The sequence below is a fragment of the Sceloporus occidentalis genome, unplaced genomic scaffold, assembly GCF_023333645.1.
Source record: "Sceloporus occidentalis isolate IW3139 unplaced genomic scaffold, rSceOcc1.0.p SCAF_79, whole genome shotgun sequence".
Lineage (NCBI taxonomy): Eukaryota > Metazoa > Chordata > Lepidosauria > Squamata > Phrynosomatidae > Sceloporus > Sceloporus occidentalis.
This window is the reverse complement of record NW_028317059.1, coordinates 1,889,822-1,961,109: the sequence shown is the minus strand read 5'-3', so window position 1 is coordinate 1,961,109 and position 71,288 is coordinate 1,889,822. Positions and strand designations below refer to the sequence as shown.

At 41.5% G+C, this 71,288-nt stretch overlaps 1 protein-coding gene across 1 annotated transcript; it reads right to left on the bottom strand.

The window, feature by feature from the left end:
* Positions 1-28,611: 28,611 nt before the first annotated feature.
* Positions 28,612-38,245, bottom strand: LOC149285384 (sodium-coupled neutral amino acid transporter 3-like). The gene is made up of 15 exons (XM_089495333.1): positions 38,157-38,245; positions 37,654-37,732; positions 37,314-37,429; positions 35,759-35,832; positions 35,483-35,575; positions 35,153-35,234; positions 32,826-32,908; positions 32,255-32,313; positions 31,578-31,754; positions 30,865-30,944; positions 30,582-30,682; positions 29,595-29,719; positions 29,162-29,306; positions 28,854-28,957; positions 28,612-28,716 (listed from the first exon to the last, which is right to left on the bottom strand). The coding sequence occupies exons 1-15, from the start codon at positions 38,243-38,245 to the stop codon at positions 28,612-28,614; spliced, it is 1,512 nt and encodes a 503-aa protein (XP_089351459.1).
* Between the last annotated feature and the right edge of the window lie 33,043 nt (positions 38,246-71,288).

Here is a 71,288-nt window from a genome sequence, read left to right as displayed (position 1 = left end):
GTTAAAGAATTAGAAAATTATCTTTCTTGACTCAAATTTGGATTCAGACTCAATTTTTCCAGTCTCTCACCATATCCAAGTTCTTCCATCACCATTCATTTTGTGGCTGGTCTTTACTTTTTACCACTTCACAATAAAATATGACAAAAACTGCTCTGTAGAGAGATCCCCTAGAGCAGACTAGGGGGAAGGTGAAAAGGAGAATATGGGGTGGGTTTGCATGGCTTACACAGCCCACGGGGTTCAGGCATTTGGGATGAAGGTTTTTAAAGGGCCCTACAAGGCAGGGCTACTTGCTTTAAAATTATTTATCCAGCAAGTTATCCTTGCCCACCATCCAGGTTGTACGGAAGTTTTTATTTTTCCACAGATCAAAACACATAGCAGTGTTTCCTAAAACCCTGCAGCCTTTAAAATCCAACACTTTTCTCTGTGAGGTTATTTCGCTTCCCATTTCGGTGGTTATCAGTGCAGAAGTCATCACTTATAGGGAACTCGAACCACTCGGTCCAATATTGTTTTCAGAAAATATTATCCTCAGATTTTGTCGGATGACACAATTGGAATCCAGTGACCCGTGTGAAAAGCCACATATTGCTAAGAAGACTTATATTCAGTGATATGCGGCTTCACATCTGATGTCAGCACAAGGTAGCACCAAACCGTTTATTCCTGTGATGAAAATGAGTTACTCCAGGCTGTCAACATGGAGGGAACCAGAAACTGAGGACACAAATACCTACTAAACACACATTTCTAAATACCCTACCTACAACATAACTATACCACTGATTAACAGAATGAAGAGTTTGAGAAGAGGCACGTTTATATAGTCTTCTATCAATGAATAGCCCTTCTTATATATGATACAATTTTACTGGCATCTGGCAAATTGCACATTGCTGCACAGTTCATTGTCTTCTATATCCCCCAAATCCACTTATAACAGGATATGCTTACTACAGAATATATGTGTGTTGAATGTTGATTTTTGTTCCCAGCATTCCTAGCTTTGCATTAGTCTGCGTTAAATCTCATCTACTATTACCTTACCCAAATTACCAAAATCTGGAGATAAGATCGTCTTCAGAATGTATTGACCTTGCAAGCCTTTCTGTCACCTGTAAGCACAAAAACAAAGCTTTTATTGACCTTTAGAGAGAGCCCTGAGGGCACTATTTACTACTTTTGTTGACTTTGAACATTTTTACCACAAATCTGCTCGCTCTATGGTTTATACACCTATCAATCCAAGTACACATTGTTTCTTGTGCTCGACAGGCCATGATTTGTACAGTATCTTTTACGTAACACAATAGCAAAGAGTAGATATGAAAATACTTTGTATGTACTTTTAATATGTATTCGTTAAATCAATAAAAAAATGACTTACCTTCAGTAGAAGATGTAGCTCAAGAGCTGCAGCCAGAGGCGTATCTAGGGTATGGCAGCTATGGCTCGTGCCATAGGCGCCATTTGAAAGGGGGCGCCAGTGAGCGGCTTTTAAACGCCGTCTTTTTTTTTTTTTTTTGATGCGGAGGAGAGAGAGAGGGGCTCCTAGCAACAGCTCGGCGCCCCTCATTCTCCTCCACGAGCCCTCTACCCAGTGGCGTCGCTACAGGGGGGCAAGGGGGGGCCCCTAGATTAATCCTTGCCCCCCCTAGGTTAATCCTTGCCCCCCCTGTTGCCCCCCTGCCAAATTTGGAATAAAGTCGCAATGCGACTTTAAATCCCGTCTGTTTTTGTTTTTTTAATGCAGAGGAGAGAGAGGGTGCGGCCCACGTAAGATCGGCAGCCAGGGCAACCTTGAGCCCTGCTACTTACCTGTGGTCTTCTGTACTGCATAGAGGAAGTGGAACCTAGCAGAGTTCACGTGACATCACATGACTCTGCTCCAGTCCTGCTTCCTCTGTGCAGTACCAGAGAACGCAGAGGGAGGCCGCGCCCTCTGCTGAAGTCTGTGAGAGGCATCGAGGAGCTGCAGTGCAGGTAAGGGGGTGGGGAGGGTGTTTGAATGAGTACGCGTGATTGAGGGAATTAATCTGTGAATGAATGAGTGTGTGTGTGATAGCATGGATGTGTAAGTGCTGGAACCTAGGCATGATGGGACTGTGATTGCTGTTAGCAACCACACTCCTATCATGCCAAGTCAGCCAGTACATGCTGAAACCTAGCTAGCTGCCCCCCTTGTGTATTGATGCTGCCAGCAATATGGGGTCTGCACATCACTTACAGCCACCCTGTACCAGCATGTACTGGCTGACTTGGCATGATAGGAGTGTGATTGCTAACAGCAATCACAGTCCCATCATGCCTAGGTTCCAGCATTTACTGGTTGGAGATGTAAGTGCTGGAACCTAAGCATGATGGGACTTTGATTGCTGTTAGCAATCACACTCCTATCATGCCAAGTTAGCCAGTACATGCTGAAACCTAGCTAGCTGCCCCCCTTGTGTATTGATTCGGCCAGCAGTATGGGGTCTACACATCACTTACAGCCACCCTGTACCAGCATGTACTGGCTGACCTGGCATAATAGGAGTGTGATTGCTAACAGCAATCACAGCAAGCACAGTCCCATCATGCCTAGGTACCAGCATTTACTGGTTACCTGGGTATGATAGGAGTGTGATTGCTGTGTGGGCAGTGTGGACACCAGGGCTGGCTTTGGGGTGTGCAACCTGTGATCTATGCCTGTAATTTAGGGGGTTTTAAATATATGTGAATTCCAATTGATCTATACCTGCAAAGCTGGGTTTTTGCGTTATTCTGTAGACCCATATCTATATATTTCCATACATTATTTATGTATACCTGCAAATACAGTGTTTGTATGTCTTATTCAGTTGATTAATACCTGCAATGCTGTTTCCATGTATTTTTTTGATCTATACCTGCAGTGCTACGTTTCATATACTATTGTATACCTGCAAATACAGGATTTGTATGTCTGATTCTGTTTATTTGATATATACCTTCAGTGCTGATATCACAAGTGAATTTCAGTTGATCTATACATGCAAAGCTTGGTTTGTGTGTTAATGTGTTGATCTATACCTGCTATCTGCAACTGGGGCTAATATTAATATATATGGGCAGCAGGGGCATCAATACACAAGGGGCAAAAACACTAAGGGGGGTATAAACGACAATGCAGTGTGAAAAATCCATCCAGATGTAGACATCTGTGACGTAGATTGTGTCCTGCTGTTTGTGTGTTTTTGGTTATCAGTGTAGCAGAGCCTGTCCTCGGGTGTGTGTGTATAAGTGTTGGTGTGGCAGAGAGTGGAAGTTTGGACAGGGGCGCAATTTCAGTGCTTGCCATAGGCGCTATTTTTACTAGATACGCCTCTGGCTGCAGCGCAACACTTTCTCCCTAATTCAACATTTCATGAGACTCATTTGCTTCTTGAAGAGCCCTTGGTGAGCCAGCACTGGAGCAGATTGGTGGTGAGCATTAGACAAAGAATTGTGCATTTGTCTTAGGACGAACATGAAAACGAACACGAAGAGTAAGTTTTCGTGTTAGTTCCAAAGACATGAAGAAGAGAAGATAGCGGCAGTAAAACGTAGACGAAGACACACAACACGAAGAATCTTCGTGATCGTTTTCGTCTACTAAGACGGTCCCTTCCCCATCTAGCCTACCTTATCCTCGCGGCATCGTAGGAGTTGACGGAAGCGGAAATCCGTAGGTTCGCCATCAGGGGTTACAGGGCAGTGCAAGTGAGCCTATTGGTCGCCTGCAGGGACCTCCTCTGGCATCAACCAATTCGCAAGAGATGTGTTTGCATGAATTCATTCATGTAATAAACCCTATATCTTTGACAGAGGTGTGTTAGGGTTGGGCCCTGTCCTAGGCCTGAACTAGGACAGCATCCCCAGGACCTCCGCCCATAGCTAAGTTTCCTCTAACATCAGATCCATGTGCTCCTCGTCAGACGTTTCTAAAGCATCAGAAAAACATACCATGGAGGTTGTGCCAGCGAATGTTTAGATATTAACTTCTGTATCAGATATGATGGGAGCATATATCAAGAGAGAGCGCAAAACTCCGGCAGGGTTTTTCCGAATACTGCTTCTGTGATCAAGTCAAATGGAGTTGTAAGTAAAAATGTATGTAATCTCTACATTTATAAATACCGTATTGGCTCGGATATAGGCCGCCCCTGTATATAGGCCGCGCCCTAAAAGTTTGGTGCTTTTTTAAAGAAAAAGTTTTTTTCTTTAAAAAAGCACCAAAAAAACATGCTGCCACTCTGCCCCCCCCCGAGATATGCTGTCACTGTCCTCCCTCCCCGAGATATGCTGCCACTCTGTCTCCCCCCCGAGATATGCTACCACTGTCTGTCCGTCCCCCCCCCGAGATATGCTGCCACTGTCCCCCCCCCCGAGATATGCTGCCACTGTCCTCCTCCCTCCCCGAGAAATGCTGCCACTGTCCTCCTCTGCCCCCCGACTTACCGGAGCTGACTCCCGGGTGTCTTGCGAGGCCGGCGGGGGACATCTACGCAATACGCTTATACAACTTCCGGTGCCGGATGTGCTGGCACCGGAAGTTGTATACGCGTATTGAGTAGATGTCCCCCGCCGGCCCCGCAAGACACCCGGGAGTCTGCTCCGGTAAGTCAGGCGGGGGGCCAGAGGTAAAACGCATCGTGCGGTTAGACAACCGCACGATGCGCTTAGACAACCTCCCGTGCCGGCACCCCCCCCGTGGGAAGTACTGGCAGGGGAGGCTGTCTGAGCGTATCGGGGAGTAGGATGCAGGTCCCCTGCACCGCTGCGGGGGATCTGTATCCTAACCCCGCTGCCTGCCCGGCGCCCGGGACTGCATGTCCCGGGCGTCGGGCGCTAGACCCCGAATATAGGCCGCACCCCCACTTTAAAGACTTAAAGTGGAGGAAAAAAGTGCGGCCTATATCCGAGCCAATACGGTATGTAGTGTATGAGCTATACAATAACAGAGTATAGCATGTGTTTACAGCAATTAAATCATGTAAGATATATTTATTCAAAATAATGATCATTCTCGTGAACCCTGTTTTACCAACCCCAGCCTTCCATCTGCTTGATTTGTATCTCTCGATAAAGATAGTAGGACATCTAACATGTAACAGATTGACGTGTTTAAACAGTGGCTTTTATTTCACTGGTGTTTGATTTTCCCAACGCTAATTGGTGGATAATTTATGTATCTATAGAAACATCAAACACATTTCCTGGTTAGCGAATGTTTGATTGGTAGTTGGGTTTCTTCAAGATAAAGTGATGCGTAATATTTATAATTAGCATCTTCTAAGGAAAGCCCAGTGTTGTTTTGATGAAACAAAGTACATTTAGAAAGACTTTGTGTAGCTGGAGGTGCTGTTTCTTTCAAAGTCAACTTTGTAGTTCTGCTGGAGAGGGTTGGTAAGGGAGGCAGGAGGACAAATGCCACATAAGCCTTTAGGAAGAAGCCTTTATGCCTGTACCAGATTTTTTTTTATAGCGACCAGGATGTCTACAATAGGTGTTGGCAATATTTAAACCCCAGCTGGGCTGTTTCTATCCTCCTTGAATGGGGTTATACGAAGAGCCATTTAGGAAACTCATGTCCGACAGAGAAGGATAGTGCATGTTTGTGTGTGTTGCCTGCCAAATATACATGGGGTCTTTATATTCTAAGGCCGTTGGACGGGTTTACCAACCAAGCTGAAAGCTGTAATCCCTTCCCTGAAGATCTGGCATTTTTTTGTGTTTCAAAAACACACAGATAAGAGTTAGCCTGGTCACAAAAAGTAAAAGTGGGGCAAAATGTAATATGATTAAAGAACTACCGTACTTTTGGGCACTTCTCTGCAGATGGGCTTCAGTCAGTAATTATCATGAGGCGTAATTCCTAATGACTTAACAAAATGCTCAATGAAAAAAAGGGTAGCAGGGAAGACTGCAGGAATTATAGGCCTGCAGGTCTTACTTTAGTAGAAAAATTAAAAGAAACGCTATTGAAAGAACAAAAAAAAATATTGCTTACCTAGTATTATAACTTACCCAGTGCAGCATGAATTTACTACAGGGAGATCATGTCAGACCAGTGGTATTGACACTACAATGAAAATACTAGATAAAATAAGAGTTGTATATATTGATTGGAGTAAAGCATTTGACACAGTCTCACACAGTAAGTTAATTTTTAAACAATGCATGTTCTATTCTTGAGGCCTTTTCTTTTTGATGTACCGTATTCACCAGAGATACTACAGGTGGTCTTCGTGGGACGTTATGCTTATATTGCAGATTTGCAAAGATTTGTGAGAGAGTTGACACCCCAGGTTGGTTAAATCCAATGAGAAATGATTTAAGGACGTTAGAAGAATGGAATAATGTTTGGGTCCTAAAGCTTAATCCGGCCATGTGTGAAATAATGCTTTTAAGACAGAATACAGACTCAATGGTAATTTGCTGACATCTACATCAGAAGAATAGGGCTTGGGAGTTGTAATTTTGGATGATGTAAAGTTGAGCGGGCAGTGTAGTGAAGCAGCAGGAAATGTAAAGGGGGTACTAGGCTGTATAGGAAGAAGTATCAGTAGCAGGAAAAGTGACATTATACTATATAGAGCATTGGTGGGACCTCATTTAGAATATTGTGTCAAGTTCTGAAGATCATGGCTTCAGAGGAACTTAAATTACTAGAGAAAATGTTATAACAGAAGAGCTCAAGAACCAGAGGACAGGACTTGAAATTCAAAGGTCTGGAGGTAGTACAAGCTTTCTTTCTTTCTTTCTTTCTTTCTTTCTTTCTTTCTTTCCCATTTTAAAAATATAATTATTACTGTATTGGAAAATTGGAGAAGCATGTTGTACAAATACCAGCCAATGCTTTGCCCTGCATTTGAACGACAATCTAAGAAATCTCTCGGCCTGAGGGTTGGGAGAGGGATTATATAAACATGCCGCTTGACACGTTCTTTCTTCTATGTAAACAGAAATTAAACAAAAGACAATGCATTTCTGTTTGCGGTGAGAAGGGCTGTACCAGTATCTGCTTGATACAGTGCAAGGAAGCACTGAGGTGTGGAGACAGCGCAGATTATCTGATACCATATTATTATAATATAATACGGTATCTTTTTAAAATTTGGATGTCAAGCTTACTCCGTAACCCTGTAGTGGGAGATTATAACTACACCTGTGCAACTGTATACTCTAAGTCAATATACTGTATATAACACCGCATGGCTGTAATCATATAAACAAGAAAGTTGAGTCTCAATAATTCAGCTTCTTTGTAAGCAACATAGCCAAGTAAAATTAGATCAGACCCGCGTAAATTGGGGTACTTTGATGTAGTGGTGGGCTAAGCAAAATGTGGCCATATCGTGTCATATAATATATTTATCACACTATATAATAATGACTGTAGCAATTTGATATTCTACGTATAGATCTTGATCATCGTGTAATATTGTTCGCCTGAAATAGTATTGGTACTGGAATGAATATAGCTCCATTATATTGTATATGGTAATCTAGGGCTGCAACTAACGATTATTTTAATAATCGATTAGTTGGCCGATTATTTTTTCGATTAATCGATTAATCGGATAAAAAAAAACAATATGCAAATTTTTTGTTTATTTAAAATAATTTCATGAACTGGATGTTAAAAAACAACTTAAAATTTACATTAACATTCTTATTTTGTTATGATGTAATAAAAAACAATATTTTCAAAGTACAAAAACCCAAACACAATATTTATGAAACAAAATAACCCCAAACATTCTGAAAAGAGGTGGACTATTACTGTTCAAGAAACTTTGCCCCAGCCCTGGCACTTTGCACCCAGCACTTTGCACCCAGCACTTTGCACCCAGCACTTTGCACCCAGCACTTTGCACCCAGCCCTGGCACTTTGCACCCAGCACTTTGCACCCAGCCCTGGCACTTTGCACCCAGCACTTTGCCCCACCCCTGGCACTTTGCACCCAGCACTTTGCACCCGGCACTTTGCACCCGGCACTTTGCACCCAGCCCTGGCACTTTGCACCCAGCACTCAGCACTTTGCCCCAGCCCTGGCACTTTGCACCCAGCACTTTGCACCCAGCCCTGGCACTTTGCACCCAGCCCTGGCACTTTGCACCCAGCACTTTGCACCCGGCACTTTGCACCCAGCCCTGGCACTTTGCACCCAGCACTCAGCACTTTGCCCCAGCCCTGGCACTTTGCACCCAGCACTTTGCACCCAGCCCTGGCACTTTGCACCCAGAACTTTGCACCCAGAACTTTGCACCCAGCCCTGGCACTTTGCACCCAGCCCTGGCACTTTGCACCCAGCCCTGGCACTTTGCACCCAGCACTTTGCACTGTGCCCCTGCACCCAGTCTCCATTCTGCCCTGCACCCAGCCCTGCCCCCACACTCACACCCTGCACCCACTCTGTCCTGCACCCACACTCACACCCTGCACCCACTCTGCCCTGCACCCACACTCACACTCTGCCCTGCACCCAGTCTCCAACTCTGCCCTGCACCCCCACCCCCACTCTGCCCTGCACCAAGTCTCCTGCCCTGCACCCACACTCACACCCTGCCCTGCATCCCCACCCCCACTCTGCCCTGCACTCAGTCTCCTACCCTGGCCTGCCCCCCCACCCCCACTCTGCCCTGCATCCCCTGAAACCCCACCCCCACCCCCGCGAATCGCTCTGTGCGAATGGAGCCACTCGCACAGAGCGAACCGCTCTGTGCGAACGGAGCCACACGCAACTAAAAGAAGGCGGAGAGTGCAGAGCGTGTAGCGGAAGCGGGGAACGCTTGCGGAGGTAAGCAAAAGGAGCCGAGTGCTCCAACAACGAATCGATCACTCGATTAATCGATAACGGAAATCGTCGACAACGATTTCCGTTATCGATTATTATCGATTTTATCGATTCGTTGTTTCAGCCCTATGGTAATCTCCAATATTTTATGATTGTATCAATAACACTTTGTTAATACCTAAACACTGTTTTTAGATTTTATTACTGTGGTGATACTGACTATAGCATTGTGACATTGAACACCTTGAGCACCAAGGACATTGCACGGCTGTAATGATACTTGTCCAGTATTTCTGTAACCCGTTGTAAAATACTCAATCTTTAACGTGACCCTGTAACAGTACCTGTGACACCGAATATGTTAAATTGTGTCATTACCACTGTGACATTCTGTCACTGGGACACCAATACATTTAAACACACAGTAAAAGACGTGTGAGGTTTTATGGAGAACTGGCATGCAGGGCGGGACAGGTAAATTTATAAGGCCATGTAAAGTCTACACATAAAACACACACAGGGGTTGTATCATAAATATAAAACTGTGAGATTCTGTGCATTTTATTGTCATTTCTCAGTAGAGATTTGAAGCGGCTATAAACAATATAATAATATATTACGAGCAAAAGAGGACAGAGAACAACATTCCTGCCGTAAAGAGGCTGCAGACTACGCTAAGGGCTGGGAAACACCACCACTTGACGATAAAACCTTGACAGTATGGAGAAACCTATCAACGCAATCTTTTTTGGAATTAAAGTGATAGTACTTTCATTTGCTTTTTGTGTGCGTGGAGTGGAAAATAAATAAATCACATACCTTTAGGAAACTTTAACAGGAAATCAATGGAAGCATTTTCCATGCAAGCGCTCGGGGGGTCTCATAAATCTCCCTGAAACTCTTGCACGAGCCATAGCTGGAGCTGACTCACCATGAGTATAGCGCGCATAAGTTGATGGGCAGGAAAAAAGGAAATGCATTTGCAAGAGGGACCAGACACTAAATTAAAGAGGACCCTCATCTATTATATTTGTTAATTTTCATGTGATGTCTGGAAAGTCCCTTTAATTCCATTTCTCTCTTGTCTGTCCCTTCTTGTACCTTTCTCATTATGTCCTGTGGCTTGTGTCTGTATCTACCTGTATTTACCTATATCAGGACTGCTCCTACCATTCCAGTCAGGGGAGAGGGTGTTTCTGGAAGCAAGTGCCCCAGAGGCCTGGTTAAGGGAGAAACGGATGAAGAAAGAAGACACGGGAGAAAAGGAAGAAAAAAAAGAAGAAGAGGCTAGAGAAGAAGTGGAGCTGTGGGTAAGGAGACATTGAAAGAGAGAGTGAGATCATTAGAGAGTGAGTAAGAGTAAGAGCATCTGAGAGAGTGTGTGAGAGAGTGTGTGAATGAGAATGTGAGTAAGAGTGAGTTAGTGAGACTGAAAGAGTATGAGAGAGTGAATGAGAGTGTGAAACAGCATCAGTGAGAAAATGTTAATAAAAGCAAATGAGAGAGAGCACTTATTGTAGGGGAAGTGGGCAGGGAACAGGGCATGCCGCAACACCGATCCCATGACCTGGAGTTTGCCAGCGGAGACACGGAAACCTGGAGAAGTGTCTATTCATCCAGTGTCTCTGGTATCTCAGATATGATGATAGGAGTCATGCTGTATATTTCGTCTCAATGAAAAATGAGTGCGGCCCACGCATACGTTTATGATGAACTGGCCTACTGGCCGTTTGTACTCATGTTCTGCTGTCCTTGTATGTAGCTGACTATGGGACACTAAGTTAATATTGTTGGGAAATATTGTTCTGTGGAGATATTTAGTAATAATTTCAGGTTCTACAGAGTACGTAGAATGCAATGGGATTCACAATAACAGCTCTCTGCAATACACAAATCTGTATAGGAGACAAAGTAACACAGCATTCTTCTGGTACTGAGGAAAGCCTTGTTAATTGTTTAATATGGCAAAATTTTGTTTTCCAATGTATGACACAAAGCAAAGAAAACACAATTGCAAAGAATCTAGGTCGCATTATAGTGCATATTAGCCATCCCATAACGCACTAATGAACAATTCAACCCTATTCTGCAAAACACAAAAGGACGAATGAGTGGGCATGACCACCATATATGAAACATGGAGCCCCTATTTCCACAGAGCCTTCAACATCTTGAGAAGGTTTAAGGAAACATACACCGATCAGCCAAAACATTATGTCTACCTGCCTAATATTTTGTAGGTCCACCTTTTGCCACCAAAACAGCCCTGACCCTTTGAGGCATAGACTCCACTAGACTTCTGAAGGAGTGCTGTGGTATCTGACACCAAGACATTAGCAGCAGATCCTTTAAGTCCTGTAAGTGGCGAGGTGGGGCCTCCATGGATGCATACTGGTGCCATGTGTTCTTCAGGTAAGTAATGCACATACACCTGGCCCTCCATGTGATTTATCAGAGCAGGCCACCTTCTTCCATTGTCCAGTTCCTTTGCTCAAGTGCCCATTGTAGGTACTTTCGGCAGTGGACAGGGGTCAGCATGGGCACCCTGACTGGTCTGCGACCCCATATGCAACAAACTGCGATGCACTGTGTGTTCTGACACCCTTCTATCAGAACCAGCATTAACATTTACATCAATTTGAGCTATAGTAGCTCGTCTGATGGATTTGAGCACACAGGCCAGCCTTCACCCCCACATGCATCAGTGAGCCTTGGCCACCAATGACCCTGTTGCCGGTTCACTGCTTTATCCTTCCTTGGACCACCTTTTATAGGTACTGACCACTGCAGACTGGGAATACCCCACAAGAGCTGCAATTTTGGATATGCTGTAACCCAGTTGTCTAGCCATGACGAGTTGGCCCTTGTGAAAGTTCTTGTCAGATCCTTATGCTTGCCCATTTTTCCTGCTTCTAACACATAAACTTTGAGGACGAAATGTTCACTTGCTGTTTAATATATCCCACCCACTGACAGGCGTTATTCACTTCACCAAGTCATTGGTCATAATGTTATGGCCGATTGGTGTATGTGCTAGCCATGCGGGTGTCAAGTACCAAGTTTTTTTTTGCAGTTCCATATGCATAAAATGAGTTACTCTTGTATTCATTGACCTGTGGGTTGTCTTCCCAAGACAAAGTTCACCTGGTCTTGTGGTTTAACCATACCTGGTAACTCTCCGGGTTTGACCCGGAGATTGCCGGGTGAGCGCTGCTCCCAGTCAAGACCCGAATCCTCCGGGTCGCGGGAGTGGGGTTTTGACACGCCCCACTCTCCGTCCATTTTTTCCTTGAAATGGGGGTGTTTCCCCAACATCAATGGGAACACCGTCGACGTCAGCAGGACCGCCCACCAATGTCACTGTGCAGTCCTGGCCGCTTCCCTCAAGGGAAGGCTCTGGGCAGTGGCGTCTCCAGGTTTCATATTTAGGGGGGGCACATGGGGGGCCAGGGACCAAAGTAGGGGGGCCAATTATAAAACGGTACATATACACTATATATATATATATATATATATATATATATATATATATATATATATACACACACGTTAGACGTGCATTTTTAACTACATAATATGTATTTATCTCTTTGAAGTAAAGACTGTGATTAAAATATGATTTCAAAATAACAGCTAAAGTGACAGTTATTTTTCATTATTTAATATTAGCCCCTGCTGACAATATATATAAATATTAGACCCTGCTGCAGATATATAGAAATATTAGACCCTGCTACAGATATATATTAATATTAACCCCTGCTGCGGATATATATTAATATTAGCCCCTGCTGCGGATACATACTTATATTATACCCTGCTGCCGATATACATAGAAATTATACCCTGCTGCCAACATATATTAATATTAGCCCCTACTGCCGATATATATTATTAGTCCCTGCAGCCAATATATATAAATATTAGCCCCTGCAGCCAATATTTATTGATAATAGGCCCTGCAGCCGATATATATAAACATTAGTCCCAGCTTCCGATATATATTAATATTAGCCCCTGCAGCCAATATATATTAATATTAGACCCTGCTGCCAATATATTTGCCACACTGACTGCAGATCAGGGGAAGACAGTGAGAGTCAGTGCAGTGTTCCCTCCTTCTGACTGCACCGTGACATTGAGAGGTCCTCTCCCCTGTAATCATCCCCAGAGTCCCTTTGTCCCCTCATTCACTAAACCATACCGCTCTTTTACTTACACCCTGTATTTCAGGTATAGATCAAATAAACAACACATGGAAACAGCACATGCAACTGAATGAGATTAAAAAAAAACTTGTATTTGCAGGTATACATAAATAATGTATGGAAACATAGCATTGCAGGTATAAACCAACAGAACACACAAACCCAGCATTGCAGGTATATATCAAGTGGAAATCACATGTACACTCAGCACTGAAGGTTTAGATCAAATAATCAACACATGGAAACAGCACTCCAGGTATTGATCAACTGAATAAGACATGCAAATCCTATATTTGCAGGTAAACATTAATAATGTATGGAAATATAGCCGATACAGATGAACAGAATGACACAAAACCCAGCTTTGCAGATATAAATCAATTGGAAATTACATATAAACTCTGCATTAAAGGTATAGATAAAACCCCCTAAATTACAGGCATAGATCACTGGTCACACACCCCAAAGCCAACCCTGGTGTCCACACTGCCCACATAGAACCTGACCAGCACCTAAGTTACACATTATGTCAACTTTGTCCCCAAACAGCTGAACGTACGCCGTTTTTGTCCCATAAAGACCTCTCCCTCCCAATCTATCCTATCTACCCCCTCTCCCTCCCAATCTATCCTATCTACCACAACTGCCTCCCTATCTACCACATCTGCCTCCCAATCTATCCTATGTACCCCCCTCTCCCTCCCAATCTATCCTATGTACCCCCCTCTCCCTCCCAATCTATCCTATGTACCCCCCTCTCCCTCCCAATCTATCCTATCTACCCCCTCTCCCTCCCAATCAATCCTAACTATCCCCTCTCCCTCCCAATGTATCCCATCCACCCCCATCTCCCTCCCAATCTACCCCCTCTCCCTCCCAATCTATCCCCCTCTCCCTCCCAATCTATCCCCTCTCCCTCCCAGTCTATCCCATCTACCCCCCTCTCCCTCCCAATCTATCCTTATCTACCCCTTCTCACTTCCTATCTACCTCTTCTGACTCTCTAACCCCCTCCTAACTTTCTAACCCCCCCTTTGAAGTTCACTTACCTTGGGCTTGTCCAGCGGTGAGATCGCGAGGTCTCTGTATCCCTGGTTCTGCCGGCTTCACTGCTGGGCGCCGGATATGACGACATATACCGGCGCTCGGCTTGAAATGCCGGCACTGCGAACCAGGAAGAGGCCTCGCGGTCGCGGAGAAGAGTGAGAGGCGCCGAACGGTTGCTGAGAACTTATTCCTCAGCAACCGCTCGGCGCCTCTCACTCTCTCCTCCGGGTCTATTAAAAAAAAAAAAAAAGCCGGCGTTTCAATTGGGGGGGCACACCGGGGGGCACAGCATGATGTAGGGGGGGCCATGGCCCCCTCTGGCCCCCCCCTGCCGACGCCACTGGCTCTGGGTAGCCGGAGCCGAGAAGTTCTCAGATATGGGTATAACAATTTAGGTAATTTAGGTAGTACCTAGGCTCTTCACTAATACCTTAGCATACACTTTTAAGTCACTGTTTAAGAGTGAAATTGGCCTGAAATTAGAACATGCATCAGGGGTTTTAAATTGGCCTGAAATTAGAACATGCATCAGGGGTTTTACCTGGCTTGGGCAGGGTGACTATGAAGGCCTGTATTTTTTTTTTAATAGACCCTGAAGAATTTAAATGACTGTAGAGACTGCAATGAGGGAACAAGGCGAAAGGCAATTTAATTTAAAATATACATTTGAGAGGCCATCTGGACCAGGGGCGGAATTAATTTTTAACTGGCATATCATCTGCTTAATCCCTGCACTACCAATGGGAGACTCAAGCACTGTTTGGGCCTCGATTTCAAGTTCTTAGTTTTACACCCGGACCCTTAAAGGGAACATATCGTTAACACCTTTCATTATACCTTTAAGAGTATTTTTTGTAATAACAATTAGGCATTAAGGGATTTTTCATACTTTTATCCATGAAATACTTCAAACTTGCATATACTGTGTCGATTAAAACACCTTGCCCATTCACTCATTAAGCTCAAACTGTACTAAAGATAAGTTTCTTTAAGACAACAAGATAAAACAATATAGACTACCTGTAAATGCATGTAAAAAAGATAATTGTACAAAATATGTAAAAGCTATAGACAAGCTTTTGGCAGAGTTCTCAACTCATGTTGTCTGTATGTGTTAATGTATATTTGTTATGTAAGTGCTAACCACCTCATTGAATTTGTACAGCATTGTGTCATTTGTTTGCACTTAATAAATAAAAGGTAGTAATAATAATAATAATAATAATAATAATAATAATACAAACTGTGCATGGTTCTTTTACAGGAGAAACGCTGTACTCTGCTGCCCCTGTGTGTTAAACTGTAATAATGACACTAGGGAAAAGTAATTACCTGGGCGTAACCACTCACCACAAATGTATTTCTCATTAAGAGTAATTTTACTATTTGTTAGTGAGTTGTTATGATAATTACACTTTAGGGAAAAACCACACACAGATGATATACCCTGCAGATAAGGATGGATTCATAGAAACAAACCATCTGTGAATGCTGCATATACTTCCCATACACTGCTGGGCAGTGGCAGCATCTTACATGAGCTGGTCAGCAATAAGTAAGATATATACTGGACTTGCAATGGCAAGGTGGGTTAATTAAGAGAGCAAGTGAGTGAATGAATGACTGTATAAGTGTATAGGGGCAGAAATGAGACAGGCAGGCTGTTAAGGAGGCAGAAATGGGACAGGCAGGCATGCTGTTAAGGGGCAGAGGTGGCACAGGCAGGCTGCTTAAGAGGCAGATTTGGTACAGGCAGGCTGTTTCAGGGCAGAGGTGGCACAGGCAGGCGTCTTAAGGGGCAGAGGTAGCATAGGCACTGGCGTCGCTACAGGGGGGCAATTGCCCCCCCTAGGTTAATCCTCCCCCCCCCCTGTTGCCCCCCTGCCGAATTTGTAAAAAAAGTCGCAATGCGACTTTAAATCCCATCTTTTTTTTTTTTTTTTTTTAATGTGGAGGAGAGAGAGAGGCGCCTAGCAACCGCTCGGCGCCCCCCATTCTCCTCCACGAGGCCTCTACCTCCGTCGCGGTGCCGGCATTTCATCCTGAGCGCCTGAACATGACGTCATATTTCGGCGCTCAGCAGTGAAGCAGCGGCCACCACAGCAGAGAACGAAGACAGAAGCCTCGTGCTCCCGTCGCTGGACCTAAAGGTGAGAGAACTACAAAGGGGGAGGGTAGATAGTGAGTAGGGAGAGGGGTTAGAAAGTGATAAAGGAGGGAGAGGGGGTTAGAAAGTGATAAGGGAGGGAGAGGGGGTTAGAAAGTAATAAGGCAGGGGCGTCCAACATGCCCCCCTTGTGTATTGATGCTGCCAGCAGTATGGGGTCTGCACATCACTTACAGCCACCCTGTACCAGCATGTACTGGCTGACTTGGCATGATAGGAGTGTGATTGCTAACAGCAATTTACTGGTTCCAGCATTTACTGGTTGGATGTGTAAGTGCTGGAACCTAGGCATGATGGGACTTTGATTGCTGTTAGCAATCACACTCCTATCATGCCAAGTCAGCCAGTACATGATGAAACCTAGCTAGCTGCCCCTCTTGTGTATTGATGCTGCCAGCAGTATGGGGTCTACACATCACTTACAGCCACCCTGTACCAGCATGTACTGGCTGACTTGGCATGATAGGAGTGTGATTGCTAACAGCAAGCACAGTCCCATCATGCCTAGGTACCAGCATTTACTGGTTGCCTGGGTATGATAGGAGTGTGATTGCAGTGTGGACGCCAGGGCTGGCTATGGGGTATGCAACCTGTGATCTATGCGTGTAATTTAGGGGGGTTTAAATATACCTTTTAATTACGTGTTTTTTGTGAATTTCAATTGATCTATACCTTCAAAGCTGGGGTTGTGTGTTATTCTGTAGATCCATATCTGCTATGCTATGTTTCCATACATTATTTATGTATACCTGCAAATACAGGGTTAATATGTCTTATTCAGTTGATTAATACCTGCAATGCTGTTTCCATGTATTTATTTGATCTATACCTGCAATGCTACGTTTCATATACTATTGTATACCTGCAAATACAGGATTTGTATTTCTGATTCTGTTTATTTGCGATCACAAGTGAATTTCAGTTGATCTATACATGCAAAGCTTGGTTTGTGTGTTAATGTGTTGATCTATACCTGCTATCGGCAACTGGGGCTAATGTTAATATATATGGGCAGCAGGGGCATCAATACACAAGGGGCAAAAACACTAAGGGGGGTATAAACGACAATGCAGTGTGAAAAATCCATCCTGATGTAGACGTCTGTGACGTAGATTGTGTCCTGCTGTTTGTGTGTTTTTGGTTATCAGTGTAGCAGAGCCTGTCCTCGGTGTGTGTATATAGGTGTTGGTGTGGCAGAGCCTGTCCTGGTGTGTGTTTGGGTGTTGGTGTGGCAGAGCCTGTCCTGGTGTGTGTGTTCGGTTGTCAGTGTGTCAGAGCCTGTCCTGGTGTGTGTGTGTTTGGATGTGGGTGTGGCAGAGCCTGTCCTGATGTGTGTGGGTGTCTGTGTGGCAGAGCCTGTCCTGGTGTGTGTGTGTGTTTGGTTGTTGGTGTGGCAGAGCCTGTCCTGGTGTGTGTGTGTCTGGGTGTCGGTGTGACAGAGCCTGTCCTGGTGTGTGTGTCTGGGTGTCGGTGTGACAGAGCCTGTCCTGGTGTGTGTGTGTCTGGGTGTCGGTGTGACAAAGCCTGTCCTGGTGTGTGTGTCTGGGTGTTGGTGTGACAGAGCCTGTCCTGGTGTGTGTGTTGGTGTGACAGAGCCTGTCCTGGTGTGTGTGTTGGTGTGACAGAGCCTGTCCTGGTGTGTGTGTGTCTGGGTGTCGGTGTGACAAAGCCTGTCCTGGTGTGTGTGTCTGGGTGTCGGTGTGACAGAGCCTGTCCTGGTGTGTGTTCAGTTGTCAGTGTGGAAGAGCCTGTCCTGGTGTGTGTGTCTGGGTGCCGGTGTGACAGAGCCTGTCCTGTAGTGTGTGTGTCTGTGTGGCAGAGCCTGTCCTGGTGTGTGTGTGTGTGTGTTTGGTTGTCGGTGTGGCAGAGCCTGTCCTGGTGTGTGTGTCTGTGTCACAGAGCCTGTCCTGGTGTGTGTGTCTGGGTGTCGGTGTGACAGAGCCTGTCCTGGTGTGTGTGTTTAGTTGTCAGTGTGGCAGAGCCTGTCCTGGTGTGTGTGTCTGGGTGTTGGTGTGACAGAGCCTGTCCTGGTGTGTGTGTGTCTGTGTGGCAGAGCCTGTCCTGGTGTGTGTGTTCAGTTGTCAGTGTGGCAGAGCCTGTCCTGGTGTGTGTGTTTGGGTGTCAGTGTGTCAGAGCCTGTCCTGGTGTGTGTGTTTGGTTGTCGGTGTGGCAGAGCCTGTCCTGGTGTGTGTGTCTGGGTGTCGGTGTGACAGAGCCTGTGTTGGTGTGTGTGTTTGGTCATCTGTTTCCTGGCACTTAACTTACAGTAGGAATTATTTAATTTATATTTATCCAGAGATAAAATGCCCTCCTGAAATTGTAGTGACTTCAGAGGACAAAACGTTACAAGGCCCTGAAATCATTTAGTGGAAAAGTTATTTATTGTGTTATAATATTTATTTCAAGGATTAGTCGCACTCAGTTGTGGCTTCAGGCTTCCCATGTTGAATGATCAAGTATTATTTTAGCCCAATAACAAAAGTATAATTCCATAGCACATTACTTATTAATTATTAATGCCCCCCAGTTTGACTGTGGTATCTTGTGTGCCCCCCCCTATATATTGTTTCTAGAGTCGCCACTGAGCATAGGTAAGCTACTTAAGGGGCCAAAGTGACACAGGCGGGCTGCTTCAGAGGCAGAGGTGGTACGGGCAGGCTGTTTCAGGGTCAGTGGTGGCACAGGCAGGCTTTTTCAGGGTCAGAGGTGGCACAGACAGGCTGCTTCAGAGGCAGAGGTGGTACGGGCAGGCTGTTTCAGGGTCAGTGGTGGCACAGGCAGGCTTTTTCAGGGTCGGAGGTGGCACAGACAGGCTGCTTCAGAGGCAGAGGTGGTACAGGCAGGCTGTTTCAGGGGCAGAGGTTGCACAGGCAGGCTTTTTCAGGGGCAGAGGTGGCAAAGGCAGGCTGTTTTAGGAGCAGAGGTGGCACAGGCAGGTTGTTTCAGGGGTAGAGGCCTACCACATCAATGTCTGGCTTAGAATATAGTGATGGGGGTTATGCTGCACTACCGTCAATGTCTGGCGACAGCTGGACTGAGACAGTTTATCATCTATTAACCTTCTCATAATTAATGTTTTCTTTAGCCTGAAGACCAGAGCTTTTTTGCTATGTTTGTGGAACCAAGATTCTGCATTTCCATGTTTAGGGTACCTAGACATATTATACTTTGTTTTGCAAGAAAAGTCAAATTTTGTAAACCACATGAATACATATAATGCTTTATTTATTAACACTAAAACATGTTTTAAAATGGAAAAAATATGCAAAAATGTTAAAAAACAAAAAAGACTTTATGACAGCTGCTGGGAAAAAAAATATTTTCAGCAACACTCCCTTAGTATAGTAGTACCCCACATACATTTTTTAATATTTCATATACTTAACTAACTTTTAGGTTAGGATCAAAGATATTTTTTTTTATTTACATTTCTAGTGGTAGGATGGCAGTAGTGGTATTTATTTAATAAAGTATGATATCCAAAATAAGAATATTGTATTTTGTTTACATCATTTAATTTGTAAAATCATTTAATGCTTTTTATACACATATTTATGAGACTTAATGTCTGAAGAACACAGTGATACACTCATACCCAGCAAACATTCTGAGCTGATAGAAAAGAGGGACATCAGGGCATGAAATCAGGTCAAAAGGAATTGGGTCCCTGACAGTGACACTTAGGATGAATGCCAAAGTATGTTATGTTATGAGTTATTAAACACTAAACAGAAAAGAGAAGATCAAGAAGATGAAGAAGAAGCTAGAGAAGTGGCGGTACTGTGAGACACAGAAGTGGTTGGTATGGAGAAATTCAAAGAGTGTGAGGGAGAAAATGAATGAAAGTGTGAGAGAGTGAGAAGGAGTGTGAGAGAGTGAGTAGGAGTGTGAGAGAGTGAGAGTGAATGTGGATGTCAGTTTTTGCTGAATTTTAAAAAAAACTGTTTTTTGTCAGAAACAAATTTATTGACCAAAGACGAACCAATAAAATTTCTCCTAATCATTTTTTGCCACATTTGGTACATTTTTCTCTACAAATTAAAAAAGAAATCCCTTTATGTAAGGATAATGAGAGAAGAGCAGCAGTAGGGAACTGGGCCTTAACAGGCAGGAACTGGCACATTATAGACACATGTAGCCCCTTGGGTAACAGAGGGTGGGAAACGTACTCTGAGTGCAGATGATGGCTGTGTCAGTGGATATCCCAAACACACATCGGCTCTGCAAACACACATCGGCTCTGCCACACCGATACCCAAACACACACACCAGGACAGGCTCTGCCACACGACACCCAAAACACACACCAGGACAGGTTCTACCACAGTGACACCCAAACACACACATGCTCTGCGACAACGACATCCAAACACACACACCAGGACAGGCTCTGCCACAACGATACCCAAACACACACACCAGGACAGGCTCGGCCACAACGATACCCAAACACACACCAGGACAGGCTCCACCACACAGATGCCCAAACATACACACACCAGGACAGGCTCTGCCACACAGACACCCAGACACACACACCAGGACAGGCTCTGCCACACCGACAACCAAACACACACAATAGGACAGTCTCTGACACACCGGCATCCAAACACGTACACCAGGACAGGCTCTGCCACACCGCCACCCAAACACGCACACCAGGACAGGCTCTGTCACACCGACACACAAACACACACATCAGGATTTTAGCCCCATTACTACAAACCAGCTCAATATGGTGTTTGAGCAAGGAATGTTACCTGACAACTCACATGACTGAACAAAATTAAGTGAAACAGTTTTCTTCAATGGTAAACTACATTACCGTATACAGCACTGTATTTAAGGCTCAAATAAAAATATCTATTTTCCATGGAACTTCTCCTTTGACCTCTAAAAATCCTAACTTAAAAGCATAGAACAAAATAATATGCATTAGACATGTGCAAATGTGCCAAAAAGATTCGGACAAATATTTCTGTTCGTTTTTGGCGCGTCATTTTCCACGCAACAAATTTTGTCACCTGCCCATTTGCTCCACAACTTCCACCATAATGGTGGAGAGGACGTCACCGCAAGCACCATCATTTTGTCCTCACGTGAACTGAGAGAGTAAATGAGAATGGGAGAGTGTGGGAGTGAATGTGAGCCCGCAAATTGCGGATGGAAATTCTGAGCTTTTTGCTTTGTTTTCGTTGTGGGGGGGTCTTACTTTGGACGAATCGCCGATTTTACCAACATGTGTTTAATTTGCAATTTGTATGAATTCAAATGCACAAGTCTAATTGGCATTACCTATCAATATTTTGTTTTTTATTCCGACTTCACACATGATGCTGTTATTATAATAACCACTGGGTGGTACCATACTCCCCCATGTTATCTTGAATGAACACCTACTTTTTATATAGCCAGGAAATGCATCCTGAACGTAAAGCTCCATTTCATGACATCACTGATGTGGGAAACCACTTTTGGAATTCTGACACACACACAGCTGTTATTCCACTAGAAACACTGACTGTTCTCTTTTCCTTTCTTTTCATAGTGAGACACACACAAAGAGAGAGAGTGGATGTGTATGACTATGAAGAAGATCTCGGGAAAGTAGTTTGTCGATCTGGATTAAACTTTCATTAATCTAGTTTTTAATGTCATGGAAAGTCAATGAAAGTCAAAAAGACCCATCTATCACTTTGTAACTGAAGGGCGTCTGTATCCATCCATCCACTTTTCAACCCTACAGATAATTGGAGTAATATACTAAAGCATGTGTGAAAGTAGCCATCAGTTATTGCTCCATCCCATGAGTGAGCAGTGATAATCTCCTCTCGTTACCCTATAACACATTTTATATGTATTTTATATGCTCATAGTATTTAAAGCCCAATATCAGTGCTTTCTGATAGCCTTGTTGAAATCTCAAATCTCAGTTGTAAAGTAATTTTAAAAATAAAAGCTAGCTTTAGATGGCCACAGACAACATCTTAGTTGGCCTAGTGTGATTCTCTCTCACATAATATCCCTCATTTCTTGGAGCCCAGAAGTTTTTAGTTATGGTATGAGTATGAGACTTTTCAAAAGCTCAAAATCCAAATAATGTGCGTGTAAGGTGAATGAAAAACACTGTAGATTAAACTGCAAAAAAATAAAATGTTTTTTCTAAATACATAATTAAAATTTTATAAATGTTAGTGAGTCCCAGAGTCCTCCAGGCCACACCCTGTTTGGCCATCTGAAATGTTGTGGGGGCCACTCTTATCTTTAATTAATTTAAATTCTTCCATGTTAGGTTCTTCCTGACACCAGGGGAGGGGCAGCACCTACTTGCGCGGGGGGGGGCAAGTTTAGCTGAGTGCCCCCTTCTCAATGAAATAGCACGCCCACCCACACTAACTATAACACATGCACTCACTCTAACACACTCACATAAACCATACCTGGGAACCGCCAGGGTCTGGCTCCTCGGAGCCCTCCCGCTTCGGGTTACCCTATAACACACTCACTCTGAAACACAAACGCTAAAACATAGTCACTCCATCACTCACCCTTACCCCTGCCCGACACCCACCGCATGCATTGTTGGGCTATTTCATGCAAATTCTACTTCATTATCATCTATCAATGCAGATTGCTTTATACTTGCATCCTAAGAAGTAACTTGTAATATGCTTTGTGTAACTTCAGTTCATTGTTAAAGCTATTATCACAAATACATTAGGATGAAGCAGCAATTTAAATTATGTTGTGATCACAAAATGGCAGCAGAAAAGGATAATAACAGCTGTGGGGTTGGGCTGTGCCTCTCTGCTGCCATCCCTCCTTGAAGGGCTTCAAGTTCCCTCTATTGGGGGCTAAAAGATTCAGCCCTCCCTTGGTCTTGAAGGGGTTGCATATCCCACTGTGTGGAATATGGATTTAGGAGAAGGAGATTGGGGGCCTGGTTTCCACTGTCCCTAACCACTGTTCACCTTCTTTATCGACAAAGGATGCATGAGGTACCTCGGGCATTGGAGAAAGAAAAAAAGTAGGATAATCTGGAGTGGGACGTTTCTCCTTTAAATGCTGCCTGGAGAATAAACAGTAAAAGGAGTATTGTAGCACTTCTATGTGTGCGTGTGTACTTTGTCATACAATGTTGGATCTATGCGCAAGAGCCAATTTTTCGTTTGGTAGGCGCCCCTTGCAAATTAATTATTAATTGGGTAGTTGAGCTCTGCTAACACGGGGTGGATGTTTCCCTTGTCTTCTGTTTGGGGACAGCCAGGCATTGCAGCATGGCTCCGACAGAGCGTCAGGTCAATGGAATTAAGTCTTTTGGCTGGAGAATAGAACAGAGGCCAGTGATAGGGATTATGGGAAAAAAGAGCCACAAGGTCCTCTGCCAAATTCTTCCAAATCTGTCCTCTCAGCGGGGACAAGGCACATTTTGTGCCTGGCCTGTAACCATTTTTCTTTAAATCTAATAGTGAAAAAAAGGTAAATATCTTATTAATACGGCCAGAGCTCACATAAAGGTTGTCTACGTCACATTCTTGAGGGTCACTTGAATGGGCAGTTTTGAAACTACCACACATTGAAACACTTTGCAAGAATAGCATTACCACTTAAAGCGACCCATCACGTTCTATACAGGAGATACACATATGTGTTTTAACGGTGCATAAGAAGAAAGGAAATTAATCAGATAATACTGGCTCTGTCAACTGCTGCTGCCTCTCTCTTGGCTCCCATGAGGTCAGCTTTTACACTACATAGTAACATAGTTCATAAGGTTGAAAAAAGACCAAAGTCCATCAAGTTCAACCTATATACATATTGTGTCCCTACTAAATACTGATTGACAAATTTGAAGCAAAGAATTTGGTTGTGGTAAACACTTTCCTTTTAAACCGGCTGTTTTTCTGAGCAGTTGCTTTCCTTGGCATTTTTGTAGCGGGCAAATGACTGGCTCCTGGACTATCTTCCCAACCCCATTTTTACAGGACAACCCAATAAACCAGGCATCAAAGATAGCGATTTGAATGCAGATGGTTAACTTGTATGCCAATTCTGTATACGGTGACTGCTGTAGTGTGATCATCCTTTCCCTTCACAACAGCATCAATTTTTCTAGGTACAGTTGCGGTCAGGGATTTTGCAGGCATATAGTTAGGTGTATGATTAAACAAATATACCAAACAGGTGCTAATGATCATCCATTTACACACTAATGAGGTGAGGTTGCTGAAGACAGTTTAATGTCTAAAGTCATACACCATGGCAAGACTGAGCACAGCAACAAGATACAAGGTAGTTATACTCCATCAGCAAGATCTCTCCTAGACAGAAACTTCAAGACAGACAGGGGTTTCCAGATGCTCTGTCCAAGGTCTTTTGAAGAAGCACAAAGAAATGGGCGAAGCCGAGGACTGTTGTTGGCAAAGGAAACATCATGCTTATTTTCCTTTGCAATCGGAAGATGTTCATCATCACCATCAGCTCACCATTGGCAGAAAACAGTGGGACCTCAGTACACCAATCTACTGTCTGTAGAAGTCTTGTCAGAAGTTTACTTCTTACCTGTTGAGTTTGTTAAAAAAACTGAGCAAATGTGTCTAGAAGAATTGATGCTGTTTTGATGGCAAAGGGTGGTCATACCAAATATTGATTTTAATTAGATTTGTGTTCTCTTCCCTCACTTTGCATTTTGTTAAATTCATTGAAATGGCATTCACTGTGTTTGGGTTGTTTGGGTATTTATTTTTAAAATTACTTTACAACTGAGATTTGAGATTTCAACAAGGCTATCAGAAAGCACTGATATTGGGCTTTAAATACTATGAGCATATAAAATACATATAAAATGTGTTATAGGGTAACGAGAGGAGATTACTGTATTTGCTCAATTTTAAGATGACCCTGATTATAAGACGACCCCCCAAAATCTAAATATTAATTTAGGAAAAAAACAAAAAGCCTGAATATAAGACTACCCTATAGGAAAAAAAGTTTTACTAGTAAATATTAATTCATGTAAACAATTTTTTCAAATTTAATAAAATATATGATTGAGAAAAATATATATTTTTTATTTCTTTTTATTTTCCAACCTGTCCCCCCCAGTTATGCACATCTGCCCCCAGGGTTGCCACTCTGCCCCCAGAAATGCCTTATACCCTCTATATGCCACTCTGCCCCATGATATGCCTTTTAACCCCCTATATTGCCTAACAGCAATCACACTCCTATCAAGCCAAGGCAGCCAGTACATGCTGGAACCTGGGGATGATAGGAGTGTGAGTACAGCCTCCCTATGCCATGCTACCACCACCCCCCTTACACATCCATGCTATCACACACACACTCATTCGCAAACATTTAAATACTCATTAATTCCATTAATCACACATACTTGCTCCTGTTGTGTATGTTTGGGTATCGGTGTGGCAGAGCCTGTCCTGGTGTGTGTGTTTGGGTGTCGGTGTGGCAGAGCTTGTGCTGGTGTGTGTGTTTTTGGGTGTTGGTGTGGCAGAGCCTGTCCTAGTGTGTATGTTTTGGTGTCAGTGTGGCAGAGCCTGTCCTGGTGTGTATGTTTTGGTGTTGATGTGGCAGAGCCGGTCCTGGTGTGTATGTTTGGGTGTCGGTGTGGCAGAGCCTGCCCTGGTGTGTGTGTTTGGGTGTCGGTGTGGCAGAGCCTGTCCTGTGTGTGTATTTGGGGGTCGGTGTGGTAGAGCCTGTCCTGGTGTGTCCGGTTGGTCATCTGTTTCCTGGCACTTTACTTATAGTAGGAATAAATTGAATCATTTAATTTTTACTAATCCAGAGATAAAACGCCTCCAGAATTTGTAGTCACTTCAGAGGATAAAACTTTCTAGGCCCAGAAATCAGTGAGTGTGTTATTTACTCTATTTCAATCTGCATATTTTATTAAAAAGGATTAGTGACGCTAAACTGTGGCATCAGGTGTATGATGACTTTTTTAGTGTAGTGATGTACTCCCAATCCCATCACATAAGATTCTATTTTATACTATCTGCCGAGCTCTGATGTTCTCTTTATCCAGTACACATGGATGCCAAGGATTTAAGATTCTGTAAAGGCCCACCAAAATCCTCAGCACCAGGCCCATGATGCTATTAATCTGGCCCTACATTAGGTAGAGAGGGCCCTGTGTGGTTAACTTTATTTTTTCCACAGGTTTAGCATTAGCTCTCATAACCCAAATAACCTTAAAAAAGTTACAAATGCAATACCAAGGATGTTTTTTTTAATTACCACATGTAAATATTTATTTCATTTTCCCATATAAACAGTTCTCCAAAATAATAACTAATTAATCATAATTTAAAACAGTATTTATTCTACAAGTGAACTGCACAATCATATACCCTCCCTCTCACCCCTCTCCTTGTTTTGGAAAGAAAGGTGGGGAGAGGTTCTTACTGTCTAATATTTTTTATTACAAAGTAGTTAAAAATAGTGAAAAACAATAACACAAAAGATAAATTAGGGATTAAAACATTGTCATGGTGATGAGGTCATCGAGCGCCCAGCTTGGAAAATGGAAGCAGGGCTGTGGAGAAGAAAAACAAAAAATAATGTGCCCCCTCCCACACTAAAGCCCACCAGAACCATGTCATGTCAAGTACAAGGGATTTAACCCTTTTGTTTGTTTGTGATCTTATACACAATTTCCTTAAAGAATCTCTGACCTCAGAATGGTAAATTGACACATCTATTCTTCCTGGCAATGAAAAGGTTATGTGGGAAAACTCACTCATTTTCCCCACTTAGCTATATCAAGACAGAGACAGCCGCAAACATATTAAAGGTAAAAGATCATTGTGGGATTGTCAAAATAAAACAGCAGTGAAAGGGTCAATGACCAACTTGAAAGGAGGTTCAGAACATAAATTGTACCTGGTTGATTGGATTGGAATGCTGTGTGCGTGTCCCACTATTTATTTATGCTCCCACGTATACCTGTGGCCAGTCCCATCATACAGGTGACCCTAGTTCATAGTGGACACCGCCACCAGTTTTGTTGGTGGCAAGTGGAGACAGGAGGGGTCACTGGAGATCCTGTTCACTGTGAATCCTGGGAGCGATCCTGTGTACACCCATTGGTCTTTTGCTGGGGTGTGTGGAACTAAATTCATTTCTCAAAGGTGCTTCACCAATCCACTGCAACTACCAAAATGGAACTGTTTCCCCCCATTAAAAGTTAACAGATTTTAGCATAAAGTAGATGCCCCTGGCCCTCTTCTCTTGTCAGTCTCTAGTACGTTACCCCCCCCCCCTCAATGGCACTCATACTTCTCCGCAGTAATGTGCAGAATCTAAATTGCATGGGACAAAACGTTTTTTGTTTGTTCTGCTGAATTTCGTTAAGAAGGTGCGTGCTTGTGTCACGCTGTCCCAATGATTCACTGAAAACGAAAGGAGGTTAAATAACAAAGCCCGCTAGGACACTGTCACCAACAGTGGACGTGACTTGATTTAATATCTGCCAGGCATTGTTCTACATTAAATGCCCACCAGCAGCTTCTCTAACTTTTAACCCCAGCTTTTCCGCCCCTGTAGGAGTCCTTCTCCTTTTAGATTTCCTAATTTTTAAAAGTCTTTGTGCAAACAATGAGCCTCTGATATTTCCCCTAATTGAATCTGAGATCTGATCCCCTTCTCCCTTTCACACTTCTCTCCCACACTATGTGGCCAAAACATTTCATTCCCTCCTTCTGTCCTGATTTACAATGGTCTACTATTTATCCATATTTACCCCTCTGCAGAACACCCCACATGCCTGAAAGAGGAGGTGCTCAGTATTGACCCTTTCACTGTTGTTTTTTGTAAGATTAGTTTATGAAATCTCTTCTGTTTAGCAAATTGCGGAACAGATATGGCGAGGACAATGCAACATTCACCTCTGGAGAACGGGTCCTACATATTTACTGGCTCAAGCTGCATGTTTCCACGAAAACCAAGTTTACAAAAAAGTGCTAGATCACTGAAATAACCACCCCTCACACATACCTTAAGGTGTTACAATAAAGAAGAAGACACACAGATTACCCTCTTACTGATTCTTAGTCTCAGCTCCTGCAAAACGAGTAGGGAACGCGTCATCCATTCCCATTGCAGGATGGCAAATGTATAAGGGATGCTGATTCCTCTATTAGGTGAATAAATATGTTACCTCTGTATTACCACATCACCAGGTGCACAGGTGTTAAAGCCACACAACTGAATTCCAAATTGTAACACCTTTCCAGAGGAACATAAGAAAAACAATATCCCACATGCCAACTGTGACTGTGATGTGCCAGCAGCAAAGTCACTTAATAGTGTGAGGTCCCAGGGTAAGATAAGATGGGGGGAATGGTGGTGTTGGTAGTGAGGGTTAGTGGCTACCACTGCTTTTACTGCTTCCAGTTGTCCAGTCAATGATGATAAAACTTAGACTCATGATCATGAAAAGAACTCCCAAGCCAGCGAAACAGGCAGCCTGTAAGACAAAAGGTAAATAATTAGGGACGTTGTAGGGCTTTGCCAGAGGATAGGAAGTGCTATCAAGTGGGCAAAGGACAAAAGAGGGTATTTCTGTAGAAGGAAATTGATGAGCAAACATATTAACGGACATACCAATATCTTTGGTGTGGACTTCATAGGCTCTCGATCCTTGGGCATGATCCTAATGTAGAAGATGGCTGGGAATATGAAGATCAAGCACGGAGCAGATGTAGCACCTGGAATGGGGACACTTAGTAAGTTAAAGTTTTGGGGCTACATAAGAAAGGGAGAGAAGGACAGAAGCTAAGCAGGTACAAACATTGCAGTTAGCAAAGGTGAGACTGGCAGGGATAATACAATCAAGGTAGGGGGAAACCCGGTGAAGGATTAGACAGGCAATAGGAGGTGCCAAACTAACCATAGCGGAAGTACATTCTTACCTATAATCCCAAAGATTCCTAGGATGTTTGGAGCAAAGATAACGAGCAGATTAATTAATGTGAGCAGCAGAATGGCAATAAGCGTGTGTCTGACCCAGCTGAACTCCTTGTTTTGGAAGAGCATGTGATGGATGGCACGGCGCACCTAATGAAAAACAGTAATGAGATTACCATGAAGCCCATCGATAAAGGAACCATTCACATGACATGCAGCAACATTAGTTCAGAGGTATTAGTCTTACAGTAGGTGTCTCTTTGCCCTCTGCATGGCATGCACATGGCACAATTATCAAAAGAATAGCAAATAAACTTAAAGTGGCGTTACATAGATTTTACTGTAAAACATGGGTTCTGGGAATAGTGGCCAATCTACTTTGATCACATCCCATGGTATTTTATATACTAGAGCTGTAGCAGAGGTCAGCATTCATACCGGGAAAAGTACGATGGGCACTGTGAGTGTGACGGCTGTGAGTACAGCCACTCGCACACAGAGAATCAGGATGTCAAAGGGATCCACGTAGCTGTACGTGTGCAGGAGCTCTGACTCCACGTGGCCTGTGGAGAAAAACAAAATGGAAATAATAGTGAGTGATAGGAGTGGTAAAAAGGAATGATGTCAACCCATCACAGTTTTAAGCTTAAATTAAATTAATTTATTAAAACTACCTTGTGCTTTTTTGTTTTTACAATCGGGGCATCTGAGATATTTAGCTGAAAATCATTTTTTCCTCATGAAAGCCAAGGTATGTGGCTAAAGCTGGCAGAACTAGCACAGTGATGAAATATTTTTCTTGACGTGTCAATTTTTCCTTCCTACCCTAAAAAATGCAGCCAGAACAGATCAGTTGCTTAACTAGGAATAGTATTTCCATCATTCATGGGAAGGAATAATCTAAATCTAGAGAACATTGCCCCCATGGCATCGACACAAGGCGAGTGTATATATATATATATATATATATATATATATATATATACACACATACACACACTCACAAACAGACACACATGTACTAACATACCCAAAGACACAAATTCATACACTAAAATACCCAAACACACTAACATACAGGCACACACACTAACATACCCAAACACACTTTCACTAACATTCCCAAAGACACATGTTTACACACTAACATACCAAGATATACATACACCCATTCTAACACACACTAACATACACAGGCACACGCATGCATACACTAACATACACGCAGTTCCTCGTAAAGCCTCAGGCTGTGTTTGATGCAGCTCGCCCGGCCGCGCTTCTCCTCCTGGAAGCTAGGGAGGTAAGTCCATGCTTCCGTCTATCTTCTATCTATGCACCAATGGCCTTATATGACACAATTCAGAATAATGCTAACTACTCGTGAGCTCCCGTTTCTGGAACATTAATACACAACCCGAAACGTACCATGAAAAGTGAGGTATCCAAAGAGCGCAGCCAGGAAATACATGCAGTACATGACAGCGATGGAGATGTTTGACACACGTTGCATCTTCTTTTTGGTTGCACTGGAAGAAGCAGTGGATTAACCCCTTCCCGTGTCAAATATTTCATACAAAGGATTGCATAAAACCACAATAACAACTATATCCATTTTTCCTATTAGCTAATCCCACACTGCACAAACCAGTCCTATTAATCAAGATAACATCAGTCAATTTCCTCACTGCTGAATAAAGTTTGTACTTACTCTTTTAGCTCAGTGTATATGGGAAGGACCTCTGGATGGCAAACAAAGGCAAAAGCCATAATGGGAATTGTATATGCTGTCTGCATAAAGAATGAGAAAAAAAAAGCATTGAATATATGGACATGGGACAAAAGGGGGAGATGTAAGCATACCTGAGAACGCCCAGTGTTGCCCCATTCTCATGGTCTCAGGATAAAGAGGCAGATTCTCGGGGTTACATTGTCTGGAGCTGACTCCTTCCTATTTAACACTACTAGGACTTATTATCCCTGTCTGAATGCACGTAAATCAATTAAGTGTATCCTTTAAATAATGTCAAGGTTTCCATGAGGACGGGTACTACAGCCATTTGGGTAACACATTTGGAGAGTCACTACGTAGAATCTTTACGATGGGCTATTAAAGGCTTAATAATTCAAAAGTTTCAGGGTGAGCTCATTTTAGGTTCCCAGGTATGTATGTAGGTAATGGGCCAGCAAGATAAAGAAAATGTGGAGAGATTTAAGAAAAGCAAATAGATGGAGCAAAAGAGGGGAAAACCAAAGGAGGGGAAATATAATATGCAGACATAAAAGGACAACCTGTCAAAGTAACAGTTTAGCAATGTGTTATAATTATTTTATTTATGGAATATATCCTACTGTGTAAAATGTAACATATCAGAATTGTAAGGTATGGGCATGACTCTTTGTGTATTGGAACATCTTTCTTACCTGGGAGTTTATTGTGAACATCTTTGGTGAACATTCTGTAGATTCAATCTCTGCCTCGTGGCTCTGTCCATTCTGATAGGTCAAGCCAGCCGTCAACAAGGTCATGTTGTCAGCCATAGTGTAGTTCATGTTACTCCATGGCACAGGGCAAGGGATCTGGAATTTCTTGTATATTACCTGAAAAACAGATGTAAGATGGGCACAGAGAACAAGACAAGCTGGCCATAAAGACTTTTTAATGAGGCTTGTCCTCTCAAGAGTGTCTTCTTCATTTGCAAAATATTCAGCTGTCCATGCAGACCTGTTTTTTATTAGAATCTACAATGAAGCTCTCCAGTTCTGCCTGAGGACCATTCTTAACTTAAAATACTAATTTGAAAGCGGGAGGAGATAAGGAGAAAGGGTGAACTTGGTAAACAGTGGAAAAGATGGACTTTAAGGACAGGAGTATTCAGATGAATAGAGAATGTAGGCTAGTGGGGTACATGCATTAGTTGCTCTGTACACAGAGATGTTATGAGGTAGGTTTCAGAAGGAGAAAAGAGAGACAGAACGCTAACATGTATCTAACTCCAAAGAGAGAACATCAGCTACATGGCACAGGGTTCAAGGAAACATTGATTCAGGCAGCAGGTTATAAAGGGTGAATCCAGAGGTGAAACATAGGTGACACTCACTGAACACAGAAAGAACAACATACAGCTGAGGGAGAATCCACTTGCATATCCCAGGTATCCTGTGGAGAGAACAGACACTTAAAACAGACGGCACTACAACTCCACCAAAGCTTGCTGTGAATTATGGAAGCTGCTGCTCCAATAACCATAGTGCTACCTACTGATTACATAAGGCCTACAGAGGTAAGGTGAGCTTCGCTAATCAAAACACCCAGAATGCGGTGTATACACTGACAACGTGTTATGTGACTGTAAACCCTGAACCTACAATTTCAAGCAAGCCAATGTAGGTTCTGAGGCTCCTAAATTAAGATGCATCACTGTCACTGTCTATCTGCAGTATATTCTAGACCAGAACTCCAAATCGAAGCTCCAAGACATACAGCTAATTGCCAATTACACAAAATGTTATTTGTTTTGTTGCATGCTTGAAATGAATTGTGGGTATTGTAGTAATCAGTGTACAATCCATACGGTCAAATAAAAAAAATCTAATCTAGTCTACTTGGGTTCCAAGAATTCATGATAACGTTATAATACATTCTCCTTTTGAAACAGCTGTTACACTCACCGAGTTGTTTCATCAATGCCAGTGGAAGGATTACGCATACAGACACCATTATCACTAGATAATTCCCATTCATGTACCAGTCCCTAGAAGAAAGTCACTGTTAAGTTGTGTGCTGGAGACGGTGGCAGAGAGGACTCCTGCTGTTTCACAAAATGAAAGAGGTCAAGCTGCAGGCACGCGCTGCAACAGGACCAGAGTAGGAGTGCTTGTTGTGACAATACCAAGGGGACAGACATTATGAAAGCAGGTTTATATGTTAACTATACTGGGATAGGACATTACGTGGCTACGGTTTCGGCACTGGATTGTTAGGGTAAGGAAGGGGCATTTGATGAAAATGGGGTATCGGTTTGACTAGTTTGTTAATATCAGTGGTGGAATTGCTATGAACATTACGTTCTCTATGGTGGTGGGCTACAGTCAGTGAAAAGGTAAAGAGGAGGCGCCAGTGGGATGTATGTCAACCGGCCCACTTCACCCACCCTCCACAAGTTCCTTCCAGGCTTGCTGTTTTTTTCCACTGCCTCCTTGCCTCGTGCTGCGTTATTTTTAGGTGCAGTGAGTTAGTACAGTGCTGGAAGGCCCAGCTATTTCTCAAAAAGGAGACATAGGAGTCTGGGTATAAGAGAGGCAGAAACAGTCATATATAAGCATGGAACAGTGGTTTTAGGAGGGCTGGTGGAATGAGTAAGGGATACAAATGTATAGTGTAAGGCCAATGCAGAGAAATAGAAAAACTCAAATGAGTAGGGGGTTGGGAGAATGAATTAGAGAAAACACAGTGTTGATGGGGAGGGACAGAGACATGAACGGGTTAATCGCTGCAAAATATTAGACTCCCCAGGGACAGAGAAACATAAATAGAATACAGTAGAAAAATACAAAATGTAGAGGGTGAAGAAAAAAGGAGAAGACATTGGGGTTAGGGAGATAAATAGTTGGAAAAGAGAAGCATCATTCAGGAAAAAAAGAGATATTAAAGGGCAGCAGAGAGAGAGAGAGAGAGAGTGTAAGAATGCAGGCTGTCTTGTGCATTTGTTTGCTGATACAATATTGTTGTTCTCTTTTTCATAAAGTGGCCTAGTGATAATGAGAATGTGATAAAGTCCCAGGAATTGTGAGAAAGAGATTAGCAGTAGAGAACAGGAAAAAATAAATAAAAGGGGACAGTCAGGGCATGGAGAAAGAGACTAGTCTGAAAATGTAGAGAGCGAAGACAACACTGAATGGAGAATGTTAGAGAAGGAGAAGAAGAGTGGAGAGAGAGTTTCAGGTCAGAGCCCCGCGTCACTTCCAATAAGGGAGCCTTTGAGAACAGGCGGACGTGCTGGGGGCTGTTTATGTTTGGGGAGGAGGGTGAACAGGAGACAGGCTCTGTTTATAGCAGAAAGATCTCTGTATGTCAGTATTCTCAGAGCCTGAGAAAGGTGTCAGAACACAGGGCAGCCCACGAATCAGCAAAATGGACTCATTTAAGAGGGGAAAGGTGGGCAAGTCTACGTTGCTGCTTATTAAAGGTGGTCAAACCATTGGAATATTACCCCAGGAAGCTGACACCCTACTACTGAGCTGTGAACACATAGTGTTTGTGCATTATACGGCATGATTAGTGAAAAAAAATGACAAAAGGAGTAGAAAGAATATAAGCTTTATAAGTAAACCCATACATGACTTTGTGGGTATATATATATATATCTCAGCCCGTGACAATGCGGGCTGAGATATATATTAATCAATCAATTAAATGGTAAATGTTGTAGTCCAGGTATAATCTGTAAACTAAGTGGGGTAGTGGGTTATTTCCAATCATACATGCATTCAATTTACATGCCGAGCTATACAGAACAGACTGCAGTCAAGATGCAGTTCTAGCAACTGAACTGAACAGTTCTTAGCTCTGTCTTAGTAGGATGGCAGCTGCTTAGTGGAGGCAGAAGGGATAACATTTTTAGTTTACATTTTTTTCCTTTGTTTTATAACTTTATTATTTATATTATATTTTTTTTTTTTGCCGTTTTATTCATTTAAAATTCGGGATGGCACTAGATCACTATTAAAACTTCAGCACACGGACAAAAGGCTGCCTGTTCATCTCCGACAAAGGTTTTATGTGGCATTGTCGTGCCGTACACTTCCTGCCATCTCCATGTAACGTTTGCGATTTTTGCGGATAAGTCCTGCCAGGAGTTGCAGACAAGAAGCAGCACAGTGGAAATTGTCATAAAATTGCTCACAGGGATCTTGCTTTAACATTGTCAACTATGTAATAGAGGAAATTATCATGGAACACACAGTAGAGACAAAGGAGGAGATTTCATATAACTTACGATGTTTTCTCATTAAGGTTGAGGAATGTCTGGATGACGAGAGGCAGCTCAGACTTTACAATGTACAGATAACTGGACATGGCTGTAGGGTAAAAATATCAGACAAAAGGGTTATAGGAAGAACCACAATTATGATACTAAGGTAACCAGTGGGACTGGCTGCTTTAGGTAATTGCCTAAGGCTAGGCACCTTCAATAGGATGCCTGACTACCAGCTGATACAGTTAATTAAAAAAATGTTTTATTTTTCTAGGCAACCTAGGTTCTTAAATCAATTTTTTTTATGTTCAATAGTGATGCTCTTTTGGTTCATCTGGATGTAACTCTCACCTCCAATGTTCTGTAGGGTGATGGCAATGGCAGCAGCCAGTTTTCCGGGGGTTCCAAAAGCTTTGTAACCAAGCTGCTCATAGGCACGAATACCTAAGTGTGATACAATATGTCAATCACAATATAGAATACTATGAAATGGGATTATGGAGTCATTCCCAGGTACAAAACAGGTATTGAATTTGGGTAGTGGCTCAGTGATACATATGGAAGAAAGATATGGAGTCTCTGCCTCTAAATGACCCAGATAAATGACTAACAAATAATTTTACTAACCTACAATTCCTGATGATATCAGTAGTAAGTGGATGGAATAACTGGATAGCAAAGCCACACCAGTCAGCAGAAATCTGCAAAAGTGATAGACACATCAGTGGCAGCATCTACGATACCGAATACCAAGCCAATAAATCTACGCAAGGAATGATGTAGCTGTGCGCTACAAATCCCAAGTTACATAGTTGGCCTTTTTTTCTGGTTGTATAGCAGTTGTATTCTATAAAATAATGTGTTAAAGAGATATTATGCTTTAATCATATCCCCACCGAAATTTTGATTTAATAGCACAATAATAGTACATTGGCTGTATATGCAGGCACACATATACATAAGTCATGAACACGGCATGCAAGACATGCACATGTATCACACCGAGCTGTGTTCACCACAGCAATTTACACCATGTGTAGTGTCCCTGAGCCATGAGAACAGCTGCAGCTGGGTCTAAAAGGAGGAGACTGTAAGAGCAACTCTCAGCCAAGCTAGTTTACAAACCAGATGTGATATATCACAGACATACGTATAAAAAAAACCAACAGTGCCTGTCCCTTTGCCCACGCCCCCTATTCACCCTGTGAGAATACTGCTTCCTCCTCTATGTATTATTCTCTTTTCACCGCCTCCTTCCCATTTGGTGACTGGGAGAGCTGCAACTCACACCTCTCCTCTGGTTATAATTTATCCCACTTATGGGAATGCCAACCCCTCTCGTCCTGCCCAGCAGCGTGCTTAGCATACAAACCATTAATCCCTACGCTGTATGAATAATCTGTGCCACACTCTGCCTGCTGAGGTTAGCCACTGACTATACTCTGATTTAGTGCAAGGTTCCCTCCTAACCTACTCCACCACATTCTACCCCTCCACACCACATAATTACGAGTGTTCCTGCCAGCATCCCCAGTCCAGACTGGCAAAAGATATCTCTTACAGAACCTGTTTCTCTCTTGTAGGCACAATGCCCAATGTTACTGGGACACAGGTTACAGAGTAACTCTCTGTACACCGTTTATTAATATATCAATTCAAGTAGTTTAGATCTTCTATAGCGATAAAACCCAGGAACAGGTTTAGTGGTGCTGTGTTCAGCATGACTGAATATTGACATAATACACAGTTTTTCCCTAATGCTAATGGAATTTTAAATTGTTAAACTAATTAGGTAAGAAGTTAACAAGCAGGTGTGGAGTCATTAACTTGTTATGTGCCTAACCCTCAGACATGCTAACTCTGTAGTCAGGTGGGTCATGGAAGATAGGTTTCAAAAAATGATGATAATGACGAGAAATATTAGTGCTTTGGGTACATAGAGTGAGACAGCTGCATTGATAGTATAGGGTTGGGACTTCATAGAAGTTATGATGGCAAGAAACATTTGTATAAGAGGGGGTGAGAGGGTTAACCATATGCCTATTACATGAATAGAATAATGGATACATATTGTAAATTGAGCAGATATGAGACAACTCTTTTTCTGCAATTAATGGCTTATTATTTGAGTTGTTCACTCCATTTTTGACCATGATACCAGCAGTGATCACCAGGTACTTACAGAAAGAGGAGTATTCCAGTATTAGCCATGGCATAGGCCAGTCCCAGGATGCCACTGCCCATGATGGCATTACTGAGGTTAAACACAGACATGCCAAATGACGTCTTGCCCTCAAACTGTGAACATAGGAAACCACAATCAGATCTCACATTAGAATCAATTCATCCCTCATTTTACCCTTCACCAACATCATCGTGAATTTACAAGCTTAATGGTCTTGTCTTGGACTTTGTAACCTGGGGAATATTTGCCTTTAAAAATGTCTGCAATTTCTAATAACAAAGTGCTGTTTAATGAGAACTCAGCCTTGATCCCTGGAATGACGAACTCCCTCACTCACGTCTGTAAATCGTGGCTTCTCCTTCCCGGGTCCATGTGGCAGAAACTCCTCCAGCTCCTGGTTCTCAGCTCCAGTAAAACTGTGGGAAATGGGTATTAGAACAGGGCATGGGCAGCCATGGGGTAAGAGGTACCACAGAGGGCAACACAGTCGCAAGTAAAAAAAAATACAGACTGTGAAGAATAGGAAGCTACAGGGAGTCAAAGGGGGGAAATAATGAACAGTAGCCAATACCACAGGGAGCTGGGCATATGGTGCCATGTGGGATCAGGGTGATAGTGCAGACATATAAATTAGGTATTGAATTATAAGACAGTTAGAAAAGAGGGTTTAAAGAGAACAGACAGCCACAAAAAAGTGCAAGGGATCACAAGGTAAATAAAATACAATATCAGAACAGAATGCATATGCTCAGCATACACAAAGTGCGGTGGTATAAAGTTACAAAGAACAAACAGAAAATTCAGAATATCACACATCAGAATTCAATCTCTGCAGTATACCTTGGCTCCGGGGTCTCTGTTCCCAAAGCCTCTGCCTGTTTTCCACTGAGGCACATGTTCACCATCTCTGTCTGAGCCGGAAACTCCATCATGGGGGGGTCAGACTCTCTTCACTGTAAGACACAAAAGGCAAATTATTGCCTGCCACAGATTGGCATGGGGCACCTACTACAACAGTCAAATGTAGGGTTAATGTAGGGTCTTCAAACAATTTTTTTCAGATAGCCTGACACTCTGACTAATGAAAGTCTATAGAAAAAAATTGATTTTTTTGCATAAGCAGGACTTGATTAGAACTGACGTAAAGAATCAGCTCATTGTGGTGTTTGAGCAGGGAAAGCCACCCAAAATATCACGTGACGGAGAACAATGGCAGCCGACGGGTCTGCAGATAAAATCAGTTTCATTAAGCTTTTGTCAATGCTGGCCAACATTACTGTGTAAGGCAGTGTATTTTATACTCAAGGAGGAAAATATATTTTTTTTCATCGGACTTCCCCTTAAAAGTAAAAGTCAATCCATAATCTTTTGTTCATACACAACTATATCTGAACCATACAAACAATAACACATAAAGCCTAAAAGTGTTCCATTACCTAACTTACTAATACATGCAAGAAGAAACTGTTTCTTTGCTAACCAAGTTTGGGTTTAATAATCTAAACTTGCAAATATTTATAAAGTATTATTTTATCAGTAAAAGTCTGTATATCCTCATTTCCTGGGGAAAACAGCTTTTAACGTTCCAGAGCATTTGTTACAGTTAATATTGCAAGTATACCCAATTCGGTCAAGGTATGGAAATGTTTACATACTCAAGGCAACAAATTCTTTAAAAAACCTACATCTTATCTTTCTTTTTAAAAAAAAAAAAAAAGCTCTAGTAAAAAAGAGGATTTCATGTTCAATCACGATGTGCCAGAGGAAGGACCATGTTTCTAGGATGTCTATGAGGAGCAAAACTTCTTTAATACAATCTTAAAGATGAACATCTCACCGGCAGCTTCTGGGATGATGGTTTCTGAGATGAGACCAATACTGTTAAATAGAGGGCTGACATGTCATGAGAGTTTATTATCTTTGGAGGTAGTTAAAAGGTGTAGAACATCTGCTACATTGTACTGGTTTTCTATCTATACATTATGATACAGCATTTGAAAAGAATCAAAAGAAATGAGTTTGCTCCTCTCAAGAACTTTGGAAATCTACCCCTAAGAGAACACTTCAACTCTCCAGTTCCATGGTGTATTAAGAAGAGCCAATTATTATCTGCATTATTCAGATATATATTTGCAAGATCCGTCAAATGTATTCCTCAATTCAACACGATGACTATAATTAACCCCTCAAATTAACTACAGGTTATGCAAGGTTAGCACAATCTGTCTTGCAGGAGAAGCTCACTGAACGTTGGATCTTCATTATGTATAGTGAAATATGTGAGTTGCAATGTTGGGGTCTTCTGCAAAGTCCCAGTTCAGTAAATACACCTCTCCGACTGCCCCTATTAATAACATTTTGTACATATTATGGTGGCTTCAAGAGATGTCCCCTTTCAATGAAATGCATTATACAAGGCAATATTGATACTAATACAAGAAACTTCCAAGGGTAGAATTGTTAAAAACAACTAAAGCATGTAGTACCCTAACGGCTGTTTATAAGTTTGTCCTGTCCCTTTAACGCCAATGTGTGTTTATATCTAACCTCTTTGAACCTCCTGCTCTTTCCTGCTCCCTGAAAATAAACAGATAAGTTGTGCAAACGCAAGAGAGGTTGGGAGGGAGAGGCACACACACCCATAACGAGGGAGAAGTGAACAGGTGAATGAGAGCGGTACATTTCCATGTGTTTACGTGCGTAATGTGTAGATAGGTTTGTGACCTCGAGTTTAGAATAACCAAAATTGCTCTGCATTTATTTATTTTTTTCGAAAAACAAGTTTATATTTTTTTGTACACTTAACTAGGTGTGTTTGTGTGAAATGAGGTGGGAGCAACAGACTTTGTTCTGCTATAAAAGAAAAATGGAAAGAAAAACACTTGTGCCTACTGTACAATAGATTTTATAGTGTTCTTACCCAGGACTCATCACCTTGTAACTCAATGGCTAGCTCAGCAATATAGTTTTTCAATGTCAGTAATATGTATGCTTAAAAATGTATAGGTAACTGACTGTGTAGCCCACATTGTAAAAAGTATTTTTTAATGGCATCACTAAGAATTGGGTTTATGGTTCACTATGAAATCAAAAAGATAGATTGTGCATCTTGATGATCTCTTGTTGGCTACACACAGTTCTTGGTTACACTGGTATATACAGGCTTCTCCAAATATACAAATACATGTAAACAGCAATGTTAGGACATCTATAATGAGAAATGGCAGGAACCCATACTCAGCTCCTTCCTTATTTAAGGTTTTAAATTAGGTTGACTCATATTATGCGAAGTAGTCTCACCGGTGAACTTGTGTCTCCAAGCCTAACAAGCTTATACACATTTAAGTGTAAGTAATATTTATTGCTATGTCAACTGCATCTGATGAAGGATTTCTGTGGGTGATAAAGGTTCTCTGTTTGCCCCTCCACTCTTAGCCCACTTTTGTCTGATTTAGTATTCTGATTTTGCTATTTACCAGAAGGCAGTTGATAAATGGAAATTCCCGGGCCTATGGCACATTATACTGGGCAACCCCTAAAGCCTACCAGTGTGTAATGGAAGGCATGCTGGGGTTCTACTGTGTTAATGCTCTATGGGATAATGTGAGGAGTTACATGGGATAAAATGGGGCAACAGGTCTTACACAGCAGTGATTTCAGATTTTCTTTTCAAGATTAACAAAAACATATCACTATTTGTCTTATATGCGTGCTAGGGCCATGAACATACCGGGCCCCTTCAATGCACTTGCCTGTTATGTTGGAGCAACTGCAGGAAGTAACTCCATAAGTAATACAAAGACAATAGTTATACAGTTATATGGACAAGAGAAGTTACAGCAATTACATATGTAATTGGCTGTAATCGTGTGTGTAATACAAGCTGTTACTTGGACTTGAAGGGTTATTTAGTAATAAAAATGTTAGAATATCAATGTTAGAATGGGTGGAAATTCAGACCAATATGAATAGCTACATTGAAAGGGCATGTGGGGCAATAGCAGGGATTGTAAAATGTTACTAGATGATGCAGTAGGAGGAATTATAACACTTTAATACACAGTGTAGTAGGAGTTATAAGACACTAATACTTGGAACAGCAGTCTTTATAAGACCCTACTGATGTGTTAAATGTCAGGCAAAGGGGAGAGTTTCTGTTGGCCACTAAAGTATGAAAGATGTTAGTAGCCACACCATTTAGTAGTGTTCCTGCTAACGTTATTTTTACAAATCAGCAGATAACATTGTGTTCAATGCAGTCATTTTCTCCTCCTTCCTACCTATCTGATGCTGTGGTGCAAATCAGCGCACTGTGAGGGACCGCTCAGGTCCCTGAAGGAGCCCACTTTGGGGTGGGCTTGTAGAGGGCCCATTAAATATGTCATTGCATGGAGCAGTCAACAGAAAAGAGTTTTATGACACTACTACAAGCAGCAGTTGGAGGCGTTATAAGATGCTACAACACAGAGCAGGACATGGCGTTATAAGTAGTTGGTAATGGTAGGAGTAGGTCTAAGACTACACCAAATTTCAGTACAAATAGTTCTAGATGCAGATCACTTGAAGAAATATGGGATTTCATAGGCAGTGATTATACAAAAAACAGGCAACATGGACCAATAGAAGGAATTATAGGATGAGTTGTATTGACGGTGTTCAGAAACTGTTATTTGTGTGCTAACCCATTATATTTCAAAATGTAGTCTGAATTATCTCTTCACTCTTTTGCAGGCATTTAGCCTTCCTAAAAGTGATGTCACAGTCAACATGAGAACGCAGTGTCCCAGAGAATGACAAAATAGTTTGGGATTGTGAAACATGGGCCCCTGAACTTAGCCTGACCCTCTCCACCCCTAAGACCTCTTGTTTCTGTTTGCCAAGAGGAGCCAAATTATCTGATCAAAAATCCTCCTGAATCTGGAAAACCAGGCGTCATCGAGCTGGCCAGCAATGTGTGACGCTATATCACCTGACTTTCTTTGTGTTCCTGTACCTGTACCACAAACGCGTTACTCTCCGAAGTCTCAGCTATAAAAGAAGTCATGCTGTCATTTAGAATGGGATGCAGACTTGGCATTTCTATTATACGCGTGCAGTATGCATTTTTAAAATACTTTAAAGATTTAAATGTTAATCTGAGCTCTTTAATATTTATAAGTCAGTATTATTAAATAAGCCATTTGATCTCCTAACCAAATCTGTAGTAACTTTGATCAGAACACCCATAGCTCGTCTCAAAGTTGAACTGTCAAGAAAATCACACAAATATTTACATTAAATAACACAACTAACCTGAAGTCATGACAACTTTCTAAATAATCTAATGTTGGCAAAATACAAAGTGTAAAGAGGTACTTCCAGCATTCTTATATTACTAGCATCAGATTAAAAATTCGTTTGGAAAATATCGTGCTGTTTTCTTTTTCAAACCGGTTGGATTTTTTAAATAATATAATGTTTTCAGGCAGGTGTATATTAGCCATTTGTATGAGTTCTCACTCTGTTATCTTACTCCAATCTACTAGACAAACATCCTGACTCCTTATCATACTGTACTGCCTGTGTTAAACAACAGAAATTGGCACTCTTGTTAATGAAAGCCTACGGAGAAAAAGACTTCATTATCATTGCCATAAAGAATCAACTCAGTGTGGCGCCTGTGCAGGGAAAATAACCCAAAATATCGCGATGGACAGCAATGGCTGCCTCCAGGAAGTTCATTGAAACAAAATAAGCTTAACAACATATAGCAATATATTTTATGCTCAAAGAGAAAAAACAACAGCATTGTATTATCCAAAAACTAGAATTGTTTAAAAAAACAAACAAACAATACTTTTGAAAACGTATTTTTAAGTATGTATTATTGTTTAAGTAACAACAGAATTTGGTGGGAGTTCCCTTTTAATAATAGATTGTTATTTATAGATGTTTGTGTGTATTCTTGTAGACAGATTTTCTGTACAACCATGCAGCCTCCATCTCACTCACAGACACTCTGACCTAATTTAACCCTGTTATGGTTGTAGGTGGGGGGGAGTGGAATGTGAGCTCTCAGTACTGACCCCATTCTGTATTTATAGGACATAGGCCGAGGGGGGGGGGGAGACGTCGCCCTATCTAATGATGACGCACAGTAACCAGAGTACAGTAGCTGTAACATACAACTACAGGCAACTGTTGCGTTATGTATCTATTTATGAATATAAATATATATATAATTCAAGATCTTGTAAAATGTTTGTACAGTAAAACAAAATGTACAGAACAGTAAATAGTCTTGGTCTTTCTTATTATTTTTAATGGAGATATATATTTATTTAAAAGGTGGATGGCCCTGCTAGCTGGATCTTACAATCAATCATAGATGAATTATCTGCATTATCCATAAATGGTGCCCTTTCAGTACAATATTTCCTTACTTCCTAAGACATACGCTTGTGCTTATTTTATTCTATTGAATGTGTTTGACGTTGGAAATGCTGGAATAATACATGTGTACTGACCCACAAACATAATTTAGATTACATGCAGACAAGTTCCAATCCATGCTATAATTATAGAATTCTGCATATAAATGAAATGGTGAAAGGATATGGAAGAATGTTAAGGATTTGTCACACACATCTTTATATTTATGAAATATGCAGTAATTAAAACGTTCGAAGGGAAAGTTGCCAAAGCCAAAGCAGGTACCATGCTGGCACACGATGGACCTTTCTATTCCTGTAAGAGAGGGTTATTGAGCTCAGTTTTTAACCACTTGTTCCTGGCTAAGCTCAGTTGTCAGCTAATGAGGAGTACTTCTGTGTGTTCCAGGAAGATGACCTCTGGCTTTTTGATTAAAGTCATTCTACATAAATAACCACCAATCCCCTGGGACTCACATAATATCCACTGTTCCTCTCCAATGACCTATGGGAATACTGTGAGCTATAAGGGCAAGCTCAATTTAAATGTCAAGTACCAGCATTGGGGCTATGACAGGCCAATCATTATTCTTCTTCAGGTTTCCATTTTTCTTGTCAAGTAGTTCCACCTCTGTTTCCAACCAAGATAAGCATCCACAGGCAGTCTAGCTTGTGTGGAGACCACAGATTATAGTAAGTGGAAGTCTAGAGGTTGCCTACGCTGATGATGATACCTACCCTTGATACACAGCTCTACCGCTTTACTCAATCATCTTTGTGTTATCATGTGCCACATGAACTGTGGTTGAGCACCACACATCACTATCTTATCTTCTTGGAATGACCAATGCGCATTTTAGCAATTGATGGCTTGATAAGCCTACATCTTATGTTGGTCTTCTTTTTTCTCCCAGTTACTGTTGCTTGTATTGCTTTCCTAATACGACAACAATAACTAATCTTTATTTTGTACATTCCTCAAAATGTTGTGTGTAACACTAGTTAGATTTACCTCTGTGCTGCTATGTGTATGCTTATAATTCTCTCTGTCTCACGTCAGTCCTGTAGAAGTTACTCTTGTGGTATGTTAGGGAATGAGTTAATACCCGATGTTCCTGACATATAATGATTAATGTTCATTGTTCTGCATATGGGCCTGTGAAGGCTTGTCTACACACAAGTGTGTTCCTACAGTCTACCCCTCCACAATATTCCCTCATCGAGAAATGCAATAACGTCCTATACGGCTTTCATCGCTTATATTACTACAAGTGATATCACTTGTTGAGTTTGTCGTGGTCTTCATAGTAATGCTTTAAAAAATCTGTTGTTTAATACAAAGAATTCATAGTATTTATTCTTACTGCTCTATCTATCTAACTCCTCCTGTTGCCTCATATAACACCTAACAGTAACTCATCAGATGCTATACAACTTCTCCATATAACATTCTTTCTCTGCCATTAGTTATTGGGTCACATAATCCCCTTTTCTAACACTCCTCTTAATACCTCACCTAAACACTGATCACTATTAATAGGTCCCTGCATCCCTTCAGGACTGATCCTGCCTGTGGGCACAGGGGTATCGGCCGTCATTACCATCTAGAAGGGCAGTAAGAACTCAACGTAATTGTAAAGCAGAAATGTGCCCCATAAAAATATGGATCTCAGATCCTTCACCCAAGATTACCTGTTTACTACATGATAGCAAATGAACTGCAACGTAATGGGCGTTGGAAGATAATTTGTTCACACTAAGATACATTGAAAAACTAGGGAAAGGGGAGAAAACATAGGGGAAGTAATTAAAGCTGTGGAACAGGAAAAATGGATGCTGGGGTGAGAAGGGGTGTGGGGCAGCAGATGGATTAAAACTACAGAGGTCTGTTGGGCAGAAGGGGTCAGGGGGCACCAGCAAATAGTGGGGGAGGAAGGATTAGGCTTTGCAGTTGCCTCTCCAATTATAATAGGCTTCTCCAAGAGTGGAAACAGAGTAAGCCCTCACATACCAGCAATTATACAAAAATGCCTGCCAGGTTTACATCCAATAGGCCCATTATTGATGATACATAAATGATTTGCTCATTTGATTATGTGTTTGTTCTACCACGTGACAACGTTTCAATCCAACTATAGAATCTTTTTCAAGCCCGTATTTGGATCGAAACGTTGCACGTCGATTCACTTAGTTCTGAGTTATATTGTTTTATTTTAATTTTGTTGTCTTGGATCAGATGGAGTCCTGCTTGGGCACCAAGAATTTCAGTGCTGCCTGACACAAGGATTGTCTCATAAATTAGTCAAACTGTCCTAAGAAGTACACAGAATAAACTCAACACTGAGAGAAGCATCACTAAGGGTCAGTCTGCAACAAGTGAGGCAGCTGCTGCGACCACAGAATAAACTTCTCTCTTTGTTACATTTTATATTACATCTTTATAAATTACATGATCTTTATATTATCTTTATAAATATTGCTACTTCACATGCAGGACAATCCCTCCATTGTAAGTCGACACATTTTGAATGGTAGTACACTACTGTATTATACAGGGACATATTTAAATATTATAAGAACAGATTAAATAATACAATGATCAAATTCATAATGTAGATGCATAATGTTAAATAAATTTTTTTGCATAACGGTAAAAGCTTGACTAATTTTGGAAAGCTGTTAGAATGAACAGCCATGTCTGTGCGATGCTTTTCAGAAAGAGATACATTCTACACCAAGCAGAACCCTGGACTGCATTTAATTCTCATACATTTCAGTAACGTGATAATTTCCCTTTAAATGAAATGTTTGTCACTTGTGACATATTGACATCCATGAAATACCTGCCTGAACAGCCTTGGATTGTGACACACAGCATGTAACTACCGGGCAAGACTTGTACACAATAGTGTGGCAAACAGCCTAAATCCTGGCCAGAGACCACATATTATCCCACTGTGCTCATCAGTACATGTGCTGTTAGGAAAACCACAGTTTTTAATCACAATATTTGTATTAAAAATAAAAATGTGGGGTGTGGGGTGAATAGGAACAGCCCCATGCGGAGAAAATATCTCTGTGATCTGGCCTCATTCATGTAACTAACGGAACTACAGACCACGTTTGGATTAAAGGGACTTTACAACAATGAGAAATAATCTCTGTGTGCCTAAATGTATTTTGAAAGACAGGAAAGTAGCTTAGTTCTATTAAACAGACTTTTGTTTTATGTCCACTAAATGCGCAGAACACAATTCATTTAAAACTAAACTAATTGTGTGACCTGCACCTGCCTGGTCTGTACTAAACTATACTTTGCAGATTTGTTTCTTAAAGGGACAGCTATATTGAATTTATTTAATGGATTGGTGAAGCATACTGTGTGCCTTCCGAGCCCTTACTGTCGACACATGCAAGCAGGGCTTGCATGAGAAACTCTGCTTTGTTTGCTTACTTACCACATCTTCCTGACGTCGCAGGCCCATTGAATGTCAGGGCAGGGCCACCAGATTGGTCATTTTTTCCAGGAAACATATCATTTTTCTCATGTCGCTGACCAGCACATCTAAAGTGCTAGCCCGCAGGGTGATCACCCTATGCCCGGGGTGCAGGCTGCCCCAATTATGTGTGCCTCTGGTGCATTTCTCCCTGATGGCTGGGCTCAAGTATAAACCCAGCAGCACCCTGTTCATGCTATGGATGCCTGTGAAATAGGCGGGAGGGTCAACTTCCGCAAAAAATCTTGGCCATGCGCACAGTGTTACTTATAGAACCTAAATGTAGATGAAAAGAAAAAAAACTTGGGATTCATTTTATGAAAACTGTGTAGTTAAAAACATGCCTTTTGCTGGCTCTTTGAAAAGTTTTAGAGAGAGGTCGGTGAATCGGAAGGAAAATCACAAACATAATGAAATGTTATTGATCCAGGCTGTATACAGCAATCAGATAGGATCGCAATGAGATTAACAGCAAAATAAAAGGATTTTGAGATATAACCCTCAACAAGGAAATAATGATATTGTCTCTATATTCTGTGCTTTCGTGGCAAATTGTTTGTGAACTAAATCTCGCCAATGCTTCATTAGCGAGATTTAGTTCACAAACAATTTGCCATGAAGGCATTTTTGTGATCACCGTTGATTTATTTAGATTTATTGAGATGAAAATGTGAGAAATCCTCTCACACTGGAACACTTATGGAAAATGTAAGTGGCGGACGCCATTGAAATTAATGCACCTGTGTCCCTGGTTAAACAAGGTCAACCTAACCCAAAATACAATGCAGTTGGCAATATCTATAGTTACGTCAGGTCAGCAAAGACTCAGTAAAGGCAATAGATGCTTTTGGAAACATCTCAATAGTCCAGTTGTTGGAGACTACAACGCCTACCATGCACATATTGCCATGTGCCTTTTCTGCAAGCCTTGTCAGCGGCAGGGATAAAAGCAGGATGAAACAAATCACAATGCAAAAACGTATGGACAACATGAGTGGACACTGATGAATGTATAGATGCATGTATGGATCATGTAAAGTAAAGTATAAATTAACCAATGGATGATCCCAACAACCAGCAGATATTTTAATCTTTCTTTGATGTTGCTCTTTCCATTGCAAATAGAAATGGGGCAGATTCATAATGTGTTTGTGCCACACGATGGAGTCAATAAATACTGCCAAACCTTTGTGAGAAGTTTTGAGTGGAGTCCTCCCCTCATGTCAACCCAACTAGAGACAACCCTAAGTTACTGAGCGTCTTCTCTGAGTAAAGAAACTCTGGGAATGCTTCCAGTACAACTGGTGTTCCTCTGGGCAGGGCCTTCGATTTCAAGTGACCCTCTAAAATTGGCCCTGGAAGGGGGTTAGTGAATTGCCCCGAGATCAAAATTCCATCTTGGTGCTCATCCTAGCCAAATAGACCAGTGAACCATTCATTTCTCTGCTTGTCTGGCTACATTTCTAGAATAATATGGAACACCTATCCACGTTTCTTTGCAGACTCTTTTACCATTGCTGAAACAAACCTGAAACAGATCAAGCTGTAATCTCTAGCAGCAGCAAAGAAACCATAGGTCACATAACAAGTTAGCAGGCTAGTAAAAAGAAGAAAAAAAGACCTATACATTTTCATGGACATTTTCTTTTTTCTCTACCATGGGCATACAGCGGTAAACATTACTCAATTCTAACTACGCTATGCTGGTTTTATTGGCCCCAGTCGGGTTAAATACTGACTTACAAGTTATTTAGCCATTCTTACATCACATAACTGCCCTCGTAACATGCAATATACAGCATGTCATATAACTGGTTACACATTAAACCTTTTCACACATACACAGAAGTAGTTATAGCTACCGGTTCCTTTCACTATAAATACAACATTTTTGCTTGTATATTATTTCTTAAAAATCTGGCAACTGTTAAAGGGATTGTGTTACTGTTAATATTTCACATTGTAAAAAGGTGACTGAATCTTTCCAGCTTTATAGAAAAACACTTTTCATCATACATATCCTTTTTTGTTCTTTCTGTGTGTGTTTTTTTAACCTTCAATTATTTTCTACATCACCGATCAATAAGTAAATTGTGTTTACCCCGGGCTACTTGCTCCCCACTAAAGAACCAAGCAGTTGTTTGACTACGGTACCAGTTCCGTTCTAAACATAAAAAATATTTTTTTTTTAATTATTGCTCTCTTTAGAAACTGTCCCCAGTACTGCTGTGTATTTTCCTGTTAAAAGAAGAAGTCCTATGGCAAAAAGGAAATAAAAATACACGCTAGAGGAAGTTTTGATAAGCAGAGATTTTTTAAGGCATCAGTCCCACTGTTAGGTATATTGTGGTAAGATAATGACTTGAGATTTTTATCAAGATTAGATAAGAGAGCCATACAAATAATAAAAGATAGAAGACAGAAATAACTATAATGTTTAGAAGAATAGTATGATTTCTAAAACACTGTTCACTAAAAACAGTGAACTTTTCATGAAAAAACTGTTTACAGCTGCTAAAAAACTACTTTAAGTGCCTGTGTACAAAGCTATCTCTGTAAGATAAGGTTAGCAAGACCTTATCTGACTACTTTGTGGTAGAAATGCTCCAAAACAGCTACCTGATAAATGAAAGTCTATTTAAATGGACAACAAGGGCACATAATGATATTTGAAAGCAGGGTAAGACAAAGCACAAGAATGGGGAACACCAAGACAGCAGATAACATATCATGTAATAAACAGTGAGGTGCTGCCCTTGGTCTGAGCAAGGACAGCTACCTCTCTGGACACCATCCTCATTGTTGAGTGCAAGGATATGTCCTCATGACCCAGTGCTCTGTCCCCCATCAACACTCAAAGCCCTATGGAGGTTGTGCCAAGAACATTCTTTCATAGTATAAAGGGGCCGGTTGGGATGATCAAAGAACCCCCTTGTAATCGGCCCACTGAGCAGAGGCAGAACAGCTGCCCCCCCTCCCTCCAAACCTGGCTCTCTAGGCTTGGCCAGAATATGTCACTGGTAACAAAATAGCTGTACTGGCCCAAGAAAAGGCAGCGTCCTTAGATGAAGGTGGTAACTTTTGGTCAAATAAAATGTATCACAAAACAGAACATACTTTTCTTTAAAGCTACAGATTGTATTCAATGCACACATCATCCTTGTGTCATGGGATTTGACTCTTAGCCAAACATGACTCTGCATACTTTAGAAGTTCAAGGTTTTAAATAATCCATGAAATCACTGGAACCAACAAAAATATTTTTTGTTTTTCCAGTGTTCTTATGGCCCACAAAAGTGAGGGTCATTCATTACCAAAAATATTTGCAGGACCCTACCCTTACAAAAAAGCTAAATAATCAATTTAACTTTTTGTTTTACCATGTGAGACATTTTTTATTTTCACTATAGGCACAGTGTCCCCTTCACGGCTTCCTAACGTGTAGGGATTATCATGCGAACCCTGAGAACAAGAGCTCCCATAATCATAAGTGTGGCTCTCTAATATATATTTGTTTATTAAGTCTGTAAATAAGGAAAATATATTAACATATTGGTTTAAGACAACACAGTGTCTTTCAACGAAGATAATGCCTGTCATATAAGCTTTCAAGACCTCGGAGCTCTTCTGGACCTGATCTGAATTACCAGATTTTACTATTACATGACGTAAAGTCATGATTTTATTAATGACACGGAGGCGAGTATTATGCTATCTCTTTCTTTATTCCCAACAGCAGCAAAGAGATATAAACAAGGAAAACAAAAACAACCAATAAGCAGCTAGTGCCTGTAATAACATCACGCCTATTCCCATAATCCTCCTCTTTCTTGCTGGAACCGAAGATCCCGAAGACGGCAAACGCAAACAGCCCTTCAACAAATGTAGAAACCGGAACAGAAGAACCTCCAGAAGAGCGCTTCAAGCTGAAAAATGGAAAGATATACGGTAATATTGGCCCAAAACCAAACATCAGGTGAGATAGAACAATATAGATGCATGATCAGAAAGATATAAAGAAGGTCAAATAATAACACATACCGTAATAAAGACAATAATCATACATAAAATATCACTCCCTAACAAAGAGCTTACCTCATGATGGAAAAATACCAACCCCCTATAAAAAAACAAGGGAATGGGAGGGAGGGAATAATACTCGCCTCCGTGTCATTAATAAAATCATGACTTTACGTCATGTAATAGTAAAATCTGGTAATTTTATTAAGACACGGAGGCTTCGTATTATGCTAGTTCAAAGCTGATGAACTACACGTAAAGCCAAATGTTGAATGGGTCGAAAATAGAAATTACGGATTGTAGACTCAGAAGACCAATCAGCCGCCTTCATGATATCCTCCAAGCGACACCCTAAGGAGGAAGCTTTAGAAGCCATAGCACCTCGGACAGAATGAGGCGCGAAAACAGTAACATCGACACCCGCCTGGGCTAATAGCCACTTGACCCAGCGAGCAAGAGAAACAGTAGAGACCGGAAGATGAGGCGAAAGCAATGATAAGAATAAAGGCGCAACACCGATGCTCCGGAAAGAAGCAGTACGAGCTTCATAAGCACGGAGACACTGCACCGGACAAAGCCGGGGCCGATCGGGAAAAGCCGGATAAAAAACCGATGAAATAGAAGTCTTAGTACGGCGAGAAATATCAAACCGCACACCCTCCGGCACAAAAGAACGAGCAGTAAAATCCAAAGCTCGAACATCAGAAACTCGTTTGCAAGATATCAAACAAAGCAAGGTAACCAATTTAGCCGACAACTGTTTCAACGATAAATCCTCATTAGGACCCCACCGATCTAAGAAATCCAAGACCAAATTGACATCCCAGAAGGAAGCATAGCGCGAAGCAGGAGGGCGAGAAAAACGAATACCCTTAAGAAGTCGACATATAAGAGGATGACGACCAATGGGAACACCCTCGAAAAAAACATGGCCAGCCGAAATAGCCGATCTATATATGTTCACCGTACGATAAGCTTTCCCTTCTTCAAACAGCATAGTGAAAAATTCGAGGATCTCATTCAGAGGAGCAGATACGGGATCCACGTGTCTCCCCATGCACCACTTAGACCAGGAACCCCATGCTGAGCTATAAGCTCTCCTGGTACCAGGCGCCCATGCATTCGCCAGAAGACGGAGAGTCGATTGCGGAACTCCAGGGAAAGACCATGGTCCCGGGAAAGCAGCCAAACCATCAGACGAAGTGTGCCGGAACACACCAAGCCGTGCAAGTTCCCCTCCGGATCCGTCAGAATGTCCGGACGATCCGGGAGCATCCGAGGCATATCTATGGACATCTCCAACAACTGAGGGAACCACGGTTGAGACTGCCAAAACGGGGTGATCAATACCAGAGTGTCCCCTCGACTTCGGAGCTGGAGAAGGGTTCTGGCAATCATATTGAATGGCGGGAAAGCATAATGCCTGCCCTGAGACCAATCTTGGAGAAAGGCATCGGTAGCTAGGGCGTCCGGATCCGGTCTCCAACTGACAAACCGAGGCAGTTGAGTGTTGAGACGGGAAGCAAAAAGGTCGGTATGCAAAGGACCCCAAAGGTCGCTTATTCGAGAGAACAAATCCGGATGAAGGCGCCAATCGCTCGCATCTCGGAGATATCTGGAATTCCAATCCGCCGTGGTATTGGAGAGGCCGGGAATGTATTCGGCCACTACAGAGATGTTGTTGTGAAGGCAATAGTTCCAAAAATCCCGTGCCAGGACTGCCAAGGCTCTCGATTTGGTACCTCCCAGATGGTTGATGTAACGAACCGCTGAGATGTTGTCCATCCGGAGGAGGATAGAACAACAAGCCTGAGCGGGAGAGAGGCTGCGAACCGCGAACGAACCCGCTAGCAATTCCAGGCAATTTATGTGGAGGAAAGACTCGTCTGGAGACCATCGCCCACCTGTAGAGACGTTCCCGCAGCGCGCGCCCCAACCGTGTAAGCTTGCGTCCGACTCTATTATTAAGTCCGGTACTGGACCACAGATCGCTCTCCCATTCCACGCTTCCATATGAAGAAGCCACCACGTCAATTCCTCCCTGGCCTCCGCGTCCAGAGCTATCTTGGTCTCGTAAGAGAGGCCTTGTCTCAGATGAGCCGCCTTCACTCGTTGTAGCGCTCTGTAATGTAACGGCCCCGGGAAGATGGCTTGAATGGAAGAGGAGAGAAGTCCCAGCATGCGAGCTAGATGCCGCAGAGAAATCAATGGAAGACGTAGAATTCTCCGAATCTCTTTCTTGATAGCCACAACCTTCGTAAGAGGGAGATGTAACGTCTGTAGAACTGCATCGACGCGAAATCCTAGGAACTCGATGGATTGAGAAGGATCCAGGATGGATTTCTCCCAATTGATTAGAAAACCCAGATTCTGTAGCAAGGAAACCGTCCAACCGAGGTGAATCCTGAGGAGTGCCTCTGACTGAGACATGATGAGGATATCGTCGAGGTAGATTATAAGACGTACACCCCGACTTCGTAGAAACGATACCACCGGTTTTAGAACCTTGGTAAAACACCATGGGGCGGAAGATAGGCCGAACGGGAGGCACGTGAACCTCCATTTCTTCCCGTGCCACGTGAACTGAAGAAAATCCCTGTCTTCGAGGGCTATGGGAATCGAAAAATAAGCGTCCTTGAGGTCCAACTTGACCATCCAATCGGACGGGAGCAACAGATCCCGAAGACAATGGATACCTTCCATCTTGAAATGATGATACACTAGGAAGGAATTCAAAGGCCGCAGGTTGATTACCGGACGCACTCCACCGCCTTTCTTTGGAACAAGAAAGAGGTTGCTGACGAAACCTGGGGTATCCCAAGGAACCTCCTGAATGGCCCTTTTTTCCAACATTTCTGCTACCTCCGCAGAGATCAGTTTTTGATCTTTTGCTGGAAACACGAAAGGTCTCGCAGGAGCCACCTGAAAAGGAATGGTTGCCCATTCCAAACGATAAGCCTGTACAGTTTCTAGCACCCAAACATCTTGAGTCACAACATGCCAAACCTGAGCAAACAGAGCCAATCTCCCCCCTACTCTTACATGGGAAAAAGGTTGAAACCAGGTACTTACCGTAGGGTCTCTTCCCAGGAACAGCTCCTCTGGAATTGCGAGACTGCCATGGTCGCCCTCTGGAAGGGAAGAACGGAGTAGACTTGGGTTCTGCATAAGCCGTTCTACTGGGGAAGGAGCCTCGATTCTGGCGGAATGAACCGCGAAATCCACGGCCGGACAGACGGCCCCTAACTCTGCCGGCCCCTCCAAAAACCTTAGGCGTAAAGACACGCTTCATTGAGCTCTGAGCCTTATCCAAGGCTGTGAAAGTCTTCACAAAGGACCCAAGATTCTTAATAAAAGAATCACCAAACAACAGGCCTTTGGCCGAGGGACCAGGTTCAGTATCAGCCATGTTGACCAACTTAGGCTCAATCTTGAGGAGGATGGCCTTCCTCCGTTCAATAGCTAGGGAGGAATTAGCATTCCCCAGCAGGCAGATCAAACGCTGAACCCACCCTAAAGCGGTATCGATATTTAGAGGTTGATTACCCAGTTTAGCGGCCTCCAACAACTCATATAATTTGGTGACCGGGCCCAGTGAATCCAAAACTCTGTCTTGGCAGTTCTTTAGAGAAAACTCAAGACCCTTTCTGGGTTTCCACCCAGTCTTACCCAGAAACTGAATTATTTGTGGGTCTACCTCGGGAGTCTTACAAACCCCATCGGGGACTATCGGCCGTGGACATTCGGCTCTCAATTTGTTTCTAGTTTCCTTAGACAGAGGAGTACGAACACGAGATGCCAAATAATTGGCAATGTGTACAGGGGGCTCCCACTCCGCAGAACGCGGATGGCGGAGGTCGTCTGGGTCAAACAGAGGTAAACCTTGAGGATCCAGCAAAGGACCCTGAGGCTCCACACCTCTAACACCCAAGGCCTGCTTAACAGCAGGCACAGAAGGAAGTGCATCCATAAGTTGAGGGGGAACAGGAGACTCGTCCGAGTCTGCATCCTCCAAAGGATCCCTATAAGAATCCATAGACTGGACATCTTCACCATCACTGGCCTCTGAATCAGAGGACTCAACAAGGGCACGAGCCCGTTTCCATTTCCTGACCGATTTAGCCCGATCAGAGGCACTATTGCGCGGTGCATACGCGCCATCTGTGACAGTCTGGGAACTGTCTATAATAGCAGGGGAGACCCTGACATCATGCAGTGAGGGAGATAAGTGCTTGGTCTTGGCAGAGGCTTTACGCCCTGTAGACCGGGACTCAGAAGGACCTGAAGAATTAACCCCAGATTGAAGTAGGCCAGGGCCGTGAGCTTGAGCAAAGGCCTGGGCAATGGAATGTGATATAGAGGATGACATAGCACCCACAGCTTGAACTAAAGCTTGATTAATGGACCTGGACATAGTAGTGTCCATCATTAATTGGAATTCCTCAGAGGAAACCAAATGATCATCCCTAACCCGAGTATTAGTAGGAACAGCAGAGGGTACATTAGCCCCAATAGGGAGATCATCACCTGAATTCTGCATGATCAGCAGGAAAAAATAAGAACCCCTGCAAAGAAAATATGAAGGGTGAAATAACCCTTAAACACGAAGAAAAATGGAGAGGCAGAGCAAGGAAAAAACCAGAAACTATCAAAATCCCCGCGAAACGGACTTAAAATGGCCGCCACGTACAGGAAAAAACGTCACACGGCAGATCAATAGGAAAAACCGCGACGGCAATAGCAAGGACACCTAAAAGAGCCGCGAAGGACCCAAAGGAGACAAAAAGATGGCCGCCGCGACACAACCGCGCATGCGCGGCCGCCTCAGCGGCCGCAAAAAGAAAGAAGGCGCGACGGCGTAGAAGAGAATAGACGCCGAATAGCCGAAACAAGCAGAAAACAGCCCACGAACGGCAGAAAGATCAAAAGCACCTCCGGAGAGACGCTGGCAAGGAAAACAGGGGACAAACAAAGGTATAAGAACCGAGAAGAAGGTAAGTAAAAACAGACTACACCCCTGAAATGGAAAAATAAATACACAGATATACGAAAGAAAATATTAAATACACAAAATCATAGGGAAAAAATACACAATACACAAAATCAGATGATTTACAATCATAAAATCAAGAAAAATCAACACAATTTATGAAGAGCAAATATTGGTACTTAGCTGTCTGAGGGAGCAGCAAAGAAAGAGAAGGATTATGGGAATAGGCGTGATGTTATTACAGGCACTAGCTGCTTATTGGTTGTTTTTGTTTTCCTTGTTTATATCTCTTTGCTGCTGTTGGGAATAAAGAAAGAGATAGCATAATACGAAGCCTCCGTGTCTTAATAAAATTATACTGTTATTGGATAACATCTGAAACATGCAAGGAAAATTTGTGCTCCTATAACAAATAGGTTGCAGCAGGGTTCCTCCTGAACCTTGGCGCTTAGAGAGGATGCGTTGTGGAGTAGACCCCACAGTCTGCCAGGAAACAAGAGACAGCTGCCAAAGAACTAGGCGTTCCTGAAATATTGTTACTGAAAACTGCAATTGAAAGAATGGCATCAATGAAGGAAACGTTATTTGTCTGCATGGCTAGGCATTTAAAAGGACAATTTGCCAGGAAGGAATCTTTAGGCTCTTCAGAGGGTGGAAGATAGGACCAGCCACCCAGCAGAAGTGGTAGAGCCTAATACAGTGATGGAACTTGAACATTCATTGGATAGGAATATGGCTCCTGAATCTAAGACAAGACCAAGGACTAATTAAGGTCTGAGTCCCTACATCACGAAACAAGACATTAAATCATGGATAGACTAGATGGGCCAAATGGCTCTTATCTATGGTCAAATTCCAGGTTTCCAGGTTTCTATGTTCACATATCAGTAAAAGACAGAAAGAAAAAAAATGTCCTCATGTAGAAAAGTCTGGTTCCTCAGATTTGTCCAGCTATAGTTGTAAACCCTAAAGAAGTTCAGTGTTTCCATAAATACTTTCTGCTTTGTTCCTCAATATATTCCAGAATCAGTTATAATTATTTGACTCTGTTTGCTTTCATTATGCATTCTATGCATTCATTTTTTATTCTAGCTAATGGCTGTAATGTGTATTTCCTCATAAAAATCTGTGTGTGGGTAGTAAGAGCCACTATTGGTAATTTTTAGGGAGGTTTGCACTTAAATGGTATTAAGTATCCATTGTACATAGGTGTGGAATCTTAACGGGGCACTCCAGCCATCTTGTGCACTTTAATGTATATGACAGCTGTGTGTTCCTTTTTTAATTTGCTTGTGGCCCAATTGCAAGTGTATGGAGGGGTTTATTACAAAGTAATGTAATATACATTCTTTGGTGGCGATCCTGCCTGGGACACTGGAGTGTCGTTTTAAATATTCATCACATACAATTCTCCAGATTACTGTACATCATAGAGTTTGGCAGAGTGTTTTAGGGTGCAAAGGTGGCACAGGCAGGCTGTTAAGGGGCAGAGATGGTGGGGACAGAGGTGGCATAGGCAGGGTGTTTTGGGGCAGAGGTGGCACAAGCAGCTTGTTTAGAGGGCATATATAGCACAGACAGGCCTTTTGGGGATAAAAATGGCACAAGTGGGCTGTTTAGGGGCAGAGGTGGCGCAGGCAGGCTGTTTAGGGGCAGAGATGGTGGGGCAGAGGTGGCATAGGCAGGATGTTTAGAGGGCAGAGATGGCACAGTAGGCTATTTAAGTGCAGAGGTGGCACAGGCAGGATGCTTAGAGGGCAGATATGCCACAGACAGGCTGTTTAGGGCATATGTAGCACAGGCAGGCTGTTTAGGGACAGAGGTGGCACAGGCAGGCGGTTTAGGGGCATATGTAGCACAGGCAGGCTGTTTAGTGACAGAGGTGGCACAGGCAGGCTGTTTATGGACAAATATTGCATCATTTTTAACAGGCAGGTTGTTTAGGGGCAGGGGTGGCACGTGCAGGCTGTTTAAGGGGGAGACATGGCACAAGCAGGCTGTTTGGGGGCACAGACAAGCATCACTGTGGGACATTATGCTTGTGAAGTTGGGGTGCCCCAGGCTAATTTTGATTTCTAGTTACACCCATGGTGTGGTATCTGGTCACATGAGCTGGACCGCACAATAACATATATGGGGCTGGTGTCCAAATATTTCCAGGACTGGTTTACAATCCCAGTCCAGCCCTGAGCAGACTAGATGGGCCGAATGTTTCTCATCTGCCGTCAGATTCTATGTTTCTATGTTTAATCCTCTGCTGTGGTTGAAGCTGATTTGTCCGTGAGGCCTTAAAACGAAGAGCAACGAGATGGTATATGGAGTTGAGTGAGGGAAATCATTAGTTATTAGTATTTGCCACACATACCACATAAGCTTTTACACCAAAACTATCACACTAACTAAAAAGCATACACAATCTATAGGTAGTTTTCATCATTCTAATCATGCTATACAGCACTTTCATTCACTTTAAATACAGTTGTTTTAGACAAATGCTAGATTATCATTTTGGTTAGAAATACATGATAATCAAAGAGAGCCTGTTTCACTCTGGCAGGCTATAAATAATATTTAAACTCATGTGGTCTTGTCTTTGTTCTAGGCATTACTGTCATTTTAAGGTAGATTACATTAGAAATGGCTCGCTTCACAGCAACTAATCCACTGCAAGCAAATAATTCCTTCTTGCACAGTTAAGAGACACAAGATTTTATGTGCTTGTCTTTCTATAGCAGAGCCCAGAGGCTAAAACTTTCTGGGCCAAAATGTAAATCTTATTACATACACTACATAATAATTAATTATAGCCTAACCAGGCTGTATGCTTGCTCTATATAAAACCAGATATGTTAACCCTCCATTAGCCAGAATGGACAACTACTATTTTTGACAGTCTAATAAACCTAGCAGCTGCCTGGCAAATCCATTCAACATTAATTTTGGAAAATGCTACGCCAATCATTTTTTAGCACAATCATCACTTGGTGACTAGAAACCCACTACAAATGTCCCCTCATCGCTCACTGGAGTTACAGTGGCCATTAACTGAGGTAGAAGCTGCAGCCCTGCATCTGCAGCTTCAGCCCCCATTCGTGGTGCGACAATTCTTGTCACTGATTGCCTGCTTGAAGAATGCACATTGGGAACCATTCCATGTGCAGGTGCATGTAGATGGCTTTGGCCAAAAACATCTCCTGCATGCAACTAGCTGGGGATGAGGAAAAGGGTAAAAGCATTTGGGGGGATTCTGCATTTGCAAAGTGCATATGATGGCTGGAGTGTCACTTTAAAGGTATAAATAAACATATATAGGAGCCACAATCTAGCCCAAGTGTTTTAAGCATACCAGCCCACTGTTGACATGCTTACAGTCAGATCCTGTAATTCACTGGACATTTGCCCTATACTCCCGATGGCCATTACAAGCTAAGAGAGAGCTCACTAATAAAAGCTCAAAAGTTCCAGGTAGCCCACTGGCTACCACTGAATTCTACACGTTGAATAGGGGTGCTTGCATCAATAAGCGACCCGTATTAAAAAATGCAATATTGTTAACCTACAAATGACATATTTTCAATTCATTCTATAGTATGTTTTCAAATATTTTGTATATTGGAGACCCCTGGACCAAACAATTATTGTTTATTGTTGTATTTTTGGTTCTCTATCGATATAGTATCAAGAATATATTGCAACTGTTTTACATCTGAAATGGAACTTATTTTATGAACAAGTACAAACATGCTTCTAAATGACAAGGATTTAATTTTTTTTGTACAGTTTTGGATTTCCATTTCATTTGTTAAAAGAATAGTAAATTATATAATCTACATCATTGTCATAAATCAAGTCCATTGTTAAAAATAACCAGAATACACAAGTGCCAGAACATTGCATGTAAAGGAAAACACGATGTAAAGCTCAACTGTTCCTTTATTACTAACGTGTCCAATACAGAGTCTTTTTTTGTCTAAACTGGATCATACTGCTAAAGAAGGGCATCCAACACCAAAGCATCACATGTTTGACCCTCATAATCTCAAATTTAAAATAAAAGAAGGTATATGGACAGAAACATTTACAAACTTAACTACTCCTTATATTGAGTATCAATAGATAGATATATACTGATAGATAGATAGATAGATAGATAGATAGATAGATAGATAGATAGATAGATAGACAGATAGAAATATAGATACTGATAGATACATAGATAGATAGATAGATAGATAGATAGATAGATAGATACTGATAGACAGGCAGACAGGCAGACAGACAGAAATATAGATACTGATAGATACTGATAGATAGATAGATAGATAGATAGATAGATAGATAGATAGATAGATAGATACTACTCAGCAGTACTGTTACAGTATTTGTATTATGACAAATCTGTTTATTTTAAACCAGATTGTAAGTTTGCAAGCAGAGCCCTCTTTACACAATGTATCGTTTTATAACGAATTCTAGTTTTGGCATCTCTTTGAATGTATTGACTGCAATAATAATAATAATAATAATAACTTGTATACTTTTTAGATACAGACAAAATACATGGGGTAGAAAACAGAAGAAACACTTTTAGTAATTCACTCTTAATGACAGACTTACCATACTGTATAGTTCAGCACGGCACAGAGTATTAGACATTTCAGTTGATCAACTGTTCCTCCTTTTCCTGGTATTTTTAACCTGACATACCCACTACCACCAGATATGTATAGTATAAATCATTCATGGGAACAGACCAATATTTTTAAGGATGGCTCTGTCACTGGAACAGGATGTCTAGTTCTTGTTCCAAATATTATTCCAGGATTTAACACAGAAACCTGAATAAGCATATATACATTTATACGAAAAACATTTAGAAGCAAAAGGTAACCTAGACTTTTAGGCTTATTCGCATTCACTGCGTAAAATATACATCCCCACCAATTTATATCTTTAGCGTCGATGATACACAAATCATGTTACTTATTTTTTTAGCAAAATGTTACTTTTTTGTAGCACTATAAATATTGTGATTTCTAGAGAATAAGCTCCACTTTTTTCTCCCAACTCCATCAATCATAAAACAAATATTCAGCCTGTAATCAGATCTTAACCAGACTTGAAAACCACACTGTTATTATTATTATTATTTACATTGTTATATTTAAATTGTTATATATATTATATTTACATATATCCAAACATGGTGTGGGGGGGGGGCTATAATTGGGATGGCACATATCCATTTGCATCAACAAAGGGTTAAACAGCTAACAGAATAGGAAAAGAGCTAGAGTACCCGGTAAATAAAAAGTTAATTTAATAGTTCCTAAAGATGCCATCTACTGAGGCAGATTTTGTGAACGGGAGTGTATCGGTTTGTCTGTGAATTCTAGTTTTGTCATATTCTTTGAATGGAAGGACTGTAAGAAAAGCTGTTTAATTGTTGGCACTATATAAATAAAAGATAATAATAATAATAATAATAATAATAATAATAATAATACAAATAATTAACTCTATAAATACTGGTTTCTTGGCAATTGTTAACTTATAATGCAACGTGTTAAGTGATCTTTAAGTGATGTATATATATATATATATATATATATATATATATATATATGTATATGTATATATATTACTACAAATAGCTTCCTTATTTTCAAACGCTGAACACAGCATTAATAAATATAATAGTAGAATATTATATTGAATTTTGAGTATATCAATAATTAAGTGTAAATTGAGGCAAATTTAGTGTAGGAATTATGAGGTTTTAAGTTACAGAACATTGAGGGTACATAGAATATACAAACAGACTGGGGGCATACAGAGGGGGTTACACTTACCGTTGGTTGATTTACCCCAGTCTGAGGTATAAAGGCGGGTACTGGGAAGGGCACTCAGACGGGAAGTTTTGCCTTTGCGGAAGAGAGCAGCCGCCTCATGGCAGGCGAGTAACACCATGTGCACACAGAAACACATGTACACTTCACATACATTACTGCGCTCACATGCCAGGCTTTAGCCATTAGTACACACTGACACACAGGAATGTACAGCCCGAGTACATCTCAAGGCGCTACACAGATTGCACAGATTAAATGGAATAACTATATATATATATATATACATATATATATATACATAAGCACGATGGTTATCATAAAGTATACTATATAGAGTATACTGTAGCATATAGTATCGGCTCAATGTGCCTACCGGGCGCACACAATAATAGTTACTTACCGGAGCTTCTTTCCGCGGCCGCAGGGAGCCGTACCTTCCGCACACCGAGTGTCTGGAGGGGCAGATGTGGAGGCTTCGGGGTATGTAGACTTTGCAGGCTTAGGTGAGCAGCAGGAGCTGAGAGAGGGGCAGCAGCCTTTTGTATGTAGAATAGGGTTAGGGAACTAGGACAGTACGCTTGGGTTTAGTGGGGCAGCTGGGGTAGATCGTGCACTGAAGCAGGGGTATATATATGTCAGTTAGGGGCAGATAGCAAGCATGGGACAGAGCACAGTGGCAGCGGCTGCTGGGTCTGGTCCCTCCGTGTAATCCAAGTGGCTTTAAAGCTCCAACAGTGTCCTGTTCCCATTGGGTGTTAATGATTATTGGTACCTCCCCTTGTTTGGGGGAGGAAAAAATGAGCCAAGGGATCCCAGACCTCACATTCTGAGAGAGAAGGGGGAGTGCAGAGAGAGAGAGGGGTCCGGAGAATGAGGAATGAAAGCTCTACTTTGTTTTAACTTTCCCTCTCAGCAGTAATGTACGTGCTCCCCTCTCACTCTATCCTGCCTCTCCCGGCTGGGAAGTTTTCTTCTCCATCTTCTGGGTTTTTTCTTTTTCTCTCTTTTTTTCTCCATGCCTCTCTTTTCTCTTTTTCTCTCTTTTTTCTCCATGCCTATCTTTTCTTTTTTTTCTCTCTCTTTTTTTTCTCCATGCCTCTCTTTTCTCCATGCCTCTCTTTTATCTTTTTTTCTCCATGTCTCCCTTTTCTCTTTATCTCTTTTTCCTGTCTTGATTTAAATACCAACAGTTATGAAAAAAATCCTCAAGCCCTCTCAAATAACCAGTATTTCTTGACTTCTTGATGGTGACTTATATATGTGTCTATTCACATAATTCTACAGGCTTTGCAGTCACTAATCTTTCTTGGGTTTAGTGCATAGCACATGATTACTAAAGACACATGTTTAAATAGGGGAAAAAATCTAAAAATTAATCAGTGACACAGTCGATGTATTTAAAATATTGGTTTTTTTTTAAGTGTGAAATCCAAGTTTACAATAGCTATACTTTTAATAATCTCAGCCCTAAATAAGATTTTTTTCACCATTAAAAGATATTGGCTCGGTGATGACTCGGTGATGACTTATGCATGTATAACTTCAAAATAATAGTAAAAGTGTAATTAGACGAGATTATGGGCAAACTGCAGGTTTATAAGGAACAATTCTTAATTAAGATGGAGTAATGAGAAGGAATGTTCTATTAGCTCCCAGGGTCATAACGCTATATCTACCGCTTTACACAAAATTGATCATTGTCAGTTTTAGTTATTAGTGGACAATATTTTTATTGCGAGAGCAGTTGTCGTGATCAGCTTGACGTAAAGAGCTGTTGGAATCCGATGTGATATTGTGGTGTAGGCCACCCCATACATGATCTAAGATAGATATGTTTGGAGGACAAAATAAATATTGCCTAAAGATATCCATCAGGTTCATCCTTATTTTAAGTCTGGGAACTTTTGTCATATGGTCCGTATATAAAGTAATGGAAGCAAATGTTAACTTTTCCAAATAACTGAAACTTGCACTAATTGTTCTCTCTCTCATACAATGCCCATCCTGGCTGAAGTCATATAAGCAACTCTATCTTTTAGAAGTCACTGATTGAATCTAGTATATTCAAATACATATATTTATATCATGTAAATCAATGAAATAAATGATTTGTATATTTCAGATTATATTAACAGTAATGGAGTAAATTTAATTATAAATGACCAGCATATCCATTTAGTCCCACAATACAATCTGAATTTTCCACCAATCACATGACAACATTCAGACCATGATTAACTACCTTTTAACTATTAAGCACCTTTTGTAAGCATTTGTTTATTCTGCCTGGGGACAAACGTCTCCAACCCAGTCCTATAAAGGCCAAGGCTGCTGCACCTGATTTTATCATTGTCATGTTTCACCTCCTATCTCATCATTTAATCTATGAAGAAGAGATTATTTTGATTCAGCTTGTTTAGAATTTTATTCACAGCCTTTGTTTGAAGCAGACGCAGATTAAGGTGTAAATGATGTCTTCATCACAGTTGGCCAAAAGGTAGACATCATGGTACTAGTGGGATGTCTGGAAGTGGGAGGCCTGTATATATCTACTGTAAGGCAACTAGCCTTAAAAACAAATAACATTTTATTAATCAATCCAAAATACAAAATATTGATAAACCATAATCAAAACATAAAATTAGAAATGCTTAAAACACATCCTAATTTGCAATGTGTTTTTGTAGTACGCTAACCACATTTTGATTGAGCAAGTCATTTAAGGTTCTCATTGAGGCTTTCTCCATAGGGGGGAATTCGAGACCCCCAGCCTACATTAGTGGGATCAGATATCCTCTTTAATTTACTAGACTGTATTATAACAATACTATCCCACACTGTGTCTATATTTTGCTTAGCCTTTTTATAAGTTGTATTCCCTAAATCTACAGTACTTGTGTACTGCAATAAAAGATAAATAGCATACAAGTTGAAAGATGGCATTAAAAAGAGGTGGCACTTTTCATATAATTATACAAACTATATTCAATTTAAACTACAAGCTAATTTTCAAGTGTACAAGTGATACGAGAATTGGAGGACTGCAGACAATGATTCTTGTCTTTACTTACTAAGATTTCTCTTTAATAGTAATCGATTTGTAAATCCAGTCTCTAAAAGGAAAGAATCTTAGGATAAACCATTAACTGGAGAAAGAAAAGACTTTGGGTGGAGGTGGAGGCAGCAGACCCACTGAGATGGAGATGTCTAGCCTTAAATCGAGATTGGATGATAATTCTCTACCCCTTCATATTGTGCATGCATGGATAACATAGGGCCATATCTTAATACATTTCTGACTTCAAGATTATACTATTGACACTTTTAAATTTGTGAACAAAGCACAGACACCTAAATAAACACACTCTATATACAACTAAACAGGACAAGAGGTAGGGAATTTGACATTTTACTGTTGGTATTTAATTAAGAGAGGGTTGGTACCTTCTGGCTCAGGGTGCAGGTAAAGCCAAGTGCACCCATCGCCTCTTGAACATCCACCGTAAACGATATATACACACTGGCACACTTATTCACACTTACACAAACTTAAACACTCAAAAACACATGCACGCTAACACACACATATACTCTCACATTAAAACACAGATTCTAGCATACACTTACACATACACACTCATGCTAACACACACACTAACATATACACACTCATGCTAACACATACACACACACACATTTACATATACACACATACATACTCACCCTTCCCTTTTCCCTTTACCCTGCCAGGAGCCATGTAATCTGGTTACATGACCCCCACGTCCGCAAATGTTTGACCGGTCTGCACCCCAGGCCAGCCCGCCCCTGCACTTGATGATTACTACCTATATATTGAGATGAACCAGAACCACAACCAGAGTTATTCTTTATATCGAACTCCCATGTATCGACTTGCCCATATATATCTGATGCCTAGGGGTGCTGAGTAGGGTACCACATTTCCTAACTGCAATTCAGGGACACTTACTTTCTTACACACAAGTGCATTGCATCAAAGTTATACTTCAGACTGGCGAAAACGAATCTGCCAGTGCAGTTTTCAGTATTTGGGCAACAAAGGACATACTTTTATACATTAGACATTTCTTGAGAAATAGAAAAAGAAAACAAGACGAGTTGTGATAATGAAATTTTTTTATTTTTATTGTTTTCTCAATGATCAGGAACTTTTAATAAACATGTATAAATTACTCAATAATATAAAATAAACTGCAGCAACATTTCTTAATGTATAAATAACAGATATATTACTGTAAATATTTTTTTTTAAATAAATATAATACTAACAAGACAGTAAATTATAAATATAATCTGCCTGAAATATTAATATTATATTTTTATACTAAAGTCCACTAAATGACATGCTGCTGAGGGTTATTGTCTGGGAGATGGTGGCTTATGGCTGCACAAAATTGGAACTGTCCCACAAAAAGCAGGTCATTTGGCAGATACACTAAAAGTAAAATATGATTCCAAAGACAGGCTGTTCAATATTTGGGTATTGTTATATGTTTAGTGGTATACTGGGAAACTTTCTGGAACAACACTTTGGCTCCAACACACAGGTACTGACTCCGTGTGGGAGGTTCAGAGCAGCTCTGTAGCAGCAGCAAACATGTAAAGCCAACCAGAGGCTTAGCTGTCAACCAGCCAACCAGAGGCTGAGCTGCTACCTGCCAATCACAGGCTGAGCAGCTACCTGCCAACCAGCTAACTAGAAGCTAAGCTACCACCTGCCAACTAGCCAATCAGAGGCTGAGCTGTCATCCGGAGGGCTGCCCTGCCATGTGCCAACCAGCCAACCATAGGCAGTAGTAGTTGTGAGTGGCACTTCATGCACTGTGTCACTCACTCTCTATTATACCCCCTGACAAAACATCGCACAAAGCCATCCACTCGCTGCCGAAAAGCTTACTAATTAGAGTGCACTGCAGTCTTCAGTTCCCCCACTGATAGATCCTTCTTCCTTCTGCCTCCATCCTGTATCCTGCATCCTGTGGTGGGAGCGCGAGGTCTGTCACTTCAGAGCGCAGGGATGGCGGCGGGTAGTGATTAGGGAGCAGTAAAGCAAGGTCTGAAGTGACAGACCTCGCGCTGCCTAATGTTGAGCCGACTAGAGGGAGATTGCGATGTCACAGCTAGTCTGCAGTGAATTTGAAGTTAACAATCATTAAGATTTGGCCTTTACTGTTTACTACACGCAATAGCATTCAAGACGACCAAAGCAAGGGTTGCCACCATTATTTTTCCCAAAAAAACAGCAACTTGTTGGGTCATGTATGAAAAATAATACTGGCCTAAGTGGTCTTATCACCATAACAACCAATGGAAAAGTCTTGTTGATACCATTCCATTGGTTGGTAAAATTACTCTGCAATCAATTTTTATACATAACCCGATTGTTAAATAATTACAGGAGAATAATATATTATGCATATAATTAAACATTCAAGTGTGCACAACTCTTATACAAACTTATACAAAACACTTGTTTTGTTCTTTTAGGAAACAAGATGACCACCACTCCGAAGGCTCTTCTGTGACACCAGGTGTAATGGTCCATATAGAAACTATGACAGTCAGAAGGTAAAGATATTGTAACTTAAGTAAGTTGTATTCAAGGAGAGGTTTCACCTGTGATGTACTGGTACTGAGCTGGAATGCTACCAAGTGCCTATTCATGTTGAGAATCTTTAGAAATCACTTTTATTTATATGTGTTTTGGGGTTTATAACTACTGCATAGAAAATGAGGAGTAACATTGGTAAGACACAGTGAAACTATGAGCTATAACCACTACTAAACGTAAAAAATTAAAATGTGTTTAAGAAAGTGTGACAACTGCATTACAATGCACATTATTAAAGCCATTATCAAGTTAAAAAAAAAACAAGATCAGGAAACATCGATATGGTGAATAAAGTATTACAGATAATTTACAGCCGTCAGTGCAACTTTTAATTTCTGGGCAATATATATATAGTAAGAGCTGCCTTGATGTATGTTTTTCTGTATCCTCACAGCAACCCTGGAATGACCCTTTGTCATCTTACTCCGCTGAAATGAAATTGTCAGTATGACAGGGAACACTATGGAAATATTTACATTTGGTAAGGGGGTTGTAAGTATCCATGGAAAATATGCTTGAATAAAAGACTAGTGTTGGAACAAAAAGTTATGCTGAGTAGCTGCTATGGTTGGTTAGGATCAAGCTCTGCATGACAATTATTTCATTATAATTATTTTACTTAATTTGTGCTAGAATATAGGCTTGCGAGCAGAGCCCTCTTTACTTATCGGTGACTCTTAGTCTGTCCGTTCTAGCTTTGAATGTATGTCCTGTAAGAAGCGCTGCATACATTGTTGGCTATCCACGCGTTTGTGGCTGACAGGTTCACTTTACAGCGGCAGAGGCCTCGGTAGATTTGGTCCTGTGAATCCACTGTGAATGTGACGTGTGATCGTGTTTTGAGTCTCATAAGAACTGGCTGGGACCATCTTGTCAGTTCTACCTAAACCTGGTTTTTGACCTTGTCTTTATTGAGAGTGACAAGAAATAATCTTTGTGACATTTAACCTGTCTTTTTCATTTTTTTCTACCTAATTGTTATATTTTAGGCCATTTTTTAATTCTGTATTTGCTGCTAATTTCTCTGAATGGGTTTTTTGGTTGTCTTCTTGATCACTTTTTTTCCCTGCGTTTGTACTTGCATTGATCCTCTGTGTATTTCAGATGCTGTCACTCAGCGTCAGCTTCCACTCTCATACCTATATACTCCGCTTTACTGTCCGTCTTCAATTCTCAGCCTCCCGCCGTCTCGCATTCATGTACTCTCTAGAACCTCCTATCTCTAATGCTCTCCCTCTCACCAACCTCTCTGCCATTCTGTTTAATCCTTTATTCAATGACCGATTATTCCTGGCTGTCATCTGCATTAGGATTGATGCAATATCTCTGTATTAAGAAATGTCCTAGAACACTATATGAACACAAATTTTCCATCAGAAAATAACCGGTACGCAGTTGCATGATGTCCCTTAACTTTAACTTTGGTTATAAGCCAAATGTTGGAAATGTCACCTTCTACCGGGGGGGGGGGGGGGGGGTGTCCAACACTTCTTCTCTCTTGATTTGCCTGGAACTAATTTTATTCTTCAACTCTTCTCTTGGTATCGGGTCATAGTACATTTATTCTTGGGGGTGGGCATTACACTTTGCTAGTTTTGTATGACTGGTTAGGATTGGTTAAAACCCTATATACTAGGTTAATTACATTTTATTTCTGCCATGCAGGGGCACAGTGCAGAGGAGATGATATTACACTTGCAGGTGTATATTATATATATCTCACATATACACAACATACACACATCATCACATACACATAAAATACATTTTATACTGTATAAATTATCAGGAAGCCTTGGGAACCATGTTCATTTCTGATTTAATAATGATTTTATAAGAGACATATAGTCATACATTTACCAGACATGAGCAGTTTCAGAAAATTAACCCCTCTATTACCCAACATGAGCAGTGTAAGAAAATTAACACTTCTATTACCAGACATGATAAGTTTCGGGAGGTGAATGCCTCTATTACCAGACATTACACACAGTCACAAACATAATCACACACACAGTGAGTTACACTGAGAGCCGTGTTAAATTAAAAAAAAAAGAGCCATATTGTATTCTGGTTGTGAGTTATGGGAATTGTAGTCCCGCAACACTTGCCCAGAGGTATGCGGAGAGGCTCAAAATTAAAAATTGCACTTTACCAATACATGCTGTAATTATTGCACATACATGGAAAACAGAAGCGCTGTAGCTATACTAATCATATATCTTGTAAAATGGTGTGTATGTGTGCGTCTGTGAGGGCAAGGCCGGTGTTGACACTGTTTGTATGTTCAGGTTCTGTGCAAACATGTCACTGTAGTAGTGTATAAAGAGTAGGGGACGAGTAATCACCGCTGTGCATGAATTTCATGGTGTGGCTATTTGCATGTAATGTAGTTGCTGGAATGTTACTTTGTTGCCACTTCCGGAGTTGTGACTATTTTGTGCACAGATGTTACAGTATGTGTAATGCTTGCATTGCTGCTTTATCATATGCAGAAGATGTCTTATATGATCCTTTGTTGACAGCCAGGAAAGATGGATGGGGTGTCAAAGGGAGCTGGATGGACTCAGTGTGTCTATAATAATCCATTCCTGTGAAACCACTTCATTCCTGAAAGCCTCTTATCTGCCTTGACCCATTCCCCTCTAATCCTAGGATTACAGTGCAATGAGGCACTCATTCAGATCCAGAGAGAGACATTAAACAAACAGAAACAATTCTGCTTTTAATGTATCATTGCTGTTCATATAATTACCAAATAGGTACGTAGAGCAAAAGTGAATTACACAATTCAGTTCTGATGTTCCGAAATCCAGTTTCTCTGCTGGGGCCTGATTGAGCTGGTAGCCATCTTCATGTTCTATTGCCACGTGTTCTATTGTTGGGTCATGAAATTGATCCAGCTGACTTAATAACCATACGAAGCCTATCCACCTACCTGGTAGATAAGTAAAACAGCCTCCCTGTAGAATTGATATAGGGTAACACAGAGAGGGGATTTAAACATGCATGTGATAAGTGTAACGCTATCCTGAATAGACTAAATCGGCCAAAGGTGCTTATCTTATCATATTAGTTTCTATGTTTTTACGTTTCTATCAAATGAATCCTCCCTTATTTAATAAGTTAAGCAACCTTGCAGAACTCTTTATAAACATCTTTGAATGGCTAGTTGTGGGTGCCCAGACCCTGCCAAATAAAGAAACCAGCCCATTCAGGTAGACTCCTGGCTCGGTGGGTTATATGGTTCATTCTACCTAAGGGTTGCTTCACAAACCATACAGTGCCAAGGTTCATCGGGTTTCTGGCACATCGAGTCATTCTTTAGAGAGAGTTAGCAGTGCTTAGTAAACATTTCTGAAAATACAGGGTAAACAGTTATTAGCTTTAATGAAAGGTTTATTTTTAATTATAGATCATGAGCTGTTTCTCGTATGTTATGAGTGAGCGTGTATACACCTGACCAGGCAGCTAAAGTCTGAGCATGTGTATACATGTCTAGTGAAAACACGGTTACTAGTGTGTCTATGCTAATCATCAGAAGTGTCCTTAT

What these genes read in the sequence shown, in the direction of transcription:
- LOC149285384 (XM_089495333.1), bottom strand. Translation starts at nt 38,245, where the DNA reads ATGGAGTTTCCGGCTCAGACAGAGATGGTGAACATGTGCCTCAGTGGA. An exon ending in GGCATTGATGAAACAACTCG is followed by an intron (nt 32,314 to 32,825) that starts GTGAGTGTAACA and finishes TTCTCTCCACAG; the next exon opens with GATACCTGGGATATGCAAGT. An exon ending in AGGAATCTTTGGGATTATAG is followed by an intron (nt 28,958 to 29,161) that starts GTAAGAATGTAC and finishes TCCCCATTCCAG; the next exon opens with GTGCTACATCTGCTCCGTGC.